Raw genomic sequence first — 70423 nt, 5'->3', positions numbered from 1 at the left:
ACAATATCCTGTCTGTGTGCATGTCTGCAGGCCAGAAGAGGGCACCAGACCTCATTACAGATGGTTGTGAGCCACCATGTGGTTACCAGGAATTGAACTCAGGACCTTTGGAAGAGCAGGCAATGCTCTTAACCACTGAGCCATCTCTCCAACCCACTGTTGTATTTCTTTAGGAGACAGTAATATTTGGTTTTCCCCTAGGTCCCTGGCCTATCTAGCTTCAGGTTCTTGACTGCCTGAGCAGTGCTGGGGATGGGTTCTATCCCATGGAATAGGTAGGCCTTAAATCTAATGAGATATTGGTTTGTTACTCCCACAGCGTTTTGCCACTATTGTACCAGTGTACCTTGCAGACAGGTTATCATTGTATATCAAAGTGTTTCTCCTCTAGTAGGATTCAGATTACCTTCCAGTGCCTTGAACACTAGTCAATATGAATGAAGTCTCTAGGTAGACAGCAGCTCGACTTTCTCCATGATAACTGAGTTGTGTGGGTGTTGCCTTCAGCCATGGGGCTTTACCATCAGTTTATGAAGAGCAACCAATAGCTCTAGCAATAGCCTGGGTTGTTTGGGGTTTCCCGTGGGATCCCTTTAACCAACAACTCAATTAGATGTAACCCATTTCGAGAACAGGAAGCCTCATCTGGTGACAAGAAATGCTAGTTAGGTTTCTGTCTCCCCTGTTATTTGCAATTCCTTTTAGATCTTCTTTGTATGTATTTATGTTTTTTAAAAGTTCCACTGCATTCGCTTCTCATAGGATCGCTCAAAAGGCCCTCAGTTTTAGTTGTCCTTCCCAGTATTTCCTCCTTTACCCACCCCTTCCTTTCACTTCCCATTTGATCCTCCCATTCCAGTCATCTCCTTCCTCCACCCATAACAACCTCTTCTCTTTTCCATTCCCAAGGAGATCCATCCCCCACCTACACTAATCCCTTACTCTATACTTAACCTCTGTGGTTATATGGATTTTAGTCTGCTTATTAAATATTTAACAGCTGACATACACATATAAGAGAATATATATCATACTTGAATTTTTGGGTCTAGGTTACCTCACTCAAGATTATCTTCTTCTAATTCCATCCAATTACCTGTAAATTTTTTAATTCCATTTTTTTAGCAGCTGAGAAATATTCTTTAGTATGAATATATCACATTTTCTTTATTCATTTGTCTATTGATGGATATATAGTTTGTTTCTAATTTCTGACTATTATGAATAGAGCACCAACGAACATGTTTGAGTAAGTGTCTCTGGAGTAGGATGAAGAGTACTTTGGGTATATGCTATGCCTGAGAGTGACATTGTGCTTTGAATAGACATGGCCCCCATAGACTCATGTGTTTGAATACCTGGCCTATGGGGGGGGGCACTATTATGAGGTGTGGCCTTGTTGGAGGAACTATGTCACTATGTGTCACTATGGGGGCAGGCTTTGAGGTCTCATATGCTAAAGCTATGACTTAGTGTAGGACATTCTTCACTTTGCTATACAATGAAACTTTGCCTTGTCTTAGAAAAAAAGAAGAAAAGAAAAGAAAAAAAAAGTTGAAACTAAGAACTTCTCTTTCTAGTTCAGAAAGTCTAGTACAAGTTGTTTCAACTCCTCATCATTTTGGAATGTTCTTGTATACTACTAAATTCAGATTCCCAGATAACAGGACAAGAATTATACAGCTTAAACACTCAATTCTATAAGAAGTTAACAGCACAGTCTCATACCTATCTTGATGTAGGCCTATAGGAAAGACTTGGGGGAGAGGAGGTTTCTGGTCATTTCCCAATATACTGTCCAGAGGATCTGTGACATCTCATGAGCAGGGGAGTAAGGATGGGCATGCAGTAAGAAGACAGTGGGAAGTTTCATAGACACCATCTAAATCTCACCCCCTTCCTTTAGCTGTTCACAAGAGAAGACACTTTCTGTTGAAAACCCTTTGAGATGCTTAAGAGCCCCTCAATAAACACCAATTCCTCTTAAGTCATGTTGCCAGCTTGTTTTCCTTTATCGTTCTTTATGTGGGTCCAGGATGTGTTTGTCATAAATACCTGGGTGAGTAAGATTATGAAATGTAGTCAGAAAAGCCAGTGATTATTCCTAAACTCTTCTTGGTCACATTGAAATGCTTCACAAGGTGCCTACATTCCATTTCAATTGATGCCATCAGTCCGGTGTCTATTTCCTCAGTGACTCCGCCATACCCTCTATTTCAAGAGAAGTCAGTCAGGTTATGGATTTGTTAGTAATAAGAATTGCCGAGGAGCCATTTGTGGATGAGAGGAGCAATGCAAATTTTCATGAAAAGTAATAAGAAGATAATGAGCATCCTTTTCGCCTCTGAGAAGTGAATGACTCTAAACCCCCCTAAGCAGCACTTAACCTATTGTATTAAACAGTAATGCACAGATATTAGAAGTGTTGATGTCAGCTTTTAGAATCTAGTAGCATCAAAATGTCATTTCAAAGTTAAGTTCTTCAAAGTGTTCTTTGACAAGTGTCCTTCCACAATATTCTTTTTCTACGACGACAGAGCTGTAAGCCTCAGAAGAAGAATTTTTCTATGTGTTAACGGTTTGTTCATTGGCTCATTCTGGAGTGTGAGCTAGAGAAAAGGGAAGTGTCATAAATGGGTTTTTAGCTCCTATGGGTTTTCCACTGCAGCGACTCTTGCAGATCCTAGTAAACTGGCATTCAGCTAGCTGCTGAGGGAACTTCATCAGTAAGCGGATTCCAGGCTTCACACAGAGTTTCTTCAGCACAGCCTCCCTGGGAAGGGAACTGTTTGTTTTCTGAGGTATGACAGAGAAAGCCTTGGCACAGTAGCCCCAGTCTCACAAGCACCATCTTCCCAGTCTCTTGCTCCACAGAAGGAGCCCCTGGGCAGCATGGTGCGTTCTCTCCCCAGCCTCTCTCTACAGAAGGAGTTCCTGGGCAGCATGGTGCGTTCTTTCAGGAGAGTGAGAAAGTGGAGACCGGATGAGAACAGCCTGACAAGCTTTCATTCCTGGAGACGATTTCAGGATGAGGAGATGCTTACTAAGTATGGTTTACTTGAGTTGACTTCGGGTCGCTTTCTGAGAAGCACCGGCTAACTGAAAGGTGATTTTCGCTGTGTGCTCTGGAGAACTGTGGAGCCTGGTGAAGAGAAGACCAGAGGAAGTGACATCAGATATCCTGTACCAGGAGCTTTCCCTCCTTCTTGGAGAAAACATCATTAGTCAGTCACAGCACTGAAGACCTGCTCTTCTCAAGGAAGCAACCCACAAACCACAACACAACCACCTAAGGGGCTCGTACATGCAAGATGAGCTCCATTCACCAGGCCAGCCTTGGCTTTGGGTGTCAAATGAAAGGAAACACTTGTTTTCCTTTGTAAGCTGGTTGGTCTAATACTCTAGAAGGAAGGAAGGGAGAATGCCAGGATAAGGATCAACTATAACTCCCTTCTGCAGTGGGCTTTGCCACTTCTCTCTTATGTTTCCTTTGTTTCCATGGTTACCCATGGCAGTGGGCATTGTCATCACGCCTTTTCCCTTTCAGATGAAGACACTGGGACTCAGAGAAAGGATTCTTTTTTTTTTTTTTTTTAAGCAGAGCACTTGGAAGGAGCAGACCTGACGACAAGTCTAGTCTTCTGGTTCCAAATCGCAGATCCATTTTTCTAAGCCATTTCCAAAAGTGGGAGATGTCTTTAAAGACTTCCTTATTTCACATTTATCTTTTATTTATGGGGAGCAATAATAGTTTTGTACTGTGGACATGGTCTAAAAAATCCTCCTCTAAGATAAATAATGTATAGAAACTGAGACTGAATTAAAGAAAGTAATAGTTTAAATATGTACAAACTATGACAAATGGCCTTGCATTGAGTACATCTTCTTATTGGTGATTCAAAGAAAAACAATTTCAAATAGGCGGTGTTTACTGCACCCCTTAAAGCACATGCTAAAGAGGTAGTAGCCGAATGTAGTCACACTGGTAGAGAAAAAGCTCTGTCGGGCCTGTGGGCTTCGGCTGCTACAGTGTTGGGAGACCCTCTCTGTGTTAATCAGTGCTCTCAAGCTCCAAAGTGAGTTTTCTGCTCTGTAATCTGAGATCACAGTTGGTAATTAACAAGTGTCTGCCCTACACTTCATTCCCTCCAGGTTAGGGTCTGGGCTTTTAATAGTGACAATTAACTAACATACACAATTAAGTTGTGCAAAATAAACTGAGAGAAAACCGAGGAGAAAGCAAGGATCCAGCTTCCTTTCCCAAACATCCTAAGACGGTAGAAAGAAAGGGTGTGTGGGCCGGGGAACAAACACTGAACAGCACGCAGTTTTCCCACAACACTTTTAAATAACTTGATATTCAGACGTCCTCATTACCTGGAAAGGTAACTTACTCTTACACCCAGTGACAGCTGATGGGCACCACACAACTTTCCAAAACAAAGTTGTTAAAATATCAATATCAGAGTACCCCTCTAAAGATTTTTGTTGTTTTGGGTCAGGGTTTTGTGTGTGTGTTTGTTTGTGGTTTTTAGAGGAATTCTACCAACATCAAGCCATGTTTGGCCATTATCATCTGCTGCTGTTATCAGCAAATGGCACCACCGTGCCTCCTGAGTTCTAAGGCATACTCCCCCAATAAACACACACACCAGCCTTTCTGAAAATAGATTACTCCTTACACCGCCATTCAATGTGCTCTTTCATTTTCTTTCCTCATTGCATCTCATTCCTGATTTCCCCTTTGAAATGGAGTAAAAATAATATTCACGAGTGTTTACAGGAATTGGGGTTCTATCATAAATTTAGGAAAACATAATCAGTCAGGGATGGTGTTGCACACATTGAATCCCAGCACTGGCAAGGCAGAGGCAGACATACCTCTGAGTTAGAGGTCAGTGTGAGCCACCAAAACTAACCAGGGTTACATGGTGAGACCCTGTCTTGGAAGAAAAAAGAGAAAGGAGGGGTAGAGAAGAAGGAAGGAAAACACAATCAAAGATGAGCCTTTCTACATATTATGATCTTTCTTTCAAGTCCTTTTCCCACACACCCACACATTCCATCTGGGCTGGATTGTCTGATGTCAGCTTGACAAAAGCTAGAGTTATCTGAAAGGAGGAAACTCAATTAAGAAAATGAGATCCAGGGGGCTGGAGAGATGGCTCAGTGGTTAAGAGCATTGCCTGCTCTTCCAAAGGTCCTGAGTTCAATTCCCAGCAACCACATGATGGCTCACAACTATCTGTAATGAGGTCTGGCGCCCTCTTCTGGCCTGCAGACATAGACACAGACAGAATATTGTATATATAATAAATAAATAAATATTAAAAAAAAAAAAAGAAAATGAGATCCGGCTGTAGGGAATTTTTGTCAAAAGTCACCTTTTTAGGGGTGACTTCTGACACAATCCACCCACGGCAGGTTTATACATTCCAGGGTAGGGGCATGAGGGTTAGAATGTTGGGTAGGAGGAACAGAGATATGAAAAAAAAAAAAAAAACATAGAGACATAGGATTGTACTGGGGGGGGGCAACTAAGTAAATATTGAATTCTGAGTTCGCCCATGTTTATTTTTTCATACACTTTTATACCCCAATACAAAAGGGAGGAAGAAGGAAAAAGATTGCTTTAACATGACACAAAGGACAACCAGAACAATCACATGTTTCAATACTTGAGACAGCAAGCCATTATTTCCTGAGTATCTGGTATTTGGGGCCGTGAACACACCCTAGACCAAGTATCCTGTAGGCAGCCACTCCCTATGTCAAACCTCTTACTTTAAAAGAAGGAGCACAGTTCAAATATGCTTGAACTCTCTAACCTTTGGTCAGGGTGGAGCAGATCTTAACTTCCAAAACACCAAGCAACCGCACCCTAACTCGGGATATTTTGTTTTCTAGCCACACCTGCTGTCAACAACTTTGAAAGAACAAAAGTAAGCTCAAACTCTTTGACCATCAGACAAGGTAGAACAAGCTCACAGCTGTGTGTGTCCCGACACATTTTGTAGACAATTAGTGATTGATGTTAAAGGGTCCAGTTCACTGTGGGTGGTACCATTCCTGGACTGGTGGCCCTGGGTTCTATAAGAAAGCAGGCTGAGCAAGCCATGAGAAGCAAGCCAGTAAGCAGCAGCCTCCAACCACCTATATATCAGTTCCTAACTTCAGGTTCCTGCCCTGTTTGAGTTTCTGTTCCTGCATCCTTCAGTGAAGGAACACAAAGCAGAAGTGTCAAATGAACCCCTTCCTCACCAAGTTGTATTTGTTCATAGTATTTCATTGCAGCAATGCTAAGCAATACATAACTAAGGCACTGCCTTAAGGATAGAGCCCAGAGATCCATGGGTGTGAGGCAATCACTCAACCACCGAGCTATAGCTCAAGCACTCAGAAACTTTTGTTTTTAAACTATTAAATATTCACGTTAAGTCAAGAAAAACACACTCCAATAAGAAACCAAGCAAGTGGAAAGAAAAATATTTCAATAATCAAACAACGGCTACTACGGTCCAAAGGTTAGAGTCATACTGTCAAAAAGAGTAGAGCACAGAGAGCCAGAGGTTCACAGGTTGATTGACCCAGTCAAGGCTCATCTGTCTTTAATCAGAATAATTCCGTTTTTTAAGTGTGTTAGGCCGCAAGGTCATAATGTTCCTCTTGATGCTGACTTCTCATGCAAATTATGAATACGCTCTCATGGTAGTGATTTATAGGGTAAGCCATTCAGCTACATGACAGAGTTACCTACAAAGAAACAATTACTCTACCTCTGGAATGCGATGTCACAGAAGGAATGGTTTCTGGGAGCTCTGATTAAGGCAGCTTAAATTTTATGCAGTATAAAATTCCTAAGCAGACAAAGCTAATCTTGTTAGTTTGTCAAGATAGTGGCTGTTTAATGAGAAGGGTCAGGATAGTGATGGAGAAAAGAGATTGCATGTCTTCCTGAAGCAAATAAGGCTTTAATTTATTTTTTTACCTATATTTGTTTGGGGTAGGTGAGAAGTGGTTGAATGCGCACACCACTGTGCACAAGTCTAGGTCAGAGGACCAGCTGCAGGAATAAATTCTCTCTTTTTACCATGTGGGCCCTGAGAACTGAACTTCAGCTGGCAGCAAGAACCTTTACCCACTGAGCCATCTCAGCAATGTTATTTTTCCTGACTTGGGGGTGACTGCCCATGTGTGTGGCATTGTGACATCCAAGAACTGTGTGCCTACACATTGTGTACTTTCTTTTAGGTGTGCTATATTCTCTGAATTAAAAAGAGGTTTAGGAAGTTAAAAGGGTGTGCTGCTCTTTCAGAAGACATTAAGTTCAGTTCCCAGAATCCACACTGGGCAGCTCACAACCATCTGCAACTGCAGTATCAGGGAAGGCTGCTTCCTCTTCCAGTCTCTGTGATCATCTGTACTCAGGTGCATATTCTTGTATGCAGACACAACACACACACATAATTAAAAGTAAAGTGAACCCTAGACATAGATTTTAGAAATAAAGACAACAGTCAATGACTTCCTATGATAGTATTTGTTGGCCAGATTTGGTGAGCTTCACATAAACTATACTACTGACTTTGATATTACATTGACTAGGAGGAAATGTTGATCTGAGAAGCATTAATCTTGATAGTCTCCAAGGTCATTATCTGTTCTCTAGCATTATCAGAATAGAATACATCTCCATATAAATGACAATTTTGGTCATTATCAAAGAATAGCTGTAAGCACGAACATAAGGAATATTGATTTCATGTTGTAATGATGTTTCTATTGATATGAGATGGTTTTTGAAAGATTAGTTGCTGCCTGGCATGCATAATTGGCCCTAGAACTGAGCTATTTGGAAATGTGTTAGCTTTCCCTTACCATAACAAAATACCTGATATGATTAGTTTCTCAAGAGAAGAGATCTATGTGGGCTCAGTTTTGTGACGTGCTCGTCTGTGGTCAACTGCCTGATGGCTTTGGGCATCTAGTAGAAATACATCTGCAAACAAACCCAGTCATGACCTGAATCCCTTCCTTAGGTTCTACCTCTCAAAAGTTAGACCCATCTTCCAACAGTGGTTCAACTTGTTTCTAAAGTTTGAAAGGAGCCTAACGGTGGGTAAATCAAATAACCATGCTCTTGTGCTGAAGCAGAAGAGGCCTGTGCTTGAACTACTCCAGAAATGGTTCAGATGAAGCTAACTAAAATCCATCCTGGATGGTGCATAAATGAAACCTTTTCCTAAAAAGCTCTGCTGCAAAGAGCAGTTTCTGATTGTACTGATTCCTCCAGCAGCATAAGGTACTGAGAGAGATCTGCAGGCTGTGTGCTAGGGTCGCCACTCATTACCAAAGAGTGAATAACTGCAAAATTAGGCTCCCCCACAGGCTTCGCTCTTTCTTGAAAGCAGTCCTACCAAAATAAGAGTCAGAATGAAATCTACATTTTAAGGAAAATCTTGATTTATTTCATTTCTTTCCAGCTTCAGATCTATCATTTTCAGAAGTTTCTCTTTTTGGCAGCTGTCAGGACATTTTCTCAGCATGGGATGGGGGCTTCAGAAGGGAAGCCGCCCGTTTCTGTTCCTGTCTTAGACTTAACAGAGGAACCAAGCAGCGAGGGAAAGAGGAAATACAACACTTAAAGAAGCCATTGCGTGTCCACTCTTGGCACAGGAACATGGAGTACCTGAGTGGCCTCTTTGGCCCATCCTTGAGCATCCCACGACAGAATTTATCACCACAGCTGCCTTGATGCAGCTCTGACTGTCAGAAGTCCTCATGTTGAGATGGTAAATCTCTTACCTTTGACACTCTGTACGGTAACCTCAGAGACATACAGACATGCACTGTACCACAAAGTCAAACCTGTCACTCAGAAAAGTGGCCCTCAAGTACAGTTCTTATGTCAGACTGGGGAAGTGGGTACAGGAGACGGGACCATCATTGTTTGGTTATGAACTTGCATCAATTTTGTATTTAGAATTATTAACTATGTAACAATGTTTGGTTATCCAAAACTTAGTATGGCAGTGTTTTATATTAAATATACTAGTTAAAACTGGAGCGCTAATAGCTCAGTTAATAAAGTACCTTAGTTTGATCACCCCAAAGTCGTGTTAAAGAAAATCTAGGCTTAACAGTGTGTTCTTAAAATCCCAGTGCTGTGGACGAGAGAAAAGTGTATCTTGGGGGCTCACTGGTCACTCAGACTGTGTGGCAAGTTCCATATAGTGGTATATTATTTGTGTTTTAATAAATAAAGCTTGCCTTAAGATCATAGGGCAAAGCAGCCACTGGTCAGTCATACAGGCCAGAGAGTAGTGGCATACACCTTTAATCCCAGACAGAGGCAGACAGATCTCTATTAGTTCAAGGCCACCCTGGGCTACACAAGATTGAACTGGTCTAAAAAAGAAACAAGAGCTCACACAAAGGTGAGCCCAGTACTTGGGATCATACACCTTTAATCCCAGTGCTAGGGAGGTGGAGACAGGAGCAGCGATATGGCTGGGAGGAGAGAATAGAAAAAGGAAGAGACGGGAACTGAGTGGAGTGTGGGTGTGGAGTCTTCAGTATTCTTGGAGACAGTATTTTGCCCATTTTCAGACAGAGGTCGAGATGAGAGCTACTGACCGACTGCTTTGCTTTTCTTATCGTCAGGTTGAACCCTCATACCTGTCTCTGGGCTTTTGTTATTCATGCTACAGTTCCAGACCAGAAAGACCCTGTATCAAAAGAGAACTGGTTCTACCACCTACAGAACAGAAGTTGTCTTCTGATATCCGTGTACTCATGTACATACACGTACCCACACTCACACAAACACATGGACACACATGCACATACATAAAAAAAAATAGCCATCTCACTGACCAAATACACTAAGAAAATGAACACTTTCAGAAGCACAGCCAGACACACAGAATGGTTGGCAGGATAATGATGGCCTTCGAAGTCCACACTTCCAAGTGTTTTGGCAGAATAGGACAACATTACTTAAAGAGACAAAATTTATTGGTGATAAAATATTTTTTAAAATGAAGGTATTGGAGTGCCGGTGATGGACACTAAGAGTTATTCTGGATAAAGTGCTGCCGTTTCTGTGGGTAATACCCTGAGCAAGTTGGGTGGCTCTGTAAGGAAAGAATTAGCCTCCTCAATTGGGAATTTAGTGGTGTTTGGAATGCAGCAAGTGACAATGTAGCTGAAAATGGATTGGCTTTGGGGCTTGTTCTGCTTTATAAATAATAATGAACCTTTTCCAACATGAAGTAATGTGACTTGGAAAAAAAAACTGTCCCTCGAGTACAAAATTACCTCAGAACCCAATTTGCATTTTTCCACTCCAAGCACATTTTCTGGGAGTTGGACATGGGGAGGGAGGCTGCTGTATGATAATTAATTTTAACAAGCACTCAGAACACTGAGCTGGACAGCGCTCAAGCAGCGTGCTACCGAGTCTGAATTCCAGCCACACATTTTGCTGGTTTTCTGCTGCTGTTGTTGTTGAAGAACAATGACTATTTAGTTGTTTGAAATTATCTGCCCTGCAATTTGGCGTGCTTTTCTTTTGTTTCGTCTTCACTTGGGTCCTTCACACACAGAGAAGGCGTGGATGGTGTGCATGCCCGCGGAAAAGGACTCGGGGCCCTGCTCTATCTCTCTACTCTGCTCCCTTGAAACAGAACCTGCCTGCGCAGCCAGCAAGACCCAGTGACCCCCCCTGTTTCCTACCAACGGTGACGGTGTCAGAGGCACTCACATGGCTATGCAAGCCTTCTGTGTTTATGCCAGGATCTGAACTCGGGTCCTCATGCTTACACAGGTGCCCTTACCTCCCTAGCCAAGATTCTTCTTTTCTTTTTAGTTATTTGAGAGTACAAGAGCAGACCATAAAATGGAAGGTGTGGAAGAGCCATGTGTGGTGGCACAAACCTGTAATGCCAACATGGTAAGCCCGCCTGTACTACATAGCAGAAGATCTTCTCTCAGCGAAGGGGAAAAGGGGTGGAAGAATGCTGCAAACACGTGTAGTGTATCTCATATGTATTTTAATAAATAAAGTTTGCCTGAAGAGCAGAAAAGTAAAACAGCCACGCTGACCAGCCTTACAGACCAGGCAGCAATGGCACACAGTTGCAATCCCAGTAGTCACCTAGCTTGCCATAGAAACTAGACAGTAGTGGTGTGTAGTGGAGGGAAATCCCACATCACCTCCCCTTTTCTGTTTAAATAAGAAAAGGTTTTAACTTTAATATAGTAAAACTAAATATAACAAAAGTTATAGTTTACCTTTTATCATAACTAAGGAAAACTATAATAATAAGTAATAATAACTATCTATTCTTCAACTCCATCAAAGATGGGACGGGAGAATGCAAAAGTGCCTATGTTTCATCAGATAGATCATTTGGGGTTTTTTCTTTTTTTTTTTCTTCTCTGGTTCATAAAACAAGTAAACATCTATTGACTCATAATGTACTGTTAATTATCAGAAAACACGTCTTCCAATCAGATTCTTATAGCATTTTCTGTACAGCGCCTTCTTTTCTTAAAGATCTATGTGGTAAAGGCAACTGAGAGTCCTGAGGCATGGCCAGGAGTGTGCGAACACTGGTTCTCTTCATATTCCAGAGCATGAGATACAAGTGGGCAGACAATGGACCAATTAGGAGTAAGAAGATAAATGCTGATAAAATACTATGATTTGAAGTAATGACAGGCCTCCCAGCTACCTCACTAGTATGCAGTTCTAGTCTCGAGTATGATGTCCCTATATCTAAAATTCATGTGAAACTTCAGTCTTAAATTTGCCCAAGTAGATATTCTATAATTTTCTAAATAAGATATTTAATATGGCTATCTCCCTACATATTTTGAGATGAAAGACGACAACACCACAACCCGTCCCTTATGTTATTGAAACAGACTTTCCTGCCTGCAGCTTAGTCCTTTACTCTTACAGAGAGAACTACCCTGTGTGATAACAACTTATTAAATTTCCTTGCATCTATCAAAACAGCACTTAATTACATTTTATATACAAATCTCAAACTGATGACAAATGCTTTAGCCCTAAGTACAGGCCAAACCTATGTGTCAGGGGGTCTTCCGTGAGGTTTCTATTGCTGTGAAGAAATGCCATGACCATGGTAACTCTTAAAAGGAAAACATTCTATTGGGGATGGCTTATCATGCAGAGGTTTAGTCCATTATCGTCATGGCGGGAAGCACAGTGGCACACAGGCAGATGTGGTGCTGGAGAGGTAGACACTCCAGTGTACGACACCCAAATCAGCGGGCGGCAGTGATGTGGGAGTGTCATATATCAATCTGTTGATTTCATTGGTTAAGTAATAAACACACTGCTTGGCCTCATAGGTTAAAGCATTGGTGGGTGAAATAAACAGAATAGGATGCTGGGCAGAAGAGGAAGTGAGGTCAGACTCTGCTCTGCTTCCAGAGGGACCGAACAGCTCTGCTCTCTGGAGCAGAGACACCATGATGGACGGAGGCTAGAATCTTCCCGGTAAGCGCACCTTGGGGTGCTTACACAGATGATTAGAAATGGGCTAAATTAATATGTGAGAATTAGCCTAGAAGAGGCTAGATAGAAATGGGTCAAGCAGTTAAATGAATACAGTTTGTGAGTTGTTATTTCGGGCATGAGCTAGCCAAGCGGCTGGGGTGTTGGGTACGCAGCCCCGCCGCCGCTCTTATTTCAACACGGCAGGAAGTGACTGAAGCACACTGCCTCCAACAAGGCCACAACTCCTAGCGGTTCCATCCCTATGGACCTAGAGGGGCCACTTTTATTCAGATCATTACATGGTTTCTCATTCGTTTTGCTTCACGATGTGTGAACTGTCTATCTAGAAACCTTGAGTACAGAGTGGACTGTTGTTTGGTCACCTAAAAAAGCAATGCTGTTCAAACTGAGCTTTTCTGTATTGTCAAGTGAGCGTGTGTCATCTGGGGAGCTTAGTAATGTTTTGCAAAGTGAGACAGGCCTATACACTAACTAAAGAGATTTTATTAATTTCTTGCTTCTAGTGGAAATTTACTGAATTTGATTTGTATTTTGCATTGGGAAAATAGCATAGATAATCACTATGCCGAGATGCAGAGAGAGGTAAAAGTGACTCCATCAAGACCCTGCTTTCTAGGAAGCTTTTTACTCCAATGAGGGAGAGATGTGCATGTGTCTTTGTTGATAATGGACACTGATTTGGTTGCTGGCATGCAAAAAAATTACAAATCTGACAAACCTCAGATGTGAAGTTAAGCAAGAACCCCCCCATTCTTATTTCAGCTTTATCTCTTCCTTCCTTTTCTTCCGGCTCCTCCCCTTCCTCCTCTTTCTGTCTCTCCTCTATCTCTACCTCTCTCTCTTTTTCTTCCTCATCTGTCCTTCCCTCTCAGCGTCTTCATGTTAAAAACTAGGATCTTAGATTTACTCACCAATCACCAACTGAGTATCTAGCATGTGGCATGTGTTGAGAGTGGTTCACTTACCAAAGGGAAGGCACCAGGCTAAACACTTTTCATAGATTATCTCACTTAGTCTTCAAAAATGATCATCTTATGAAGGAATAATTTGAGGCTAAAAGATAATTTGTGACTCAATGTATGAAATGTTTGACTCAAATTTGTCTCAGCTGGCATGACTGCAAAGTTCACGACTTTACACTCTATATCAGTCCCAGCGTTTTCCAGTAGCTTCTACTATACCTGTCAATATTAGATAACCATATTACCCTAGAAATGTCAAGTGTAAAGACAGAGTTTGGTTTTTGTATTACTAGTGGAGATTAACTGTACACAAGGGAATCAGTCATTCATTACAACTGGAAAAATACAGGAAGACCTCGTGGAAGAGATAGCCTTTGGCAAGAGCTAAGGTTTACCTAAACGAGCCAGACCTGATGGTGCACGCCTTTAATCCCAGCACTGGGTGGGGAGGGGATAGGCAGGTGGCTCTCCATGCCTTGGAGAACATCCTGGTCTACAATGCAAGTTCCAGAATGGCCAGGGCTATTACACAGAAGAAAAAAAAAATGTCTTGAAAAACCAAAATAAATAAATAAATGAACAAACAAACAAACAATTATTTTACCTTAGCAAAACTGAGAGGTAAGAATATTCCAAGCTGGGTATGTGGCCCACAGAGCATTCAGTATGTGAATCAGCGAGAGCAAGAGAAGGGTAGTTAGGAGTGAACCCTTGAAAGCTCATAAAAACAAGGCATGCTGAGGCTTTGAAGGCATCACAAGGAACCTAGACTCAAGAAAATGGGAAGCCATTGAAGTGTGGAGGACACAAAGTGAGATGACTATTAGCTTTGGTTTGAGGCAAATTTATTTTGTTTGATTTTTGTGTTTTTTAAAATCATATAACTAGAAAGGATATTCAGCTAGATTGCCAAATGCAAGATGAACATATGAAATTAGCATTGCTAGATGTCAGAAAAAAATAGAAAATGTCATTTTTAGAAAAATGATTTTTCATAACACATTAAAATATAATGGCAAAAAAATCTCACAAAATGTGTGAAATAATTTCTCAGATAAAATGTTACTAGAAGTGGTGCTGATTGCTCTGCCACGATCCTACACAAGTGAGCTACAAAAACAGTTCAGGTCCAGTAAGAAATTCATACAGGTACTCTGGAGAGTTAAAGGTAGGCCAGGCCCTGTATCTACCAGATAGGAACATCTTTTACAAAGACAAAAACCAAATGTAAGAACCCACTATATTTTTTAACTAAATGACTTTAAATTGGCCCTGAGATATTAGTCGTGTTTTCCTGTTTCTCACTTGAGTCAAATAACTAGCAAGAAGTGAAGGGCGTCAAGAAAGAAGCTAAACTGGTGGCAAGAAAGACGTCAGCTTCCCCAAAGCTTCTCATTTGGTTTAAACCAATGTGAGTCTGTCTCTCAAATGAAGCTCTTTTCCAAACAAATAACCAAGTTTGGGACAGGAGGATTGCTACAAGTTCCAGGCCAACCTGGGCTACAGAGTGCTATCATTTTGGGTATAAGGGGAGAAGGAAGAAGATGAGGAGGATGAGGAGAAAATTGCCTTAAGGATAACACTTTTCAGGAGTTGGAATGGTTTCAATTAGACACCTGGCATTTTCTAATACGATTTGCTAAAAAGCAAATGAATCCACAGGTACAACTATAGGCATACGATCTTGGGTTTCAAATAACATGCAGAAACTACTCCTAAATCCTGAAAATCCTGCTTACCAAGCCCCGTTAGATGCAATAAAATATAAATATAACTGCAAAGTTGCTAATGGTTCCTCATAGGTGGTGACACTTGACAGAGGTGCTCAGGCGTTCTGAGCTAGACCGGGAAGTGTGTGGTTGGAAAGGGTGCATTATCGCTGTGACTTGTCTGTATGAGTACCAACACCATCAACACGCACTGTTGGCTGCTCTGTCATCTATCAAATTGTTAGACATGTACAACCACAAATCCTCTCTTCCTCTGAAGAAGCATAATGTCCTAATCTCTTTGTGGTTGTACATTAATGTCTAAGATTTAAGATGATGTTTTGCTTTCCTGTGTTTTATGGGTGCAATGAGCTAGGAAACCCACCTCCTGGGACTAATTTGGGTGCACAGCACCTTAGGTGCACAGCACCAATGTGAAGGAAAAAGGTCTAATATCTGGTTAAGGATGGCATCCTCTCGCTGAGGATGTTGTTGATAAAATCATGAGTCCTGGGAGGGGCTGAAAAGAAATGTTTATTGTGTCCTAAGGACATTTCCTTGCAGCGCAGCAGCTACACTGTGTGTTGTTAGGACTGTAAAGTGTTGGCTCCAGACAGAAACTCCCTGGGCTTTTCTAAATCCGTACATCATACTGGCTCAACAAACTAAGGCTCCACCCGGAGGTGTCTTACTTGGGTGTTGTCCCATTCATATTTCAACAAACGGCAATGTATCCTAAAGTGCCTATTTATTAAGTCGTCAATGATTAAGGAAGGCAACCACATACAATTACATTACCTACGAGAAATTAAATGAACTGTGTGGCTTATATAGCAATATTCTTCATCCGTATCTGCTTTGAAATTGTTCGCCTGCCGGTCTCAGTCACATCTAATTTTCTGTAATCTCGGTAAGTAGGAGCTAATCAGCAAGCCCTCGGTTCGGCTCTGAAGCAATACCTATCACACTTCTGAAACACATTAGCCGAGAAGATGGAGAGAAGCCTTCCTGACAACTGGCATTTGTGATGCAGCCAGAAGGTTCTCTGCGTTGTGACATATTTATTAGAACTGTAAGTATGTGCACAGCATAAGAGAGCTGCAAATCATTTATTATTACATCTATTATCGCTGAGTAGCAGTTATCAAAATGAAAGTAGAGCCATCGCATCTAGAATGTACTGGAATAAATTCATAGCTTGCTTGATTGCACACAACCCTAACAACAACAAGAGAATACTGGGCATTCTATTTTTGAGTGGCTGTTTCCTGCTAAAAGACTATACTTGCAAGTTTCCTTTGTAACTAGGCAAGACAACACCAGAAAGAACAGACTACGAGCCGGGCGGTGGTGACGCATGCCTTTAATCCCAGCACTCCGGAGGCAGAGGCAGGTGGATCTCTGTGAGTTTGAGGCCAGCATGGTCTACAAGAGCTAGTTCCAGGACAGGAACCAAAAGCTACGGAGAAACCCTGTCTCGAAAATCAAAAAAAAAAAAAAAAAAAGAAAAAGAAAAAAGAACAGACTATGGAAAGAATGTAATGCACCTGTGGTGGTCATTTCCTTCCCTATTTAAAGGATCACAGTCATTCTTTCTCTGTAGGCATTTTGCCATCCACGCACGTGGGTAACAAAATGCACCCTTGCCGTGAATAAGCAGTCCTGCCGAAAGGTCAGACTGGCCTCTCTTTCATTCTGTTTTTCATTCCTTCCTTTAAGCCACCTGAAGTAATCTAACACTGAAGAAATTGGCACCAAGAAGTAAAGGACTGTCCAAATGTTAATGGTGGATCTAAAGCAGAGACCTTACTTGCATTTGCTGTGATTGCAGAGCCCAACTTCTTATTCTGCTTTAATAGACCCCATAGCCATCTGCCTGGCAGGTAGCCTAGGATGACCTTGAATTTCTAATCCTCCTGCTTCAGATTATAGTTGTTTGCTGTCTTGCCAGGTCTGGAGTAGGCGAGCCCTCTACCAAATGCACAACACTTTTCAGCCCTGGAAATAAAATTCCATAGCAAGACTTAGAGCCTAGAGCTATTTGAGGTGCTTTATTTGGAAAGTTTGAGAGACTGAGGGTTAAAAATCTCCCACACCAATAATAAGGATCACATCCCTGCACATTTAGCATCATCTTCTCTGTGTTTCCCTAGAGAAAAGATGTATGTGTGATAGACTAAACTACATCTTCAGGCAACAAAAGAATTATGGGCCAGCATACATACTTTTTAATTTCTTCCTGATTATTAAAATTTTACCCCAATTAAAGATATATAAGCTACTATGCTACTCTACCAATGACTAAGTAATTGTTCCATCAGACATAAAGGTTTCCATTCATTGGTCACAAAATACAGTGAAAAAATGTAAGTTTTATCATTGTAGGTGGATTTTTCTCCAGTACCATCAGCTCCCAAGTAAAAATATGGAGACTTATTCTTAATTATAAAAGCTTGGCGTATAGTTTAGGCTTGTCCCATTAGCTCTTATAACTTAAATTAACCAATTTATCTTCATCTATGTGTTGCCACATGATTTGTGGCTTTTACCTCTCCTCCTGCATGTCTGTTCCCTCTGTGTCTGCTGGTGATCCTGCCTTTCTTCTTTTCAGAGCTCTCTCTGTCTAGAAGTCCTGCCTATACCTCCTGTCTAGCTATTGGCTGCTTAGCTTTGTATTAAACCAATCACAGTGGCACATCTTCACCCAGTGTAAAGGACCTCTACAACATTTCAGGATTTATTTCACTTCTTGTGGTCATACAGAATTTTTTTCTTTCTTTTATTGTCTTTTTTCTTTTTGGGGGGGGGTGTTTTGTTTTGTTTCAAAACAGAGTTTCTCTATGTAGCCCTGGCTGTCCTGAAACTCACTCTGCAGATCAGACTGACTTCAAACTCACATAGATCCACCTGCCTCTGCCTCCAGAGTGCTGAGATTAAAATCGTGTGTCACCACCAACCTGCTGGTCATACAGAGTTTTATGTCTCAGTATTTCATTATTTCTCTCTAGAGAGAGAGGTAGAAAGAGAGTAAGAGGACTGTGCTAGGTACCAACCCAGGGAGTCACACATGCTAGGCAAGTCCTCTATCCACTGAGTTTCATCTCTAATCCTTTTTTGGTTTGTTTTTGTGTGTTTGTTTGTTATAAAACATACTTGTTCTATGACTGATAGACACAAAACAAATATCTGATAAATACAGTTTACTTTTGTCTCCAGGCAAAATTTTGAAGTAAGAAAAATTGGGGAGGTGTATTCTTTCCCCAGGCACTTAATCCAAGTTCTAGTCTTACTCTGAAGGGCAGTGTTAGTTTTAATCACCACAGACAAGTTTAAAAGAGAAGGGCTTACTTCAACAGACACCAAACAAATGTCCTCTGCATCCAGCAGGAATCACAAAAACTGATCAAATGAATTACTTTGACAGCTTTGCGTTACTACAGACAAATGAACACCGTGTGTGTGTGTGTGTGTGTGTGTGTGTGAGAGAGAGAGAGAGAGAGGGGGGGGGTAGGGAGAGACAGACAGAGAGACAGAGAAATAGAGAGGAAGAGAGAGTCAGAGTCCCTAAAACCCATATAGTAACTTTTTAGTATGGAATATAGTATAAACATATCCCTCATCTTATTCATTAGGTGGCTAGTCTTACTTGTCTGTCTTAACTGCAAGTTCATTCACTTTGACCTATAGCATCTCACTCTTAACCCCAGCCTTCCAAACATGGTTCTATGTATTCAGATGCATTTTTAACTCCACACACAAATGAAGTATAATTCTTTACGTAGACTGAAGAGCATAATACAAAACAGTGTAAGAACTTAATAGACGGCTGTTGCTGGATTTAAAAAGACGTGCAATACCCGGCGAGGGGGGTCTGTTTTTACGGAAGGTGTAGACTTCAGAGGTATTTTGTTTTTAATGCCTGTCTTTTTCTGTAAATGACAACCTTCTGAAAAAATTTTAAACGCTACTCATCTGTAGTGAAAAACCGTAAAATTTTTACAAACCAAAAAGATTAAAATCTTTTACACATCAAAAATAGTAGTGCGATTTCCCAAGTTAAAAAATAATAATAATAAAAAGGCATTGCGTAGTTTAGCAAAAATGACGTTTAGAACGGGCAGTGACTACGCACAGTGGGGGAGGAATTACAAATAGTGTTTGTTGTGGCACGAGCGTCTGGCGGTTAAACTGTGTCAGATGGCCGAAAAGAAATCCACTCATTCATCAAATATTTGTTTGAGCACTCACTACCTGCTGACCAAAACCTAAACTACTTAAAACCACTAAGTATGCTTTCTGGGGCCCAGCAGGTTTCCCTAAGGCAGGTGGCACTATCTGTCCTGAGCAGCGTTTGAAAGAAAAGATAGAACGCGCAAATCAGGCTCTGCCCGCGCAGGCTGTCACAGGCGTCGCAAGGCACGGGCAGAGCAAATGCAAAGCGCGAAGCCGGAACTTACGGTGTCCCGCTAGGAAGCAGAGGCGCGTCAAGCAGAGACAAGTTCCGCCCACGTGGAAGATGGCGTCTGTAGTGTCAGCCATCCCAGTTGCCCTTTCCTTCTCTGTGGGAGTGGTGTCTAGACAGCCCGGGGAGGGTGTGCGAAGGAGGTGCGTGTCGGTTGCCTCAGCTAAGAGCTTGACTCCACAAGCGTGACCAAAGACAAACGGGGAAGAAGATCGAGAAGGCCCACAGAGACCCCGGAGGAATCAGGGAGGTCGGTGGGCTGGAGGGCGGGGATGCAAGGGGGCGTGTCCGGGGCGTGGTCGGGGCGGGGCCCGGAGCGGGCTGCGGTTGTGGTCCCTGCGCCGGCGGTGGAGGCGCAGCAGCGGCGAGTGGGTGAGTGCGACGCGCGGGCGGAGCGGGGCTGCTGCTTCGGTCGGCTTGCCGGCCGGCGCTGGAGTCCAGCGGGATTTTTTTTTTCTTTTTCGGGCTGAATTCCTTCCTGTCCCCTGAGCGAAAGCTCTCTTGGCTTTGCAGCGGAGCGAGCCCTGGAGTTGCGGGGGCCGCGGCGGCGCGGAGGGGATGGGGATGGGCCTCGTCTCCACTGTCCGCCCGCGTTCCCTAACCCCGAGCTTCTCCCGGGCCCTTGCGGGAACCCGCTGGGAATATCGCGGGCGCGGTCCCCACTGCCAGATGCCTGGGCCCCAGGGGCCTGGCCCTGCGTCAGCCAGAACGCTGGCGGTCCTGGGACCCATTGGGATCTTCCGAGGGTCCCCGCCCGGGAGGAGAAAGCGCGGGTGGGATAGAGTAGGGACCGGCAGCACGCTGGCAGAATTTCACAGAAGTTTGCATGGAGTGCCTGCCGATGCTCAGTAACGTAGGCTGCAGCTCTAGAGAGGGTGTTCCCCTTTTCTGTGGGACATGACCTGGTTGCTTCACAGTTCCGCGGTTGCACAGACTTATTAAAGGAAGTGACCATTGTGACTTGGGCATCACTTGACTGATAGTAATCAGTTGAAGAGAGAAGCGCACTGATTATAAGTCTGCCCACGCAGGGTCTGTCTGGCCAGGAGAGGAAAAAGGGAAGAGGAGGGAAATCGTGCATTTGCCCGGGAGACATTGCTTTTTCTGATGTAGGGATTATTAGGCTCCGGGAGAATTTTGTCCCAGCAGGTGGATAAATTCCTACACACACTGTTTCTCTCCATCAACAGTAGTGATACACAGTCTGTCTCAGTAGTACTTTTACTTTGTACAAAGGGCCCCAGAAGAGACTGGAAAATACTTTGTGATAGGTTCGTTAGTCAGCTCGGGAAACTTATAATATAGAAATAACACGGAAAGCAAAAGACCTTAATACACGGATGTTAATAATAATATGGAATCAGAATGTTTGAAATATTGTAATCATCCCCCGTGTTTAAGAGGACACGCCAGAAGGCCCCCAGTGTATAGCAGCACCTATATATACTATCGTGTGAGTGTAGGTGTTTTTCCTTCTTTACATATCATACACATGGTAAAGTTTAGCAAACTAGGCCCAGTAAGAGATGAAAATAACTAATAACAAAGTAGTTATTATTGCAGCAATGCGGTAATAAAAGTTCTATGAATGTAATCTCTGAGTTCCAAAGTACCTTACTGTACTTTTACCCCTGTTGAGTAAGACAAGACTCACCTGGATGCAGGCACCTCGGTCCTTGGAACCTGATCTGATAACCAAGAGGGCAGAGAAGTAACTAGTGGCAGACAGTATGGATAGCGTGACTGTGCTGGACGAAAGGGGGACTCTCAGCCTTAGAACAGCCAGCATGCAGTTTCATCCCACTGCAAGGCACGATGTGTCGTTTGAAACCTACAAGCCACGTTCTTCTGGAAATTTGCGCTACTATTTCTGTATTAAAGTTTACTACAGGTACTGAAACTTCAGAAAATAATCTGTAGATCAGGGGGAACTAGTGTTGTCTGTTAACTAGCTGACTAGACACTGCTAACGAGTGCTTCACTGAACATTGGCACTGCCGGCAAACTCTGAATTAGTTGGAAACTGCCTCACAGTGAACCGTGCTCTTATTTCATCCCACACAAAACGAGAACAAAGACCGCACTGCAGGTTGTACTGTTCAGCGAGGATTTAATGTTCCAGGAGAGAAATGTCAATATAACTTAAGAAGTTGGTAAAATAGTCTTATGTGGCTTTGTTGACCATCCAATATTTGTCTTTAGAGAACGATTGAATGAGTAAGATTTTATCTTTTGTGCCTTCCCTAGAGCCACATGTTAATTGAATAGTTCCACAATGTTAGGTTAGAATGCCTGACAACTCGGAGGGGTGGCGCAGTCATCGTGTCCTGACCGTGTGAGTCTGAACTCAAAGGCTGGTCTTTCCGGTAGTCCACTGCCTTTACAGAGGCCTTGGGTAGTTCCTCCTTGGCCAGTGAGGCTGCTTGCTGGCCCAGCTACTCTTTATGGCAGAAGTAAAGCACTGTTGGCAGAACTGAGGGCCTTGTGGTGGGATAATTCCCTTCACAGTAGCAGTAAGCCAAGAACTTCCTAAATGCAGCCTACAAAAAGGTAGCTGTTTAAAGAGAGAAAAAGCTCAGATGTGCCTGTCTGCTAACTGTTAACGTGCTTATTACCGTAAATACGCTGGTATTACTTTTGAAAGTGTTGGTTAAGCCCTAGTAAAGCCTGCATTCTGTTTATAAAGTGGCAAGCCACCATCTCACTCAGTTTGAATCCTGGCTTCCCTCAAAAGAGTTTGTGGTCTTTTAAAATTTTTTTAAATTTAAACTGAATTTTTTTTTCCCACAGTTGTATATGGATTTTTGCCAAAGCTAACTTCAAGTGTTAGTAAAATCATACTTACAGCTTCCCTAGTTTTACTTCTCTGTAGTACTTCATTTTTTTAGGTTATAGTAATTTCTCCTTTTTCATGATTTCATTTACATTCAACTACAGTCCAAAAATATTACATTCTTGAAATAAAGAATTTCTTAGTTCTAAGCAGCATGCTATTTTGAACAGCCGAATGCTACCTTGCACCTTCTGCTCTGTCCTGCCAGAACATGGTTGATCCCTTCATCCTGTATGTCTGTGTCCATTGTCTCAACACCGTATATACCACCTGCTTCCTAGTTGCTCAGTAGACATGTTAGTTCCCAGGTCACTTGTATGTAACCCTTATTTTACTTAATAATAGCTTAATACTTAATAATGGCATAGGAGATAATGATACTAGTAATTTGGATTTGCCTAAGAGAAGCCACGATGTGCCTCTCTTAAGGTGAAAGTGCTCCCCATAAATGGGGGGAGGAGGCTATGCCGATATCAACTGGAATCCATGGTGAGATTGAAGCTTCTGGGAAATTGTGAAGAAGGTATGAAAGTTACACTGGTCTTGCTGTTGAATTCATTTTACAACGTGATAACCACAGTGCACGATAAATATTTAATATCTTTTAAAAAGTTGAGTGTGTGGGTGGAAGACATAATAGGGAAGCCATGTTCATTAGCTGTTGACAGCTCGCTGTGCTGAAGCAGTAGGCTTGTTCAAAGAGTTGAGCCACAGTTCTGAAGGGGCTGGAGAGATGGTTCAGTGCTTAGAAGCACTTGCTCTTGCAGAGAACCTAGGTACCTCCACAGGCACCAGGCAAGCACATACAATTACATAAGTATACATAATAATTAATAATAAATATCTAAATAAGAATAAATGTGCATCATAAGTAAATAAACACAATTAAAATAAATCAATCATAAAGTTCTCTGGAAGTCAGTGGCACTAAGCCATTCACAAGGTCCCTGCCCTGATGCAGAGATGGACATAACTTGAAAAACAGAACTTAAGAGAGAAGCTGCAAGTCAGGTTGCTGAAGGCTTTGCTAGCCTGCATGATGTCTGGAAATGCTGAAGGCTACTGGGAAGTTTTCACAAATGAGGAATTAGAAGGACGTGTTTAGTAATCAGCAGAAGGGGAAGAAGAAACTGAAACAGCCTGCAGTGGAGACAGAGAAGTGAATGAGAACGGTGTGTATTAGATCGCGAAGGCATTAAAGGACAGAGCCACGGAACTGAGAGCTCGGCTGGAGGTCAGCATAAAGTCATCTGAAGGACTGTAACGGCTGCAGCAATAAACAAGTGAGTTAAAAAGAGACACCCACTTCCGAATACAGCGTTTTTCCACAAGAATTGGACAGGAGACCTTTCAGCTGTGGAAGCTTCTGAACCATTTCCTCCTCTGGACATCCAGCCACCAGGGTTGTCAGAGCTCGGTGATCCAAGATCATCTCCTGACACATCAGGAGGTCCGCAGTACCGAAAGGCCTGTGCCGTTCCCCTCACGTCATCGCCTGTTATATGGGGAGGCGAGCGAATCTAATAAGACATTTCAGAAAGAGGCCACATTCATAGAGTTCATTAATATTCTGCTGCATTATTAATAGTTATATTTTGTTGTTAATAATATTTTTGTGTCTAATTTGTAAGTTACACCTTATAGCAAATAAAATGTACAGAAAAGGACAGCATGTGTACACACACACATACACACACATATATATTCTGCAATTTAGATATTCATTCCCTGGGGTAAGAGGCAAGTACTATTTTAGGGCAGGCTGCATTTGAAGCTAAACAACCCAACATGATCTTTAGTCCTTTCTGTAATTCCTTTAGACTAGGAATAAGGCTACACAAAATTAATGGCTGATAATAGTTTAATTAACAATCAGGTTAAAAGTTATTCTATAATTCTTTAAGAGCGTGCTCTGGGGCTCAACCCTGCTTTAAGAAGTGCTTTTCTTTTCACTATAGCGGTGAAATTGTACTGTTGTGCTTAGAATAAGTCACCTTTTTAAAAAGAAGGTAGATTTAATTCGCCTATAAATATGGGGAGAAGATGGAGAAGGTTTTCCAGGCAAAGGTTTAGACCAAGTATCAGAGAGTGCTTGGTTCAGAGGAGGTTCCTTTAGAGCAGTGGCTCCCAGCCTTCCTAACGCTGTGACTTAATTATAGCTCCTTGTGTTGTGCTGACCCCAACCATAAAATTTTCTTCATTACTGCTTCATAACTGTAATTTTGCTGCTGCTATGAATCATAATGTAAATATCTGATATGTAGGGTCTGTGCTGCTTTAGATAGATAAAACTATTTCTGAACTAATGAGAAAGTGTAATGATAGGACTTTTACATTTCTTAAGGCCTTATCTCTGAAAGCTTCATTGCTAGGAGTGCTACAGAAGTTCTGCCTGAATTCATGCTCTGTGGGACATGTTTGAACATGAAATGTTTGCTTTCTTCGGTGCTGGGGATGGGACCCAGGGCCTTGCACATGCTAAGTAAGGGCTCCACCACTGAGATGTGTGCCCAATTCCAAAACATTCTTTTACAAGAGAACGTTTTAGTGTCAGTGAGGAAAGAATTGCCTTTGGGCAGAGGCTATGCACCGTGGAAGGTCTTCTTCTGAATATATTACTCTTGTGGTCACATTTTTCAAGGGAAGTCTTTTTCTATGCACATTATTCTCATTTGGGAATAATGCCCTAGAATTATTCACCTTTTTAAACGAACAAAAAAAAAGCATGGAAAAGAAGTATATTTGCAATATCATCTTATGGTCATGTGTTCAGTTAATTTGTCAGTTTGCTGTTAATGAGAACAGTAGCGCCATTACAGTTTCAACACAAATTACATTTCTCTATTCCCTCATTGAAACTGACTCTTCCAATTGTATCCAAAATACTCAATATTTTAAACAAGCTGTACATCTTATATAGTACGTGGTCTCTTCAGACTGTCAAATTGACATATATTAAAAAGTAAGTAGTACCTCTGTGAATTTCTGAAATTAAAAGTGCACATGTAAAACTTCCGAGTAAATGATTCCTTAACTGGTTTGCCAAGTTCTGTATGCCCAATCATAATATGATAAAATACACTCCCTCGGCATTCTAAATATAGATGTTACTCCTTTGCATGAGACTCTCAACTCTCTTTACAAAATGTAGATAAGAGAGGGAGAAACAGAGAGAATGGGGATTAGTTGTGCCCGTCTGCCATATGGATCTTAGGGACTGAATACAGGCGCCATTACTGTTGGACGGTCTTGCCAGCCCAGTAGGTAAACATTCAAGTAAACATACTTACATGGACATCAGTTTTCTACAGATCAAATGTTCACTCCCAGAGTAATCACACAGGTAAAGAGATAGGTTTATCGCAGATCACCCTTTAGCTCCCTCCTGTACTGCTGCCTATATAGAGCCTACCATTTTGTTATAGTGTTTTCTCCACTTTAAATCTTTGATGACATGTCTTTCTTTACTTGAGTACTTGTAAGGATGGGTTGATTTTCCTCCAGAGCAGTGTGTTTAAGAAGATCCGTATGTGGCCCCCTGGCTCCTGCTTGCCTGTGAGCTGGTTTGCTCTTCTGTCTTCCTGTTCTGTGTTCTGAATAACTGAAACTCAGCTCAGTTTAACTGCTGAGAAGCCGTTCACATTGCTCTCCTGCCTTCTGAACTACCGCCTCTGTGCGCTTGTCTCCCTGTTTCAGGGTAGTACTGGGCTTCGGCACCTTCGTAGCCAGCGTTCATCCGCAGTGACAGAGCTGTTTGCTCTCCTTCTGATGTTCTGGTCTTCCATCTTTTTCGCTGTTTTATGGTATTTCTGCTGTCAGGTTTTATAATTACTTTTCTAAGAACACTATAACAAAAATACAAACAGCAAGGGTTTGTCCTCTTAGTTCCATAAACTCTAAGCTTAATGCCAGTGTTAAGTGATTGTCAGCAACATGATCCTCTGAAGGCTTCAGGGAAACCCCCTTGTTTCTTCCACAGCTGGTGGGGACCAGTAATCCATGGTACTCTTGCCTTCCAGACTCAACATTCCAGTTCCTGCCCTTTGCCTTCCTGCAGCTGGCCTGCTTTGCTTTGGTCGGTCCCTCTCCCTCTGCCGCTCTCCACTCTCGCTCTCCTTCCCTCTCTCTCTTCTTAAGCCCAACAGCTATGGAGTAGAACCCATTCTGCTCCAGTGTGGACCATCTTGATCTAACTGGACCTATTTGCAAGTAAGGTTCCATTTGCCTATGGAGAGCCCTTTTCTTCCTCTTTGGTTCTTCTTTAGTTGAAATGGTTTAGGGACTAAATATCCAGTCATTAGAATTGTATGAAGGCTGTGTGTTTGGAGCTAATAAAGGCTTAGTCATTATTTTAGTATATAACATTTTTCTAAGTCAGTTGGGGTTTAGATGGATATCTCTAAAAGGCTGAACCTGATCACTGTTTTTGTATGTTCCCTTTTAGCTTTTGCGAACATTTGGAGAATGTGAGAACTGGGATGCAGGGATGTCGACTATCTGCCCACCACCATCTCCCGCTGTTGCCAAGACAGAGATTGCTTTGCGTGGTGAATCCCCGTTGCTGGCTGCTACCTTTGCTTACTGGGATAACATTCTCGGTCCTAGAGTAAGACACATTTGGGCTCCAAAGACAGAACAGGTACTTCTCAGTGATGGAGAAATAACTTTTCTCGCCAACCACACTCTAAATGGAGAAATTCTTCGAAATGCAGAGAGCGGAGCTATTGATGTAAAGTTTTTTGTCTTATCTGAGAAAGGAGTGATTATCGTTTCTTTAATCTTCGACGGCAACTGGAATGGAGACCGGAGCACGTACGGACTGTCGATTATCCTTCCACAGACAGAGCTTAGTTTCTACCTCCCACTGCACAGGGTGTGTGTTGACAGGTTAACACACATCATTCGGAAAGGAAGGATATGGATGCACAAGGTAAGGGCCTGTTACGTGTCCATGGTAACCTGGGCATCCAGTGTTTTTCTAGTCCATTTACATTTACGTTTTGAAAATTATATGCAGCTAAAACCAGATGGTAGCAGTTATTTTGTGTCTCCTGAATACAGAGAGATCTGGTCTCGTGACTATGGTCTTCACTTTAGTAATAGAAGATGTGATAGAGCCTCTCCATTGCAAGTGAAAAGTTAAGGGATTAACATTTAGTCTGAGTTTGTTTTGGAAACTTTGACTCTAAGTCCTTTTTGTTTCCCTTTTCTTGTGTGACTTCTTTTCCCACAACTGTGTGAAAGCATAAACCTTTAAAGGTTTTTCTAGGCTGTCAGCCACACAGCCTTTTGTAGCAAAGTTGTTTTCCCAAGTTCCCAGTTTTGTAAGACTGAGCATAGACCACGTTGACTCTAGGGAATTATTTCTTTCAATTTGCAAATTTAGCTAAAGGAAATCTTGTTTTCTCTTGATATTTACAATTCTCCCTCTTATTTTCCACTTTAATACCATCCCGAAAGTCCATGAAAGTGTAACTAATTTTATAAGACCGCTAGCCTATTAGAAGGGGAAATAGCATGTTTTAAGACTGGTTTTCTCTACCCCTGCTGCAGACCCACTTCCTTGTTTCTGACATACTTAATGAGAGTCATTCAGATTGGAAAAGCTTAGCTGCAGGTAGTAGCACGGGCAAGTAATCGCAGGGCTCATGACTCAGGCAAGAGGTCTGGAGTTCATTGCCAGCCCAGGCTACCTCGTGAGATTCAGTCCCAGGAATAAACAAAAGTGAAACAGCCATTCCTCTCTTCCTCAGATGCAAGTCGATCTCGTTTGATTTGAGTCGTGTGTAATTGTTTTCTTTTGAAGCTGCAGGTGTTCTGTGGACTCTTCTCTGCCAGGTTATCTCATCTCTCTACTGTGGGATTAAAGATGCTTTGATTATATTTTACGTTGTGTGTGAGAGCCTGAACTTGTTGGGATAGTTTCTCGTCACCATCTTTTCCCCACCTGCAGTAGAAAGGGTTTCCCTGTGAAATACACATGACAGCGTATCTGCATTGAGAAATAAACAATCGTCAAATGGATATGGTAAAGTAAATTTTCTTTTTCTTAGGAAAGACAAGAAAATGTCCAGAAAATTGTGTTGGAAGGCACAGAAAGAATGGAAGACCAGGTAGAGTACACTGCACATGCTGCCATGACCTCTCCCCACTGCGTACATCTGTAGGAGGGGGGGGGGTTGTCCTTCCGTCAAGGAGCTGAAGATGTGTTCACTTGACAGAGGGAGCGGATAAGTCTTGTGAAGCTGTGTAGAATGAACTGAATAAAATTTCGGCAGCCTAAATCTAAAGACTTGAAAAGAAAAAAAGAGATAATTATATCTATAAATTAATATTTGATTCCCTTTTTCAATCTACCAGAATAAGTTTGGGATCATTTACTCATAGTAAAAGTAAGAAATTACATGAGATTTATTTAGTTAGTTATTGAAAATAGATTTTTAAAAATATAATCTATTCTGCTTATAGTTTTCCCTCCCTCAACTCATCCCAGAACCTCCCCCACTTGTCAGCCCACCCAGATCCATACCCATTCTCTCTCTCTCTCTCTCTCGTTAGGATATAAATAGGCCTCTAAGATAATAATAGTAATAATAACAATAAAGTAAATTAGATAAAAACAAACTAGACTAGGACAAGAAAAACAAATAGAAGAAAAAGGAACAAAAGGAAAAGCTCAAGAATCACATATAGACACAGACGCACACAATTATATATGCAGAAATCCCACTAAAAACACAAAACTGGAAACCATAATATGTAATAAAGGGGGAAAAGCCCTGCTATGGCATTATGAGCAAAGAACTTCCAAAGACGCCACTGACTTTGCTTTGTGCTGGCCGTCTACTGCTGGGCATGCGGCCTGGCTTTACGACTGATTTGCACATCCAGTGAAACTTCTGGAGAAAGTGAATTTTTCATTTGTGAGCAGTTATCAATTGGAGATAGTCTCTGGGATAGGGGTGGGGCCTTACATCTACTTCCCCTCAGCACTGGGACCCCATCAGATCCAGACCTGGCTGTGTGAAGGGAGTGAGCATGCGTCTGAGGTGTCTATCTAGGGGTTCAGACCCAGCTGCAGGCAGTTTTCTTTAAAGGCTTATTTGGCCGTTTGAAAACTCAGACTATTTATATTTATTCCCTGGTAGAGTTATCTGTTTCATTGATGAAACTTGCTGGTAATATCCTCTGCCCTCTCACCACGCAGGCTTCCAGTAACCCTGACTCTAGGGAATGCTGTGTTTATCCTGTGGCTCTGAATGACCGTAGGGAACCAACAGTGGAGTTTTAAAAACATGGTTGTGATGAAATGGCTTCCCCGGTAGAAGTTCACTGCAGACCTTATCAGTGTGGGGCAGACAAGTTCCCCTGAGGGGTGTCGGGAGGGGAATCCCCGTCAGGAAAGGGCTACTTCCCATCACCCTGGCATGCCACCCACTCTCATTATTTCTCCTTCTCAAACTCCAGTCGTTAAACATGGCTCGTGGCCTTTTGTCCCATTTTCCTTAGCTTGACTGAAACGGAATGGCACTTGAAAAAAGTAATTGTTTCACATTTTTATGGGGGTTTGAGGGTATGGTAGTAGAATATTTACCTGTCCTTTATGGCATGGTCCCCAGTTGGATCCCTTGTGTCCTATTTAGGGTTTCTGTTGCTGTGAAGAGACACCATGACCACAGCAACATTATAAAGGAGAACATTTATTTGGGACTGGCTTACATAGTCTATTATTACAGTGGGTGGCATGCAGGCAAAGATTTGTACATCTTTTTTTTTTTTTAATATTGTTGGTATTTTTTTATTTTTCTTTATTTATTATGTACATCTTTTTTGTTGTTGTTGTTTGTTTTGGGTTTTGTTTTTTGCTGTTTTTTCCAGACAGGGTTTCTCTGTGCAACACTGGATATTCTGGACCTCACTCTGTAGATCACACTGGCCTCGAACTCAGAGACCTGCCTGCCTCCGCCTCCTGAATGCTGGGATTAAAGGTGTGTGCCACTACCATACTCTTTGATCAGCGGGTAGCAGGAGACTCTGCCACCCTGGGCATGAGCATATATTAGACCTCAAAACCCACCTCCACAGTGACACACTTCCTCCAACAAGGCTACACTTACTCCAGAAGGCCACACCTCCTAATTGTGCCAACTCCCTATGGAGCAAGCATTCAAATGTGACTCTTCTCTGGAGGCCATTCCTATTCAAACCACCACACCTAGCAACACACACAGACACATATACACATTGACCTTTACAAAATTATGTGTTATACTATTATGAATGGTAAATACTAACTTTTCAGGGGCCAGACGGTAGTGTCACAGGCCTATAATCCCAGCACTTGGGAGGCAGAGGCAAGGGATTCTCTGAGCTCAAAGGCAGCTTTCTACAAAGCAAATTCCAGGGCAGCCAGGGCTACAAGAGAAACCCTTTCTCAAAAACAAAAACAAAAAAAGAAATATTCTGGGACAAGACCTGACGCTAAAAGATTGAAAGTCTAATCTTTACTTGCTTACTGATCAGTAAGAGGGTCTCCAAGAGTAAAGTTCCTGTCACTGACCTCTGAACTGTATTTCTGGAGTAATTACGGAGAGTCATTTCAACACAGGAAATTTAGAACCAAATAAAATTTTGCATTTTTGTGAGATTTTGTTTTTGAAAGCCAGAATCCTGTACTTACTAGGTTGAGTTTCTGGTCTTAGGGTTCTACTTTAAAATGTTGTCCTCACCTTCCGTGGGAGGAAAGTACACAGAGAATAAACTAAAGAGATTTTTAAGTGGAAACATTGTCCTGCAGAAGTTCAATTTAGAGAAGCACGGGGAGCCAGTTTCTTCCGCATTTGTCCTGTAAGGGTTTTTTTCTTGCTCTCCAGTGAGACTGTTCATTCACTTATAGTGACAATGAATGTCCAAGAGGCCACATCTGGAATACTATGTATGCCTGAGCCCATAAAACTTCCCCTTTCTGCTTTCTGTTTGAGCAGCTGACGTAATGTGCTCGCAACTGCTCTGTTATGAGTCATGCTACTGCTTCTGGATGGCACAGCGCTCAGAAACAACTTCAGCCCTCGCCAGCTCAGGGCCCTTCTATCCGTCCCCTGACAAAGTCACTGAACAGGGAAGGAAGTTTAGCATACATTGTTCAGTACATTGTCTTAATTGTGTTTATAAGCAGATGTTTCAACAATTATTCTAAAAAACAGAAACCATGAGTAGTTTATTCTGGAGGTCACTGTAAGATGAATTTTTTTGAAATAATAAAACTGTCTATATCTACATAGACATTTATAGATTAGGATAATTTCCCAAAGGAATTAAGTATCTTCCGTGATAAGGGAATTTGAAAATGCATTTTTGTTTGTATGTTGAGGATTAAACCTAGCGCCTCATCCATGCCAGGCAGCTGTTTATCTTTAACTCAGTGGTTTATCATCCTCAGCCCTCAATTTCAGGTTCTAACTTTAAAATATATGTGAGGGGTTTAAATAATCATTTCATGAAACCTGTGTGAATGAAGAAAACTTACTGAAGTAAATATAAGTGATTAATAATTTTAAAATATGTTTAGCTGAGATGGACAGACACTTGACAGCTTCAGCATCTCATTTAGGTGACCAAAGGCTGATGGGAGAGACGGTCATAACTAAGTGGTGTCACTCCTGTGTCACACACGACAGTTACGCCGCCAACTGGATGCCAGGAAATAGAAATTTTAAAGCAGTGTTTCCGAGATGCAATAAATGGTAGCACTATCTGGCAAGCTCTCCACGGAGATCTGTATCTTACTGATTCTTACTCTGTGTGGCAACTTAGTATACATTTGAGGAGATCATGTCATTTAACGAGAAGGTTGGATATTGAGAGGAGCCTTTCTGGTTCCTTTCTAATGATTCAACATCTTTTCATGCTTGAATTCTCACTTTTTAAAAGGAAAATGTAAAGAGCTTCTATGTCTTAGTTAAATTCCAAAGGAGACCATTCCTAATTGTGGCACTGTCGTTTAATCCTTGCCTGTGATAGTAAAAAAAATAGCTCATTCTCACCAAAGGAAATTATTCCCGAAAGAATGAAAACAAGTTTAAAGAGCATGAAAATACTTGACGGTTGTTTCTGGAGTGGTAGACCTGTCTGGGGCTGTGCTGAGCAGTTCCCTGGAGGGTATTTTACTCTCTGCGTCCATTGAAACAGTTTCACTACTTGGCTCACCCACACAGTGATTTCCTTCACTTTGTTATGTTTGATACAGGGTCAGAGTATCATTCCCATGCTTACTGGGGAAGTCATTCCTGTGATGGAGCTGCTTGCATCTATGAAGTCACACAGTGTTCCTGAAGAAATAGATGTAACTGCCATCGGCTTCTATCTGTACCCTTTATGGATTCCCTTGAGTGATTGTGTGTGTGTGTGTGTGTGTGTGCGTCTCTGTGTGTGTAATGTTCTTGTTTTAATAATGTAAATTTTGTTGTACTACTGTTCACATGAAGTATCTATCAACTTCAGACCAGAAAGCATACAGAAAATGCTGGTTTTTCTGACCAAACAGGCTTTTTTACTCAATCATGTTCTGATAAATTAAACTTAAGTTTAATTTTGTATTTCCTAGAAGAGGGGGAAGTGCCAGGCTTTTCTAGAAGGAACTGGTATTACATACATTGCTTTTGGACAGAGAAGTGTGCCAATGAAGCTGTGAGGGGGGCCTCTTACTCTATTTTCTTTTTTATTTTTCATGTGCTTGGGTGTTTTCCCTACATGTGTGCCTGTGTGCTATTTGCATACAGTGCCCTGGGGGCCAGAAGAGGGTGTCAGATCCCTAAGACACTGGACTTACAAACGGCTGGGAGCTCCCATGTGTGTGCTGGGAATTGAACTCAGGTCCTCTGGAAGAACAGCTTGTGCTCTTAAGCATTGAGCCATCTCTCCAGCTCCTCATTCAGCAGTTTCTTTAATCACTTGTTGAAGATACTTCATTCACACATTTTCCATGTGTAGCTGTCTTTAGACACTGTTCATAATGCTGACTTGTCCTTGAGCTTGGGCCCCTGATTCTGATAGAGGGGCCCACTGTAAAAATTGTTGTTTAACCTGCCTGGCCAACTTTCCCCTTTGTTCTTCTGAAAAGTACGTGCACAGCACGGTTTTATAGGTGTTCTTGATGCTCATAATGAGAGTGCTGTGTCGTGTCTACTCTAGACGTCAGCACGCTCACTCCTACGAGCTCTCTCACCCTGCTGTAAACAGACTGACTGTGTGTCTGTGCCTTTTAGATAGCTGATACAGTGCTCAACGATGACGACATTGGTGACAGCTGTCATGAAGGCTTTCTGCTCAAGTAAGAATTTTACTTCTTTTTCTGAATGCTTGGTAAAGGAGATAAAAATCTTAATTCTCACCCATGATGAGATTTAATGGAAAAAATGAATAGAATACTATTACTCCAATTATTTAGAGAGAGCATTGCACATTTGAACTGTTGCTCATATGTGTACTGTGTTCACTCATACAGTGACATCTCTGATGTGACCTCTTCCGCAGTCTAACAAGGCTGAGTTCCCATACTACTCAGAGAAGTGCTGGCCTGTTGTTTGGGTCTGGTTTCTTCTTGTATTTCTCATTAAAAAAAAAAAAAAGCCATAGAAAGCTATCAAATTGAGTTGCATCATAAGTTTTTGTGAATTTTGTAGGTTAGAAATAGAAATCATTCATATTTTGGACTGGTATTTTTTATCTAACTGTGGAATTTAATACTTAAAGAGCATGAACTCTCAAACCAGACTAGTTACAACTGTGGGGGGTACAACTGGGTCAGCATGGTGAAGCCACCCAAAGGTGTACCTCAGCTTTCTTATCTATAAAATGTGAACAGTGATACCAGCTATTTTTTTGTCTAATTTTTTGTTTTGTTTTCCTGGATAAGTTTTCTCTATATAACAGTCCTCGCTGTCCTGAACTCGCTCTGTAGACCAGGCTGACCTCAAACTCACTGAGATCCACCAGCCTCTGCCTCTTGAGTGCTGGGACCAAAGGCACGCATCTCCACCGCCTGCCAATAACAGATGTTGTATAGGTCCCTTGTGAGCACTGAATGAGGTGAATCACAGAAAGCACTTAGCACAGTGCCAGGCACATCAGTCCCTCCGTAACCATAGCTACTGCTTTCCATTTGTATTTGCTCTGCGACGGGTGAAAGGCGGAACAGCCTGTACTTCCTGAGCACCTGTGTGTCATCTGCAGTAGTGAGTGTTCGGCACTTGGGCCCCATCTCCTGTGCTGATCTTACTGCACAAGTTGCAGATTGTCACCAGCATTTGTTTGTAAAAATGAGAAGCGAATAAGTATTTTTTTATTTTTTTATTATGTATACAATATTCTGTCTGTGTGTATGCCTGCAGGCCAGAAGAGGGCACCAGACCTCATTACAGATGAGCCACCATGTGGTTGTTGGGAATTGAACTCAGGACCTTTGGAAGAGCAGGCAATGCTCTTAACCTCTGAGCCATCTCCCCAGCCCCAAGTATTTTTTTTAAATAAGTATTTACCTCTAGGTCTACATTCTCTTCCTTTAAGCTCACAATGCCTGGTGTGAGCATCTTTAGGAGAAAAGGTCTTACCGGCTTGAACTGGAAGCACTATATGCTGGTGTGAGCCATTCATATGTTGTTTTCAAATATGTTTTTAAAGAAATTACTATAAAATGATGGTGTTAGCCGGGCAATGGTGGTGCACGCCTTTAATCCCAGCACTTGGGAGGCAGAGGCAGGCGGATCTCTGTGAGTTCGAGACCAGCCTGGTCTACAAGAGCTAGTTCCAGGACAGACTCCAAAACCACAGAGAAACCCTTTCTCGAAAAACCAAAAAAAAAAAAAAAATTCTGTAAAATTTATTTAATTTTATGTGCATGAGTACCTGTATGAGCACATGTATACCTGTGCCTGGTACCTGCGAAGGCCAGAAGAGGGCTTTGGGTTCCTTGGAAGTAGATAGTTGTGAGTCACCATTTGGGTGCTGGATCTTCTCTACAAAAGCAGCAAGTGCTCTCCAGCCCTGGGTTGTCTTAAGATTCAGGTAATAAGAAGTCTGTGAAAGGCCCCTAGAAAATGCAGTTTTGCACAAATAAAAGATGACATTTTAGTGATAGCTTTGGTGTTTGTAGGTAAGGCTGTTGTGTGCTGTTGGAAGCTCACTGGTTTTCTCCTTGTGGAGTTGTCATCCTGTGATGTTTTCATTTACCCGCAGTGCCATCAGCTCACATCTGCAGACCTGCGGCTGTTCCGTCGTCGTAGGCAGCAGTGCTGAGAAAGTAAATAAGGTAACTCCTTTTGTAGTGCAGATAAGATCGGACTTAACACTACTAGCACCTCATGAATTATCGTTCAAATACTAGCTTGCAATTGAAATAGCCTTATAGTATAAGGAGGCAATGTAATTTTACCAAATTACTCTGATACCTCTAACAAAAATGACTATGGTAAAATGTGTAAGAATTCAGTTACCACTTTAATTTTGATAATTCATCACTCTTAGTTGTATCATAAATTGTTTTGAGAAAAAAACCTTTAAATGAGTTTTTTTGTTTATGCTTTGTTGTTTTTTGCAATAGAGTCTCACTGTATAGTCTGGGCTGTAAGCCAGGCTAGTCTCAAACTCCTCACAGTTCACTCGCCTCTTCTTCCCAAATACTGAGATTAGAGTCTGCACTACCTTGCCTGGCCTTTAAATGAGATACTTTTCAATATCTAGTTTTGTATTCCTGTATGACTTTACCTACTAAACCATTTGTTACAGGGTATGTGAGCAACTAGGAAACTGTATTGGTAAATAGAATCAGGAAGTAGAGAGTGAGCACATAAATTTTAGGACAAATATTTGAGAGAATCCAAAGATAGATAATATAAAAGAGGAAGTTAAATAATTCATTCAGCTTCTGGAGGTGATGTGCAAAATATATGAGGTTATTACTGTGGGCATAATGGGGAACACAGAAACAATTTTCCTGTTGACAGGAAAGTTATAGGAAAGATAGCATTGAACAGAATTGAACAGCTTGGATGTAGGTGTGTCTACGTTTTCAGGGTAGCTCCCTAAAAAAAGACACACATGTAGGGAGAATTCTAAGATAAGTGATCAGATATTTCCTCAAGGTTAGTGCTAAAAGTATGCAGCTATCTTTATAGTCACTAAAGGTACATAAATATATATTTATATTAATTGTAACAAACTTCATTTCGTTTTCAAAAATTTTACATGTTAGGGATGGCATTTGCTTTATAGAGTTATCGGGTTTTTTTTTTTTTTGAACCATCCTGTGTACTTATATGAAGTTTAATTTGCCACATTTATGTTTCTCATTCAACCGTTTATGAGAGAATAATAAATCTCTCATTATATTTTATCAAGGCATTTGGGGCTGTTACGTGTGACCCCAAAAGTAGCTTTCCACTTGAGATGCTGGAAGCCTTAAGTTCCACGGGGCAGACATCTTGATTGGCGTTATGAAGGGAAAGGCTCTATGGTTTGGGCTTCACTTATCAATTTTTTTTTCATTTTTCATCTTCTTTTAGGTGAATAGCTTGTGTTCCATCTTTTCATTTTGAGAGACAAGTTGCACTACTCTAGTTGAAAACCCAAACTGTCTCTGGATGTGGTCCAAGTCCCACATAGTCGCGCTTACCTGGCTTTCTTCTGTCCCCTAATACAGCCCTAAGCCAGCTCTTCTTGCTGTGCCCGACTTCTAAACCCCCACCACTTGCAGTTGTTTCAAGTGAAATTTAGTAGTTCTTTCTGTGGAAGGTGTGGAAGTCCCTCTTGTTCATTGTAACCGAGTTTGTCCGTTCGCATCACAGGGTGCTGCCCTCATTTAAACGCATGAAATGAGTTTCCCAGTGCTCACTTGAAAAGTGGTTGTTGATGGGTGGAGGTGAAGTCAGTTAATGTATTAGGTTGTTATTTCTCACTGAGATAAAGGTTCCATGGTCAAATCAATTTGATATAGTTAAATTTATAAATGAATATTGCTCACTTAGAGAACAACCATAGTTATTCAAATGTAACCAGTTTTGAGATGCAGTTGATTTACCAACTACTTCCTAAACTTAACTGGCCACAGAATCCCTCTGTAAGCAGTACGTGTTCTGACCATGCCTGTTCAGGTAAGCAAGGGATGCTCCTTACTTGGGAACTGTTTTAGTGGCAGCAACAAAAATTTCTATTTAAAGTTTCTCCCATAAACAAACAGTGGTCTTTTAACTTCACATTTCAACGCCAAATCTTTTCTTCTCTAGATAGTGAGAACGTTGTGCCTTTTTCTGACTCCAGCCGAGAGGAAATGCTCCAGGCTATGTGAAGCAGACGCATCCTTTAAGTACGAATCGGGACTCTTTGTCCAAGGCCTGCTAAAGGTGTGCTTGCCGTGCCTTATCACCTGTGAAGCTATAAGTAAAAGTGAACTTTAGGAATAAGTACTGAGAATCTTTGTAAGGCATGTTGTTAGCATTTAATGTAGCATAGTTTTTGTTGTCTGAGAACGGGTTTCTTTAGTAGTTCTGAGCACGGAGTGTATGTCCTTGACTCTGTAGTTAGTGTCGTCCATGAAGCCCCGTGGGATAGTGTTTCTGTTTCACTTGGTTCCCTCTAGCTATGTGTCTGGCCTCAGTATTTTCTTTTTAAATATATGCTTGAATCAGACTGAGCCTCTGAAATGGTAATGTTTCTTTTCTTACTGAGGAGATTTGGATATGTACCATATGTACATACTTGCTCATTTTTAAAAATTAAAATGTCTTTTAAAGCTTATGCAAAATGTCTGTTTCTAGTACTTACATTTTTTTAAAAATATTTATTTATTATATATACAATATTCTGTCTGTGTGTATATCTGCAGGCCAGAAGAGGGCAGCAAACCTCACCACAGATGGTTGTAAGCCACCATGTGGTTGCTGGGAATTAAACTCAGGACCTTTGGAAGAGCAGGCAATACTTTTAACCGCTGAGCCATCTCTTCAGCCCTATTTTTATTTTTTGTATTAAATTTGGTTCATTTTCAAGAAGGAAAACAGATAAATATAAATTAGCACTTTTCTCAGTAATGAAGTAGAAATAACTGTTTTTCCAGGAAGCTCTGGATTTGGTTGAAAGACCCTACCTAAAAAAAAAAAAATAAGGTGCAAGAGTAACCATAGAAAATTCCAGACATCAACCTCAGTTTTCCACATTCAGGCATATAAGCATACATGTGCGCATGCATTCACACATATACTCAACACATGAACACTCATATACACATGAATGTGTACCACGCTTATATCCATAGATGTGTGTGTGTATAAACACGCCTATATACATACACACACACACACACACACACACAAAACCAGAAAGAAATAGCTTTTCATGATCACTGCAGGGTTCTTTCATAGTTGTTCTTGAGGATGTAAGCATAGCAAAATGGAAAAATTATGACAGTCAACTGTATTTTTCTATTTAGGAGAGAGAGGTGGAAAGAGGGGGAGAAACGTGCAGGATAGTGGTTGATATAGGGTGTCCGACTCTATCACTCTCCACTGTGTTTTTTAGGCAGAGTTTCTCACAGAACCTGGGATGACTGACTAGACTAGCTGGGTCGTGAGGTCCTGACATCTGCCTGCCCACACATACACCCCCACATTGGGTTATAGGCACAGGCTGTTGCAGCGGCTGTTATAGATATACTAAGGATCCTCACATAGGTTGGGGCCTCCTGTTTGTACAGCAATTAGTAGTTTGTCCACTGAACCGTTGCCTCAACTCCAGTTTTATTTTTTAAAATATCTCATATGGGGTATTTTTAATGTTCCTTGCAAAAGGAAATGATAACTTTCAGGGGTGATAGGTATGACATCGTGAGTAAATCATACACTTTGTATACCTGTGTTGAAATGTCACACTGTGCCCTGCAAATACAATTGCTCTGTGTTGATTGGGTGGATGGATGGATGGGTGGATGGGTATTAGTCAAGGATCTCTAGGGTAGCAAAACTTATAGGATTAATCTCAATGTCTCTCTATATCTATCTTTCTATCTCTCTGTCTGTCTGTCTATCTATCTATCTATCTATCTATCTATCTATCTATATGGAATTTATTAGAATGACTTATGGGTGCAGTCCAGCTAGTCCACAATAGAGGGCTGTGAATAGAAAGCCAAGAATCTAGAAGTTTCTCAGTCCATGAGGCTGGATGTTTCAGCTGGTCTTCAGTACACACTGGAATCCCATAGAAGCAGGCTCTAAGGCCGGTGAAGGAATGAACTTGCTAGCAGGCAGAGAGCAAAAGCTTCCATCTTCCAAGTCCTTTATAGGCTTCCAGCAGAAGGTGTGGCTCAGATTAGAGCTGGATTAAAGATCTGGATTAAATGTATTTTAAAATGTATTAATTTGGGGGAGGAATTAAATTTTTAAATGGCCTTAAATGGCATGTTTTTTCCTAGTTCAAATGATCTGAATTAAGGCATATCTTCTTACCTCAAAGATTCGGATTAGAAGTTACTTTAAGTTAAGCAAAAATACCCCACAGGTGTGCCTCCATTTTTGGATTTTAGTTCCAGATGTAATCAAATTAACAACCAAAAGTATCCATCACAAGTTCACCCCTTGTCAACTTGACACACAACCATATCTCCTCATGATTAATTTCCATATAAAAACAATAACCAGGTCATAACAACCTAAACATGATATAACCATCCCACATACAATCAGAAATGCATTATTATTATTATCCCTCATACAGCGGTAAACATAAATTTAGAAGAGATGGCAATGTTCCATGAGGGACATTCTTGTAGTGTCTCAAACTTGATAACCATTGATATTCTCTTAATTGGTGTTATATGACATTATAAAGACATGGAGGAAAGGAAACATCCTGCCTGGATTAGGCTGTGGTAGTTTCCCATTAGCTTCCATCACAGGACATGGTAGCACCAAGAGCCACGCTGAAGGATCTCCTGCACTCCAGACATAATCCTCCTTACCTCCATTGTGGAGAAGCAATCCAATTTCTCTGTGGTAATCTGGAGCAGCCCACCCTCCTAGCACTGTTATTCCTTTTCAGCCTGATGACTTAAGGGCATTAGAAGCCCAGAGTGGTCCGGAGAATCTGGCTTCCAGTTGAGTGGCGTGTTCATTGTGTCTCCTGGCAGGAGCACTCCCTCAGTAACCAAAACTGCCAGGCCAACAGAACTTAAGGTCACAGAAACAGGAAGCAAAGAATTCCTAGTGGTTCATTAGGGGTGATAGTGGATGGAAATATTCTCTTTTCTATCCCTTGTTTCCTGGACCTGTGGATCCTCACTAGCGGGAGAAACTACCATATATCGGACACTAATTCAAAGCATCTCCCACCTTCTGGGGAACCCTGTCCCAGCCGTTCAGGCTGATACCACTTAATTGGCACTGTAATTGTGACTTCCTGGTACCAACTTCTGTCCTAGTTAGGGTTACTACTACTGTGAGGAAACACCATGACCAAAGCCACTTTGAGAAACGGACTTACTTAGCTTATTCTTCCGCATTGCAGTTCATCACCAAAGGAAGTCAGGACAGGAGCTCCTGCCGGGCAGGAACCCGGAGGCAGCTGCTGATGCAGAGGCCATGGAAGAATGCTTCTTAATGGCCTGCTCTCCATAGCTCACTGAGCCTGTTTCTTTATAGAAGTCGGGGCTCCCAGCCCAAGGGTGGCCCCACCTACAGTGGACTGGCCTCTCCCTCAGGATCTCTTTTTTAAAAAAATGCCAGCAGGCTTGCCTATCGCCCAGTATTACAGAGGCATTTTCTCTGTTGACCCAACCCCTCTAATAACTCTAGCTTGTGTCAAGTTGGTCTAAAATTAGACTAGCCTTAAACTCACAGTAATCCACCTGCCTCAACTTCCTGAGTGTTAGGATTATATTTATTTAAAAATTAAATGTAACAAATAAAGGGGATTTGTTGACTCAAATATGGTGACCCCCCAATCATAAAATTATTTTCATTTCTATTTCCTAACTATAATTTTGCTACTATTATGAATTGTAATGTAAATATCTGATATCAAGATATCTGATACGCGAACCCTGTGAAAGGATCCCAACCCCCAAAGGTTGAGAACTCCTGACTTAGAAAATTGAAGGTCCTGACTTCAATCTCCATTTTCACCCCCAAAATGAAAATCAGCTTTTGGGTTTCAAATCATGCACCTGCCATGAGCTCAGAACTGAAGAAAACTTTACAAATCCCAATTTTACCAATTTTCTGTAACGGCACAATGAAGTTCCCCTGTTCAGTTATGTACTGTAACTTCTGACAGAGCCTCTGTGCCACGTGCCCAGGGGAATGCAAAGCCTGACTGAGTGAAACACTGAGAGCTCACCAAGCAAAGCTAAGCTCTAGAGCTTTCCAGAGATACCTTGGGAGACAGTCATTATCCTAGCCTTTTCAGAGTGAAAGGCTTAGGCAGTCTCTATCTTCTGTTAGTTCACACCTCTTAGCATGTTATCACATACACAGCGGTTAAGTTACATGGTAACTGGCTGCCCGGCCAGCTAGAAAGGGGCAAGTATTTTCCTATTTATGTACATAGTCATTTAGATACAGGAAGGATAAAAAGACCAGCAAGTAATCACCGTTAACGATTGGCACTGGTCTTTGTAGCCGTTTTCTTCTGTGTGTATTCTGTGCCACGCTCTGCTGTTGGATTACACTTGGCATGTTCTGACCCACTTCTTAAATGGTGCACTGTACACTCCTTTCACTTCACTATAAGCACAAACTGTAGTGACTGGAGTTTTATATAGTAACCTCTTGAATGTTGTTTCTGAGAGGGCCTTATACCAGATGTGCAGGGGGATGCATCTCCATTATCATTATTACCTTATTTTTAAAATGGCTTCTCACTTGGCATGTGGCCAGTAAGCTTTCTCTTCGTTTTGACAGGATGCAACGGGAAGCTTTGTACTGCCCTTCCGGCAAGTGATGTATGCCCCGTACCCCACCACGCACATTGACGTGGATGTCAATACCGTCAAGCAGATGCCACCGTGTCACGAGCACATCTACAATCAACGCAGGTACATGAGATCGGAGCTGACGGCCTTCTGGAGGGCAACTTCAGAAGAGGACATGGCTCAGGACACCATCATCTACACGGATGAGAGCTTCACCCCTGATTTGTAAGTGACACTTGGTCTTGGGCGTCATTGTCAAACAACATAAACTTTTTGTCATTTACGGGTAAAAACAGTGCAAGTTGTACTTAAAAGGAAAGACGTGACAAGCATAATGATGCCTGAAGAAGCATTTAATCAGCCACATTTTCTTTATTTTTAAATATTTATTATTATTTTTAGACAGTCTCACTGGGGAGATCTATATGGCCCACTGAGAACTTACTGGAACTGGCCTGGAACTCACTAGATAGACCAGGCTAGCCCCAATCTCACAGAGATTCACCTGCCTCTGCCTCCCAAGTTCTAAGATTAAAGGTGTGTACCACCACACCTGGCTTAAATCTTCATTTCTTAAAATATTATTTCCTGTAATACAGATTAAGATTTCCTCAAAAATTAAACACTTGGTTGTCACGTCCACCCTCTACCAGCAAGGAAAAACACAACACCCGGAGCTCTTCTTGCAGCAGTTTTCAGGACTTTATTCACAGCAATCTATCTCCTTCTCCTTCTCTTTCTCTCTCCCTCTCTTCTCTCTCTGACCTCTCTCCCCTCTCCCCTGGCAAACCTCTCCCAGCCCTTAAGCAGGCATGGGCTGCCAACCCCGAACTGCCAGGTGGGCACTGCCCATAGGTTCACGCATATGCAGGCAGCTGATAATCATTGCGTGATCATAGCATAGGTCAGGCCTTAGCCATCTCAGGAGTTGATTATACATCTCCATCAGGTGTGACTCTATGCTGCTTGCTACACTTGGTAAATATGTACTGAACTCCTAGTTACTTAGTGAATTGCCGGGGTAAGAAGGATCAGTCAGAAAATGGCAGCCCTGCTGGTAATTTAGTATATAATGATCCTTGAACATTCTTGTATCCTAAGCTGCGGTAGTTCTAAGCCTTTTTTCTTAGATATGAATATAAAACCTAGAAAAAAAAACAGCTGATATATATGGGGGAAAAAAGCACCTGTTTCCTTTGCTTTGTACATTTTGCTACTTATTTCTTATTTCTTACCAGAAAATGTAGTCAGCCAAGTAAAGGAAATAATTATTGATTACAATAAAAATTATCATCTTGAATTTCAAAACTTCAAAAAAGTATTTAAATGATGTTCTAAATCCTGAAAAAGAATTGCAATATGGTATTTCTGTTCTCTTGAATCAATGAAGTGCTTAAAATCGGGATAGTCCTTAGAATATACTCAAAATATGTTTACTGTGATTATGTGGGTTGAAGGGTTTTAGGCAACAGCAAATTTGGAGCAGATTTACTGTTTGGTATATCTTATGTCTCTGAAGAAGAAAACAGCCAAAAGAGAAACATGGGGCGCACCAGTAGCCACAGTAAACTGCACAGATGAGAGCATCATGCCCAGAGCTCTTAACACGTAGATGAACCCTTTTAGCTCTCCTGTGCTCTTTGGATTGCTTTGAAAGGTTACAGGAATTGCTTCAGAAAAGGGAGACAGGGTTTCTCTGTGGTTTTGGAGCCTGTCCTGGAACTAGCTCTTGTAGACCAGGCTGGTCTCGAACTCACAGAGATCCGCCTGCCTCTGCCTCCTGAGTGCTGGGATTAAAGGCGTGCGCCACCACCGCCCGGCTTGAATTCCCTTTCACTAGTTCACATACTGGCAGTCTTGGAAAACGTGCAACTCTTCTCACTGAGTCCGCGTGCCAGCGTCTTTCTCATAACTAATGGGCCCAAGGTCCTGTTTTTTGTTTTGTCTTGTTTTGTTTTGTTTTTTATTTGATTGTTTAGAATCTCTTCTCAGAAAAATGTGGACATAAATAGATCTGCAGCCTGTTCGTGTTTTTGTTTTTGAATGTTTGTTTGGCAGATTTGACAAAAGCAATTGGTCAGCTATTCTAACATGATAAAATAATGTCATGATTTTAGAATTTTATTTCCAGTTCTAAGTAAATGTTTCGAATATAAAATTGTCAAAATATTTCCAACCAGGAAGTTATATTTTGCCCTGGAGATAGTCTTTGCTTTTCCAGCTCTTTAGTGATCCAGATTTTTATTCAGTAAAATAGAAATTGGAAAATGGGGGCCCAGAGCCCTAACCTGTCCATGAAGCCCAGTGACGGTGCTGTTGGTGCCCAGTGCTGCTATGAAATCCTGGCTCCCCCTTCTTGGTTTCTCTCTCTAGCTTGGTTCACTCGTCTCGTAAGACTAAGAAACCTGCAGTGCTTCCCACTTACTTCTGCGTATTCCCCTCCTGCTCTCGCTTCCTATCCAGGCATATTATGATCTCTACTATCTCGATCTTGCTTTTCATCCATCCTGTCATAATAAACGTTACACTTTCACTCGACATGAATACAGTAGCCTAGGGAAAATGGAAGAGAAACAATGAAAGGAAATGGGGTCTGAGAAAAAACAGTCTTCTCTGTTAGCATCTGCTCTGATCAGGCTGACACAGCTCACTTCAACTGGCCATTTTGTCTGCAGTTTACATGCCAGCCATTGCTGAGGTAGTAACTTACTGGGATGCTGGCTCATGTTTACAGGTAGTGAGTCTCTTGACATAAGCCCAGTTTGTAAGGGATGGGTTCTAAAACTCATTGACAGATAGGCATGTGCACTTCCTGGGGTATACTCAGCTTATGCTGGCTAGAAAAAACCACCAGTAATGGACAAATGTTCCCTTGAGTTTAAATGTATCTGTGTGTGTGTGTGTGTGTGTTCATTTTGTGTGTACTGAATATTAAACCCAGGGGGCTCATGCAAGCTAAGTATACATTCCAAATATTCACATCTGTATTCTTACATATCTGTTTATGAAACATTAATTTTTTGACTTGAGTGAGAGGTTATGGAAATTGACTCTGTATAACCATTAATGTTTGGACTGTTTTCTTCTTAGGAATATTTTCCAAGATGTCTTACACAGAGATACTCTAGTGAAAGCCTTCCTGGACCAGGTAAACATGACACCAGCCATGGCCAGAGGAAGTGATATTGCAAGTTTTCTTTTAAATTATGTCCCACCATGTCTACAAAATACATACAAAGAACTAAAGTGTTTATAGCCCTTTCTGAAGTCTGTAAGTGAAGTTGCCTTTGAATTATTAATGGGAAATAGCCTGTATATTAACAGTTAAAAAAACAGCATTCCCCATCCCAGTAATTGTTTTAACTACTGCCCTATCTATACCTTAAAGGGGTTTTTCATTGAAGAGGGGTGTGCTTTTATTTGCCTTAATTGAATTGAAAATGTTATCAAAGCTTAGTAGATGTGTGTTTAAATCGTGGCATCTCTTTTGTCTCAGTTCTAAAATGTTCTTCTGAGTTACACATTTGGAAAGGAGGATGATTGCATGGGACTTGTTTCTAACTGTAACTAGAGCTTTGTTACAGTACCATTCTGGGAGCCAGGCCAAGGCCCTGTATCCCAGACCCGGCTTAGATAATGAGATCCTCATGTTAACCAGGGCTAGGTCTGGATCCGGGTCTGTGTGACGGGTGACAGTGCCGAGTTAGAGGATCATCCGTAGTCGAGCAATTTCACGTTCCTGAAGCTGAAATGAAATTCCCTTCATCCTCACTTCACACAACCCGAAACAATTCACAGAAGGATTTCTCATAATAAAATAAGGATATATTTTGGTGTAGAATGCAAAATCTACAGTGCATTTTGAGCAGTAAAATCGGAAATCTTGTCAAGTGTCAGTGTTTCCAGACCATCGCCATTGCCACGGTGCTGCCCTTTGGGAATCTGAAGAAGTGGTTGTACTGGGTGACGGGTGTCAGATGCTGTCAGCGTCGTCGTGGAAGCTGCCACATACAAATGTATCGGAACTGTATTGTCTGGTGTCCCTGCAGGTCTTCCACCTGAAGCCTGGGCTGTCTCTCAGGAGCACCTTCCTCGCACAGTTCCTGCTTGTTCTCCACAGAAAAGCCTTGACGCTAATCAAGTACATAGAGGACGACACGTGAGTCAGCTCCTCTGCAGAAAACCTCTATGCATTGTGAGTCTCTGTTTCACTCCCTTTGAGCAATGTCTGTATTATAATGTTTGGTTTCTTTGTTTGTTTGTTTTGTTTTATTTATAGGCAGAAGGGGAAAAAGCCCTTTAAGTCTCTTCGGAACTTGAAGATAGATCTTGATTTAACAGCAGAGGGCGATCTTAACATAATAATGGCTCTAGCTGAGAAAATTAAGCCAGGCCTACACTCTTTCATCTTTGGGAGACCTTTCTACACTAGTGTACAAGAACGTGATGTTCTAATGACTTTTTAAACTTGTGGTTTGCCGTGTCTGTCTCATCACGGCCAGGCATGCCGTTGCAGTAGCTCCGAGGTGTGAACACGCCCTTCCTCCAGCTGTGCTCTGGAGGTAGTCACACTACACTTGTCACTAGAGGTCTGCACAGGGGCGTTCGGTGCAGCGTTACAGTGAATGTCTCTTTTCCTAGAATAGATGTACTCTCTTAGGGACTTATGTTTACGGTTATCCTAAATACTATTGCTGTCTTTTAAAGATATGAATGGTAGGATATAAACTTGATATAACTGCTGTTGTTTTTGAATCTTATGACTCATGGTTTACGTGTATCACAGTGAAACCCTAGTTAACTTTTACAGACACAGTGTAAGTTGACTTTCTGTCCCTCAGTGTCCCCGCGTGTGTAGGATTACATGCTTCTGCAACAACTGAAAATTAGAACCTTGGAAGTTTTCAGTTTCACAGAAAGGAACTTAGCTTGACTACGGGTTAGTTTTGGAAGAAGGCGTTGATAAAGCAGAGCTTTGGGTGACATCAAGTGTTAGACCTTCCTTTATAGACTTCGTCCTTCAGATGCAGTCTGTGAGAAACACCATGCAGTCGTGTGTGCTCACCAGCTATCGTGAACCGTGGTGTGCTTTTGTTGGTTTATTGTTGTAATTTTGTCAAAGGAAGTGACATTTTTGTTTTTGTAATTGTTGCCAACAGTTTAAAGCTAATTTTCATTATTTTTTGAGCCAAATTAAAATGTGCACCTCCTGTGCCTTTCCCAGTCTTGGAAATATAATTTCTTGGCGGAGGGTCAGATTTCACTGCTCAGTCGTCCCCATCTGACTACGCTGTGCACAGTCTGCCATGTGCCTGGCTTAGAAGTCCCTGTAAAATCCGTCAGAATATGTTTGCTATAAGATCTTCTCTCAAGGTCAGGAAAGCTTCTCTCCTCGTTCCTTCCGTTTTCTGTCTGTATTCTGTGGTGTTTGCCATGTTGCCTGCATCACAAGAACAGCAGGAGAAATTTGCCCCCAGTGCTATTTTTCTAGGTGCTATTATGGCAAACTCTGTGGTCTCTTTTTGTTCCTGTAATGTTTGAGCGTCTTGCTGGTTGTGAAATGCTGATTAGCAGAGCCCTGTGCCCGAGCAGTGTTAGCATAGGTATGAATAAACACAAGTAGTATCTTATTTAAAACTGTGGATTAACATAAAAGGGAGAATATATTTATTTTTTACAAAAGGGATGAAAATAAAGTTCTTTCTTCACCCACCAAATTCATCAAGAAAAAAAAGTTCTATTCTGAAAGGTCAGAGTGGTTTTGATATTACAAATCAGAAAAGTGTAGACATCTCAATTTTTAAACACGCACTGACCAGGCTGGCTTATGAACTCCAAACTCCAAGCCGCTCAGTTGTGGTGAAATGTATAGATCCCACCTTTTAGTGTCCCGCACTCATTGCTGCACACAGGAGTCTTCTTTAAGTGCTAATTGTTTTCTTTCACGGGTTTACTGTGTTGTTACAGAGAATGTAAGTTGTACAGTGAAATAAGTTATTGCAGCATGTGTAAACACTGTTATATATCCTTTCTCCTAGATGGGGAATTTTGAATAAAATACTTTGGAAATTCTGCCTGTGTTAGTTCTTCATTCAGGTAAAATACAGCAGTGAGGGGGGTGGGATTAGCTCCCCATTGAGCTGCCAATCATGTTGAATCTAGACCTTAGTTTTTAATCTTTTCTTTCAAAAAAGATATTCAAAGTTTATGAATGATGCGAGGCTGTCACATTTAAAAGAACAATAAGAAAACTGCCAAGTAGGATAGCGCATGCCGGTAATCCCAGTACTGGAGAGGTTGGGGCAGGAGCATCGGAAATTCAACAGCTTCAAAGACATGGTGAATTCAAGACCAGCCTGGGCTGCATGAGGCTGCAGGACCCTCTTAACTTCCAGTATTGAATCTCGATTTGTTTCTATCATACATTAATATTTCACACACAAATTAATTCTTAAATTCTCCTTTGAAAAATTCCCTACTGAGGAGGTCAGAGAGATAGTTCAGTTGGTAAAGGTCCCTGTTGCCAACTGTGACAACCTGAGTTCAGTCACCGACCTGCGTGGTGGAAGGAAGAAACTCCTGCAGCTTGTCCCTGCCATGTACACACGGACCACACACACACACACACACACACACACGTGCGCACGCACATTTGTAAGATTCCTATTCCAGTGATATTAATAGAATCTAAACGAATTTGTTCTTTCTAAGTGATTGGTACAGGTGTCCAACTTAAAATCCAAAAGCTGAACAAAGCACATTCAGGCGCTTTTATTTGAAAAGCAAGAAATGAGATTGACATTTTCACTCCAAGAGAAAACGTCTCTTCCCAAGTAGAGCAGTGGAGCTGAGAGATTCGCCGCAGCATTGAGAGTCTCGAAGAGGGCTAGACATGCAGCCCAGAGCTGGAGTGCTCGCAGCACGCCCTGGCCTCAGCTCCTAGCACTGCGGCAGAGTACGGGATTCTCAAATTAGGAAGCAAACCCATGTGAAAGTCCTGCAAGCTAAACAGAAAAATAGTGGCTCACCCTCACTTCACCCTGACTGTTGTGGAATTGCACAAATCGATCTCTCTCCCAGTCTGCTGAGTGGGGTTTGAAGTAATGAAGAGTGTTACTGGCCTCAATTAACACTTCCCCCAGGACTGGCTCCGTCTGCCACCGTCATAACTGTCATCTTAGATGTGAAAAAGCCAGAGCTTGACTTCCAGCCAATAACTGCTCCCGTTCGATTTTGTCCCCAGCTGTTAAGGTTGTTCCTGAGCAGGCAGCATCTAGCCGAATTCCTCCCCGTAGTGAGTCCCCTGCATTGTTAAATTGAAGGGCATTGAAGAGAAATCAAGTCTATGTTCTCGAGCTCTGCCGAGGCTCGTTTTAAAACCACTTTTTATTATAATGTAAGCTTTTAAATTGTCATTAGCACGCAGTAATTTTGTGCACGAACTCACTAGTGTTTCCCTACGTGCACAGAGCATGCTGTGGTCAAAAGCTGCCTTTTCTCCTTGCTCCCCACTCTTTCCAGCGTCTGTTGATTCTACCTTCGGTAAGTCTCTAGGTCCGCACGTGAGAAAAAAACACTCAGTTCTTGTCTTTCTGTGCTATTTCGCTTAACGTGATATTTTCCAGATCCATTTCCATACATCACACTGCAAATAACAGTATTTAATTCTGCTTAATGGCCATATAACACATTTGTCTGTATGTATCATATTTTCTGTATTCGTCTGTTGAAGGTGTGGTGATTTAAAAGCAGATGGCCCCCAAAGGAAGTGGCACCATTGGGAGGTGTGGTCTTGTTGGAAGAAGTGTGTCACTGTGGATGTGTTGTCCCTGTGTGTCGCTGTGGGGCAGGTTTCGAGGTCTTTTGTTTAAGCATCACTCTGGGTCTCAGTCCACTTCCTGGTTTCTGCGAGATGGAGGACTCTCAGCTAGTTCTTCAGAACCATGTCTGCCTGCACGCCACCATGCTCCCTGCCGTGATGATAATGGACTGAACCTCTGAAACTGTAAGCGAGCCACCCCAATTAAATGTTTTCCCTTATAAGAGTTGCCGTGGTCGTGGTATCTCTTCACAGCGATAGAAACCCTTAGACAAATGGCATCAAGACTGATATCCGGAGTAACATCTATGTGGATTTATTAGCCTCTGTGGATTGTGTCGCAATAAATACGGCAGGCAGTTATCTCTGGCACCATTTCCCTTCCTTTGGTTCTATCTCCAGAAATGGGGTTGATGGATTATCTGGAAGATCCATTTTTAGGGGTGTGGGTGTGTGTGTTCACATGTGTAAATATAAGTGTTTGAGTGTGTGCATACACAAACGGCACACTCATGCGGAGGACAAGTTGACATTGGATCTCTGCCTCAGTGACTGTCCACCTTTTACTGACACTGGGTCTTTTGCTAAACCTGCAGCTTGCAGATTCAGTTGTTCTAGATAGCTTATCCCAAGGGTCTTCTGTCTTCAGCTTCTAAGCACTGGGATTATGGGGTGCCTGCCCAGCTCTTTTTATATGGTGCTGAGGATCTGAACTGTAGTCCTTGTGTTCCAGATCCATCTCCCCAACCCCCATGTTTATAGCATCTTAAGGAGCCTCTACATACTGTTCTCCGTGGTAGCCATACTGATTTACATCCTGTTAGTCAACATCCCAGCACTGGGACAGAACCCCTGAGAAAAGTCAACTCAGAAAGAAATACCTGTCTGGGTCCATAGTCACTTGGTCTGTTGTTTCCACACCCACGGAAGACAGAACATCAAGCCCGGGAGTGCACAGAGGAACAAATCTCTTCATTCTGAGGATCTCTGCTAGCTCTACTGCTGGTAGAGAAAGTAACCACTGAGGTGAAAAGGAAACTCGGTTTAGCGTGAGTCTGACACCAGGCAAGGTTGTTTTAGACATATTTAAGTATAGTGCAATTTTGGAAAAATGTTTCCTGGTAGCTATTATCCCAATCCCATGTGCACAATAAAGCTTAAACCATGACTACATCAAAACTCTTTAGCAACATACATGTGTCCTCTACCATGGAGATGGCTTCTGTATCTTAAGGGCTTAGAATCTGTCATGGTCTCTGATGGAGATAGTGTGGAAGTCAGCAGGCTATGAATTACATGTGATGTCTCCCCTACAGATGGGTTCTGTTGACTGAAGCAAAGATGACGTAGTGAGGAAGGGAGTGGGATAAACATTTTGAGGGATCTGGATGAGGCCTGGCCCTACAGATAGCAAAAGTGGAGATTAACAACATCCACTCCCAGCACTCTGGGTGGGAAACGGGTATACACGTGCTCCTTTGAGGAGACAGCCCTGAGAGATTGACGTTCCTGGTTTCTCCAGTCCTTATCTGTGAGCACTTGTGCCCTCTGTAGCGTATCTCCTGGCAGACAGGAGGGGCCAAGGACAAAATACACCTTCAGCAATGCTCTCCAGTGACCTGGTTCCTCCAGCTAGGTCCCTCATCCTAAAACTTAAACACCTGTCTTGTACGGAATTTTGTCAACTTCATACGAGCTAGGTTTTCCTAGGAAAAGGGACCTCAACTGAGACAATCCCTTCATCAGTTGGCCTGTGGGCAAGTCTGTGAATCATTTTCTTGGTCAATGATTGACGTGTGAGGGTCCATATGGGTTGTGCTACCCTTGGGCCGATGAGAAAGAGAGCAGGCTGAGAAAGCCATGGGGATCGAGCCAGTAAGCAGTGATCTGTGGTGGCTTCTGCTTAAGTTCCTGCCTTAAGTTCCTGCATTGACTTCCTTTAAGGGAGTGTGACCCAGGATATGTAAGGCCAATAAACCCTTTCCTCCCCAAGTTGCTTTTGGTTATAGTGTTCTATCATAGCAATAGAAACCAAAGAAAAAAATGGTACCAGTTTCACTGGATGTTGCGGTAACAAACCTGACCATGGTGCTTGGGGGGTGGTTGTGGACCTGGTGCTTGGGGGATGGTTGTAGAGCTTTGGGCTGGAAAAGCCTTTCCTTGAGTGCTGAACTTAATGATCTATTGTAGGAACTTAGGAGATAATGCTGAGAGCAATACAGACTAAGGAGGCCTGGCTGGTGAAGTTTCAAAGGGAAGCACAGCACAAACTCAACAAGGGCCAATCATGTGACATCTTGAATCTAAAAAAAAAAAATCTGTGGTTCTGGTCAGCTGTGGCTGAAGAATCAGCCTTGGTTATGGTGTTGTATCATAGCAATAGAAACATAACTAATACATATACCTAAATACATATGCATACATCTGACTACAGGGAAATTCAAATTTAGACTGGGTATATTAGGGTATAGTGATATTTCATTTGTATTTTTAATAAATAAAACTTGCCTGAAGATCAGAAAGTAAAACAGCCACTCTGGTCAACCTTACAGACCAAACACTCACCTTTCATCCCAGTAGCCACACTAGTTTGCCATAGAAACCAGGTAGTAGTGGTGCACATCTTTAATCCAAGCACTAGTGAGGAATATAAGACAGAAGGAGACAGCTCTCAGGCAGACTCATTCTGAGGATTCCTGGAGGCAGGATCACCATTTCAGACTGAGGTCGAGGTAAGAGACAGTGACTGTTTTGCTTTTCTGACCTTCAAGCTGAACCCCACTATCTGTCTCTGGGTTTTTATTGATCATGCCACACTGGGGAAACCTCAAAAGCCTAAAAATGGGACAGCACTATAGAAAGGAAGAAGTGGGCCTGCAGAGAGGGCTCAGACTTAAGAGCTCTTGCTGATTTTGCAAAAGACTGGAATCTGGCTCTCTCGCCCACATAGAACAGTCACAGCAGCCAGTGCCAGGCTATCTGGTGCCCTCTTCTGGCTTCTGTGGGCACCCATATGCATGTACATACACACACACACAATCTTTAAAAAAGGAAAGAATTTCTCAATTATGCCTTAGGGCAAGGGGAAATGGATTGAAGAACAGAAAACATTAGACATTAGAACATTCTGGAATGATTTTTTATGAAGAGTGGAACTCAGTCTGCCTTTGATGCCTCTCTATGGTCTAGCCCATTCTCATTGATAATAGCCCAATCTTTCTAATATCATCTGATTACCTGTTCTTGTTACCAGCTCTCCATCTCTTATAGACTAAGTCTGAAAATCTCAGGAACACTGTGGGTTCAGCCCTCCAGCCTCCTTCCCCAGGTTCCCAGTCCATACCCTTTTGTCACTTCATTACACCGTTCCTTTGCTTGTCCTTCTCCCCCCAGATGTGCTAGACAACGAGACCTGTACTTTCCACATTTTGTGTTTTAGTGCCTTGCCTGGGTCTGGGCGCAGGGTGCACTTCAGTGAGCAGGAGTTCACTGAATATAGTAACTGTAATCAGCATTTCCTTTCTCATCTCCAAAAAGAAAACTCTCCTTCAGATTGAGGCAATTGCTTTCTTTATGTAATCAGAGGCTTTCCCCTCCCCCAGAAAATCCTTATTGAATTTGACACTGAACCAAACCTAACTCTAAAATTCCGAAGATCCTGGGCAGTGATTATAATCTTTTTGAAGTAGCAATGCCCTATCATTTTCTGATTTGCATCTGTACCTTACTATCTCACCTCTTGCTGAAGTGTTCTTTTTAAATTAATTAATTAGTTGATAAATTGCTAAGCGCATTTCATCAGGCCAGTTAGAGACAATGGGAGTATTCATCTGTGCTGTGTGGATTTGGAAGAAATCTGATCCAGGATTTAGAAAATTGTTCCTGAACCCAGAGTTGGCTCAAACTGGCACCTTCTGGCATTTGCTTGTGGGTGGGGAATGTGGAATGCTTTGAAAACTGAATGGGTTTGTCAAGTTTTAAAATTCCCTCATGGCTAAAAGAAAACAACATTCTTTGTTTAAAGACACCATTGTTTGTTTTTTCTCCTTTTCTTATTCTTCGGAGCCGGAATCTGCAAAAGCACAGCATTTTGCTTCTTGTACCCCTCCTAAGACTTTTCTAGAGACCAACTGAAGTAGAAACCTTTGGGTTGTGCTTCTTCAAGAATGCCAGAACAAATCGGGGAACGTCATTATTGATGTTCAAACTGAGTTATATGTGGGGGTTGTTTCTGTTTGTCGTCATAGACAAGTAGAATTGTTGAATGTAGGGGCCCTGGAAATGAGACTTTCAAGTTGCTCTCCTTCCTCAGAGATTTAAGCAGGTATTTAAACAATCTGTGCTGTATCCTTTCTCTCCTGTACCAATAAGACTAGAGCCTACATCACAGGGTGGCTTGAAGAGTAAGTGGTCTAATGCATGCAGAATGCCTGCAAGGCAACTGCTACAGAGTAAGTGCTCTCTGAAATTGTTTTGCAAGTGGCTGTCACTGGCATCATTATCGACATCAAGCAATCTAATGTACGGTTCCTACATCTGGTAGTTAAATCACAGTAATTCTTTCCCCTTGGCTCCAGGCGATACACATATCTCAGTATCAAGATTATTTTGCTAGCCCGATCCGATTGCTGCCAATTGCACAGTGCGGAGCATTTCTTTAGGGGAAGAAAAAAGATCACTGGAGAAGTGAGTGACCGCGTGTCAGGTAGCATCCAGAGACCTCCGATTTCTCAGATATGTCTACTGGGCTCCATGTGAGGGTCTCTGCAAACACTAGGCCAGCAGAGTAAGGATCCACGGGAGGTAAGGAGGAAGTCCAGTTCAGCACAACTCAGTTGCTAGAGTCTGTCACCGGGCAGTTTATTTTAGGTGTACTGAAGTACAGTACAGTTTGGAAAAAAGTTTCCTGGTGGGTGACAAGTTGATCTCAGGTGCACAATAAAGCGTAAGGCACGACTACATCTTTTTAAAGTACATGTGACCTCTCCCATGCAGATGGGTGCTATAGATTAACTCCACGTGTTATTTCATGAGAAGGATCCGGTGTGATCTCGGTCATACAGACAGCACAGAGATCATCCAGGCTATCATCTAATGGTCATGGTTGCCGGTTGCCATACAGACAGCACAGAGGTGACCTGGATTAGTATCTCCTGTCCCGCTTTGTGGGAGCATGAGAGAGCCTATAGACCACCTAGGCTATTCGCCATCTCCAGTGGAAAACAAGGTGCACATCTCTTCTGCTGAAGAGACAGTCTGCATGTTTAAAACATTGCTGGTTCCCTAGTGCTCGCTGTGAGGGCCAAACTTCTGTGCTCCCAACTCTCCATCTCTCCTGCCGGTGCCAGGATCCCTGTCGTTTGTCCTGAGTAGCTTGGCAGTTTCTTTCCTTCTGCTGGCCCTTAATTTCACCTCCTAACCTCCCTGTCTGCCTTGTCCAATCCATAACCCATTTCTTTTTCCACAGAAGGCAGGGTGAGACAGAACCACACAGATGTGCATGTGGCACCGTGCACATGCGGGGCTCAGAGGGTTACTTCTAGGGGTTCATTCTTTCTACCTTGGTGAAGCCACACGCTCCAGAACAGCTAGCTGAAGATATCCGGTTAATAAGCACATCTCTTCCCCTTGTGTTGTGTTGGAAACACAGAGATTACAGATGCAAACAATTGCATCTAGCTTTTTCCCCCAGGGTCGGTTCTGGGGCTCAAACTCGGGTCATCAGTCTTGCAAGGCTGTACCCACTGGGCCATCGCTCCAGTCTTAGGATACTCTTTCTAATAGAAAACACTGATCTCGTCACTCAATTGTGTGTGTTTGTTTGTTCTGGAGTTTGTTTGGTTTTGTTTTTGTTTTTTTGTTTTTTGTCTTCCTTTGTCTTGGTTTTCTTGTTTTGTTTCTGTTTTGTTGTTGTTGTTTGCCTTTGACCCAGATAAAGCCCATAATCCTTGAAGCCTGTGTCTTTAGGATCGGAGCCAGCACTCACTCGCTGTTCCTCTTCACTGATTCACATGGAACCCAGGAACTTGTAGTTTTTCTCCTGGTGCAGCCTGCAGGGGACTTCTGCACAGCCGGACAGCGGGGAGGCAGTGGTAGGGGGTCCCTCCTGAGCCCGGATTAGGCACAAACCACACCCAAACACCTGTTTTCACAGAGAGATCCTTTATTAAGCAAGAAAGAAAATTTAAAGCGGCTGTTTCCCGTCCCAGGCTGAAAAACAGCTGCAAATGACCTTGCAGGTGTGATTCCAAAGAGGAGAAGAGGTCTGTGTTAGAACGCAGTAGGACGCAGTGGTCAAGGGGACTGGGAAGTAGGGAGAAGGGAAAGGGAGCAGGGCTACCCCACCCCCAACCCCCAGAGACAAAGGACTGCCTCTGGATAGACCTGCCACAGGCAAATGGCTTTTTATAAAGGTAAAAGGGGAAATTCTGTTTTGGGTGAGGTGTTTAATTTTAATTGGGCATGCTAATTAGCTGAACCAAAGGGGGCTTTTGATTGCTGGACTTTGGTAGTCAGTCTCAGGAGAAGGAAGAGGCCAAATAAGGGGGTAGACCTTGGTCAGCTTTAGGAATGTACTAGACACAGGGGATAGGAGAAGGGCTCACCTGCCAGAGCCATGCTCGCCATGCTTGGGCTGGCCAGAGTCCCTCACACCTGCTCTGTCACTAACATGTTCACGTGTTGATGTCACTACTTAGACTCTCACCCCCTTCACGAACTATATGTGTTTCTTCTGTCCATCAGTACTGACTTAGGTGAATCTTCCAGAGCCTCCCCAACAGTAGACGTAGAACATTTAGACTTTAAACTTCATGTCGTCTAATACCTAATTGCCTGTTGTATACTAATAACCTGACTAAATACTTAATAAACTAATGGTCCTGCACCCAGGGCTCTTTTTCCTCTCTTTGCTTGCGGCTTAGCACTTGACTCATTGTGGTGCACTGTTGTCTTGTGTCTGTCTCCCTCCAGACTGTGAGCTGCACATGACTGAGCCCTTGTCATGTACATCCCTGAATCCCCAGGAAGTTCTGAACAAGAGAATGAGTACTGTGTATGTACCATTTATTCATCTCAATCAAAATCTTCCTAACCTCTCAAGTCAAGGGATTTATGGATCTCCCCAGCAAATACACACACACAGTACACTTTTTTAAAAATAATAAAAATAAATTGTTGAAGTTTCTATGTGAATATCAATTGTTACAAGTGTTTACACCATATTCTGATGAGTCATTTCCGGCCTTTTGACCCCAGGTGGGGTGCGAGTTTTGTGCCTTGGCTTCCTGTTGGCTCTCAGTGGTCTCCCTGCTGCTGACTAAAGCCATGCAAGTTGGTTGTCCTAGGTGTTCCTTCTGGATGAATACCCAATTGACCTTCCTCCCACGCACATCTGTTGGAGCAGCTTGAGATGTGTTTGCACAGCCCTGGCAGCATCAGAATCAAGCCACTGTAACCGGTATACCAGTGTTTTCTCCCAGCGCTCTGCACAGAAGAGTTTTTGCTCAATGCTAAGAACCTTTGATCCACTTCAGCAAGACTTTGTCTCTGACTTCCATCAAATAGGCACTGCTTTCTTTCTTTTTTTTTTTTCCCCTAGACTCTAGCCCTTCTCTAGGGAACTAAGAAAAAAAAAATCTTAAAAATAACTTGACCAAATGAATTCATCTGGCAAAAATAACCTCGCTACACGTAAAATAAACTCTGGGGTTTTGCAATAGCAGCTCCTGCGAATGTAAACAACCCCAGGGCCTACATGAGCTGAATCACTTGCTGAACACTAAGAGTCCCTGGCCCAATTCTGCAAAAATAATGAACACCTTCTAAAACTAAGGGCCAGTGCCTGGGAACAAGAGGGAGCTGGGGGACAGACGCATCAACAACAGGACGGAAAAGCTCACGGCCAGACACTGAAAATGCCGGCGTTGCCAACCTATTGCCAGGGTGGAGAGGGCTGGACGTGGGCATGACGACCTGTGCGTTCCCTAGGGAAAGCCAGAGAGCGAGCACTCTCATGAAGTCACAGGAAGCCCCTGCAGGTTTCACCATGTGCTCTGTGAACAAGATAATGGGTCCATTGAAACTGTAATAACACACTTGGCCAACAGAGCCCACACGATCATAATAGCCGCGTACCCAGTTCTTTCTAATGAAGCCCATGCTGTTCTAATGCACGTACACTGAGTTTAGGTACTAGAATAATACTTGGTATATATATATATGAAGTACAATGATAATTTTTATTTGTAAAGCTCTCCTTCTAAGTATTTTCTCACTTTTCAGGGGTATTTAGTTCCCTTTTAAGTGGGAAGCACTTTGCCAATTCCATGTCTTAGGATGACCAAAACTTGGGGGAGATTTGGAGAAAAGAGACAGTTGTTTTTCACAAAGGCTAGGACCCTCTGAAGCATTTGCAGTATTCCATAAATGTTGGAAAGATTGGGGTAAATCTTGGCAGTGTATTTCAGGTATGAAGAAAAATCATAGTCACGTTAACAACATATACACTATTTGGGTACTGAATAATGGCCAGGTGCTAGCTCCTTACAGATAATTTTACATTTAACTTTCATAAGTGTAAATACCTAATGAGGGCTGGGTAGTCCAGTAATTCCAAACAGCATGCTGGAGAACAGAGAGCGCTGAACCCTTCATCCATACAAGGCCAGTGCTGACGGCATGGAAGCCCTCTGGAGAATTGCAGGTGTTGGCCCATCACACTTCAAAGCAGCTGGAATGTGACGGCAGCAGACGGTGACAGCAAGCGTGCACACTGTGCCGCGGAGAAGGATCACGCTCGCAATTCACGGGCAAGCCACCTTCCTCTAACTTCTGTCCAGCCCCTTGGAAGGTGCCATCCACACGTATAGCAGGTCTTCTCTCTCTTCCCCTCAATTACTTTCCTAAATATCAGCCCTCCCTAAAATTATCCCCACAGACACACAGTTCTATTGGGGGGGGGGGTGAATACCAGCCTCAGTACTCCCTCAGGGCTCAGAATTGGATGTCTATGGCAGGAGAGGATCTGAGGATTAAAAAAAAAAATTAACTCTAAAATGTTACCTCTGCATCTTCTTTATTTTTCATGTGAGGGGGGAAAGTGGAATGAAGGGGCGTGGAGAAGAAAAAAATAGGGGGAAGAATGAGGAGAAGAATGAGGGAGAGTAAGGGGAAGAAGTAGAAGAAGTAGCAAGGAGAAGAGGAAGAGGAAGAAAGAGTACTGGGTGATCTCCACAAGGTTTCTAGTTTTCACAGACATAATTGGAAAATTTCATAGGCAAGGACAATGATAATATGCATATCAAAATCACAAAGAGGGCAGGTAGAACCTGACAAAGCAGCACTCTGGAGCAGGGGGCCTGACCCAGGAAAGAGCCAGCATTCAAGGGGAATTACCTGACATTCCAAACCATTAGACAAAGTTACTAAACATCCCTGAACCCTGGATTCACCCGTCCTCCTCACCTAATCTCTTTTGTGAGAGCTTTGGGGACGCCCAGATTTGTTTGTTAGCAAAGGTGGGGCGTGCTGCCTTCCTGCTCAGTGTCTATCTTCTATAGAAATTTCTATGCGGTCTGTTAGCAGGTAGTTTTGTGGGACTGTCTCTTTGTAAATTTCCCTGCTAGAACAAAGAGTGAATGCCACCACTCCAAGGCCTCGTGGTGTGGGGGAATGGAGCAAGGTCACTCCACTGCCCACACAGAAGTCACACTGCTGAGATGTTTTGGGAATGAATCCCATTTCAAAGGGAAGAATCATGACATCACAAGGTTTCCACAGATGTGACAGCAGCTATTCCAAAAGACAAGTGTTCTCGCAGCTCTGTAAAATGGTTGTCCCATAAGTTGACCCATAAGTTGTCCACTCGTGGGTTTGCCTTTATGATTCTGTCAGCTGTACATTTATTGTCTAGTCTTGTGGGCGCCGATACAGTTCACTGGTACCAGTCTCTTAATACAGTCAAGTTGACATTCAAGACCAAACATCACAATTGCACTGGCCACAGCATAACCTAATATGCTATGCTTCCTTCCTGGTGGAGAACGATAGCTAATCCTCTTCTAGCTAACTTCAAGAGGAGAACAGTCCTTATTTCTAGTGACGGGAACTGAGATTCCTCGAGGGGCTGGCCAAGATTCTTAGGTAGCACAAAACAAGCAGGATCCGGGGAGCTTCCGTTGAAGATTCCCTTGAAGAGAAAACAGTCATCACTCTTCTGTTTCCTTCCAGGCATGTTGAATCCACACAGCGGGTTTTCTCAAAGAAGTTCTGTGCAGGGAGTATTTCTTAGAAGAGTCCCCAGCTCGCAGCTGGCTCCCGTTCCAGGGCCTGCCTTCTCCGGAGCCTGGGCTTGTTTCCCAATGGGCCCCACAGCAGCAAACTCTTCCTTTTCAAGTCAGAGCACAGGATGCTGTTTATTTCCAGGAGTCTGTTGATTTGGATTCCCCATCAAAGCAACCAGGACAGGTTGTTTATCTGGGAAGCGATTCTAGGAACTGGGAGAGAGAGATCAGGCTGACTGGAACACAGAGGAAAAACTGAGGCTTTCGGCTGAATACATTTGTCTCGAAGGAGTTTGGCAAGCAGCCATTTCATGCGAGTGGCGCTAATTTTGCTTTGGTCTTTAAGAAAGGCAAGGATGCCTTGTCCGCTGCCTGACTTTGATTTCCCCCTTGATTGTCCCTGGGGGCGTTAGTATACTCACCACGGCAGCCACTCTGCTTGCTCCTGGGTTGAACGAGCTTCTGCAGCTGTGGAATCAGTCTTGTAACAGACAGTGAAATGATACCCGATGTGCACTTGAGATCCTGGAAGCCAGCCATTTCACAAATGCCCTGGAATCAGAAATGCGTTGGAAGCTGTGTACAAAGCCCCAAGGATGTTTACTCCACCAAGCCCTACTCCCAGAACACTCCTAGCGGTCTTACAGGGCTGGTGGGTGAGAGAAGACACAAAGTTGTGAACCTCAGCACCAACAACCTGCAGGGTAAACCTTGAGCAAATCCCCCGAAATCCTACCTATCAAAGTCATTGGGAAGATTAAATTGTAGGTGGCAAAGCCCAGCACAGGCACTGACACATAGTAGATGCTCAGTAAGCATTAGCTCTCTACCTCCATCAGCAAAGCCTTTAGAACTACAATAGATGTGGATGGTCTTGGAGTTGGTGGGTGGGGTCTTTCCAACTCTCAATGGTTTTGAGATTTCTCCTATAGGCTAATTGTATTAGAACTCTTTCCATAGCAAGTCATCGGCATCCTACTCAGAGTAACCAAACCACAGGATAGTAGACTTTTCAGCTGTTCCCAGGCGCTACTTGATATAGAAGTTCCAGCAGTGTCTTAGCCATGTTTCTATTGCTGTGAAGAGACACCATGACCATGGCAACTCATATAAAGAAAACATTTATTTGGGGTGTTTTGCTTAAGGTTTCAGAGGTTCAGTCCATCATCATCCTAACAGGGAACACAGCAGGTGCAGGCAGATGTGGTTCTGGAGCTGAGATTGCTACATCTTGCAGGCAACGGGAATTTGACTGAAAGCCACACTGAGGGAAATTTGAGCAAAAGAGCCCTCAAAGCCCGCCCCCATTGTGACGCACTTCCTCTGACAAGGCCACACCTCCTAATAGTGCCACTCCCTTTGGGGATTATTGCCTTTCAAACCACCACAGTCTTTAACACTGCTTGTGTCCCTTCAGTGGCTTCTCTTGGTCTCTTCTTTTCCCATAGTAGTGGTAGATTTCCTATATTTGGGGGGGGGGAGTGGGGGAGGGAGAGCTCCAGTGTGCACCACTCTCAGTCGGTCGGTGAACTCCATGGGTGAGATATAAATACCCAGAAGGGAGGGCTCCTTCAGTTGGTCCCACCTGGATTGTGACAGACATTGTACCTGAAAGCGAGGAAGGCCTGAAGTCGCTGCAGCTTGCCACACTGCACGGTCTGGGGCGGCATGTTCCTGCCAGGAGAGGGTCTAGGGAAGGGTTACAGCCAAGACCAGCCATCAATCCAAAGTAAGAGACAGGGCTTGAGGTGGGAGAGGAGAGGGCTTGACAAACTTCTGGTTGATAAGAATGTCACCCTGTGCTGGCCAGTTTTATATCAACTTGATACAAGCCATGTTGGAAGCAAGAACCTCAATTGATAAAAATGTACCCATCGTATTGGCTTGTGGCAAAGCATACGGTGGTACATTTTCTTCTTTTATTTATTTATTTATTTATTTATTATTTATTTATTAAAGATTTCTGTCTCTTCCCCACCGCCGCCTCCCATTTCCCTCCCCCTCCCCCAATCAAGTCCCCTTCCCTCATCAGCCCAAAGAGCAGTCAGGGTTCGCTGCCCTGTGGGAAGTCCAAGGACCACCCACCTCCATCCAGGACTAGTAAGGTGAGCATCCAAACTGCCTAGGCTCCCACGAAACCAATAGGTGCAGTAGGATCAAAAACCCATTGCCATTGTTCTTGAGTTCTCAGTAGTCCTCATTGTCCGCTATGTTCAACGAGACCGGTTTTAACCCAGACTTTTTCAGACCCAGGCGATAATGTGGGAGGGCCCAGCTCACTACTGACAGTTCCACTTCTGGGCTGGTGGCTCTGGGTGCCACGAGAAAGCAGACTGAGCAAGTCATGAGGAGCAAAGCCTCTGAGCTCTGTTCCTCCATGGTTTCTGCTTCAGTTCCAGCCTCTGGGTTCCTACCTTGCCTGCGTGCTTGCCCTGACTCCCTTCGGTGCTATAAGGGTTACCTGGAAGTGTAATCAAACTCTCCCCCTCCAAGTCGCTTTTGGTCATGGTGTTATATTAGAGCAACAGAAATCCTCACCAAGGGAGCCAGCCCCTAAGGTCACGCCAGTCTGGGGAGGCGGGATTCATGTACAGCTTCTGCAGGGCCAGCAGAATCCCAGAGTCCCACCCAGGCACTGAGTGTAGCCTGCCCTGCGCTTCTGAACAGAGCTGTTCTGGAACAATGGGAGTAGTCAGCACATTCATCTGGTGTCAAACAAAGCCTGGCTGTGTCACCCTCTTCCCCTGTGCCCTCCTCCGAGAAGTAACCAGCCTTTGGGAAGAGAAACAGGAAATGTCATATCAGGCTAGTACATACTAGATGTCTTGAACCAAATGATCTCATAGAGACTTTTTAAACTAATTACTGTAAAAGTATACTTGAAAGCTTTCGAGAGTTTTAATTGCATTTTTATTTCTTGTGTGCGTGTACTCACACACACACACACACGCTTGCATGCACATGTTCAATGCTATAGCACACAGGTGGAGGTGAAAGGACAAGCCGCAGGAGCTGGTTCTCTCTGTTTACTATATGGGTTTCGGGTCATTGGGCCATCAGACTTGGTGGCAAATGCTATTCCTCTACTGAACCATCTCACTAACCCTAATTGAAAGTTTTTTTTTAAGTAAAGAAGCAGAAGAAAAAATAAAATAAAATTACCTATTTCTATCACCTAAAAATAAACTTTTTATCAGTATCATGTATGTACTTGTCTTTTTCTTTTTTCTTTTTGTCTTTTTGAGACAGGGTTTCTCTGTAGCTTTGGTACCTGTCCTGAAACTAGCTCTTGTAGATGAGACTGGCCTTGAACTCACAGAGATCCGACTGCCTCTGTCTCCCAAGGTCTAGGACGAGACAGGGTTTCTCTGTGTTTTTGGAGCCTGTCCTGGAACTAGCTCTTGTAGACCAGGCTGGTCCAATGTAGCATTTTTAAATAGCAAAACTAGGATTCTACAATACTTGCTGCTTAATAACATACTTTCTTGATGTATGATGTGTATCCAGAAAAATGCCCAGAGCCTCAACTATCCTCACTAGATTTTTATTCATTGATTTTTTTTTGGGGGGGGGGTGGGAGGAGTTTGAATATTTTGTAGTATAATCTTAAGATTTATTGTGTGTGTGATGTGTGTTGGTGCCCACAAAAGCCAGCTCCCCCTAGGGCTACAGCCACAGGCAGTTGTGAGCTGAGCAACACTTGGTGCTGTGAGCTGAACCTGGGTCCTCTCTCCAGCCCTTTGTGGTTTTGTTTGTTTGTTTTTTAATTAATTAGTTTCACCCAGGGTCTATCTCAGTTACTTAGTCACTGTGAACAAAATGCCTGACACAGAAAGCCTAAGAGAGGAGCAGCTTCTTGGGGCTGAGAAGGCACAGTGACTCTAGGGAGAGAAGAGCATGCTGTGAAAGTCCCCGGAACTCATGAACCAGAAACAGAGGAAGGAGCCCAGAAACCAAAACAAGTGTAACCTGGCCATAGGGACCTGTTTCTGCAATGAGACCTTCCCAAACAGCACCACCATGGGGGACTACGTGTTCAAACTTAGGGAGCCCAAGAAGGACATTGTAGATTCGATGTGTCTCACAAAGTCTCAATGTGTTGCCGGGATTGGTCTCCAATTCCTGTGTTCAAGAAATTCTTCTATCACAGACATGCCACACACATGGCTGTTCATATTTTTTAATGGCGGCTTAGTGTTCCTTGTCAAACTATACTAAATGTATTTAATCCAGCCTCTGGTGGTAGATATTAATTTATCTGCCAGCTAAGTCTAGTTAGGAAAAGATTTATTAGGCGTTCTTTATGAGCCGGGCATCAAATAAATAAAAAAATTTAGTAACTAAAACCAGAACCATAGTTTTACAAATAAATAAATAAACTAATAAAACCACTTAGGTTTTCTTGCTCCAGAGTCCTTGGGTCAGCTGAGTAATTCTGCTGATAGGCCTCAACACAATTCAGCTAAACTGCTTGTGATGTAAGGGGTGGGGGGTGGGGGGTGGGGCAAAGGAAGTGAGTATCAGTGTGTTCTTTCAAAAATACACAGAGGAATGGGGAAATTGAAGGTAGCATAAAAGCGGGGTGGCTGGCACACACACCCCTCAAAGGGAGGAGTTTTTAAAGGAAAATCACACCATACTCCTATGTCATAGCTAAGAAGTCTGGATGGACAGGAGCCGTGGGTGGGGGAGGCAATGGAGGAGGAGTTGGTATAGTGTGGGATATATAGGATACTGCCTTGATTACTGGCTCCCAGTGATGCAGAAAACCCCACTCACAGACCGTGGGCATCTGGTGTCATTGGTAAATGTTCACAATTGTGCTGGCAGACAATAGGCATTAGGTAATATAAATCAATTGTTTAAGCCATTTCAGAGCATGACAATAGGCATACGTTACCTGGTGCTTGCACTTCCATTACTTCAGGGCTTAGGAGGAGCCATGCACACTTATTTCCGTAACCCAGAGTTCATTACCATAAATTCTGCCCTCACAGATGCTCCCGTGAAACAGGGAGATTAATCTCTTGAGCCTCGTGATTAGTCAAGGGTCTTGAAAACGGAGCGAAAGAAGAAAAGGAATAAGTGTGGCCTTGCTGCTGAATACTGGCTAGGCAATCACCTAGATTTGTGAGCTCTCTTTGCTTGAGCTAAACCTTCTTGAGAAGCCTTGCTGTTTGTTCTTAATCAGCCGGAACAATTACAATTAGTATGCTCTCAACACTGGGTAATCAAATTCTAAGCAAACACATATATGATAAAAACTGCTGTTCAAGCAGTTTGACCGCAGGTCCACTCCAGTCAGTGATGAAGCAAGCCTGTTCTTTATGTTTGCTCTGCTGTCATCTGACTTTTAGGAGGTTGCCATGGTGATCCTTTCCCAATACTTTTTGTTCTTTGGAGGGGAAGCTGCAGGGCAGTGGTTTGGTAACAATCTTTCTCAGATTTTGCTCACACACCATTGAAGGCCAGTGTGTCATTCCTCTTGTTAAAAATGTGCAAGCTGGAAAGGTTAGAGATAACCTGGGCTGAGGCAATGGAAATTTATTTAACTTGCACCAAACGACTTGAAGATGCTCACCTTTTGCTGTCAGTTATTGAAGATTGCCATCCCAAGGGACGGTGAAACATCTGGATTCAGTGTGCCTGGAACATGTGAAAGCGTGAGTCCTGTGCTGAGAAGAGCTGGTGACATTTCTTGAGCACCTATCAGGGGACAGGCAATGGCTGAGCATGGTCTAAGCCATTAAATCCACACAACCACCTAGAATATTATCACAGTTTGTGGTTTCAGTTAGTTGAGATCCAGCCAGGTTCGGCTCACAGCTCCGGTCTCTGCCCCTTGAAGACCACACCACCTCGTGTCTCTGGAATCTTTCGTGAGGTGAGCACATTCCTTCTCCTGTAAGAGCTTAATGGGTCCTCTCCCTGTATCAAAATCCTTAGTTATATTCCTTGCAAACCTAGAGAGGACTCTGAAGCAGCCCAAGGGCTGACCATGTTGCAAATTCAGACAAATATGCATCTGTGTTCTCTTCACATGTGAAGACCCATGGGGCAATCATGGGCAGAAGAGCTGGATGCAGTGTTCCAGTCTTTCTCGTCGTGTTGGGCACGTCACTTACCATTCCACCTTTCTCCATGAAAAGGAAACTTGCTATGCTAACTTGTCTTCGGTTGCTGTGATAAATACCGTGACCAAAATCAACCTGGAGAAGAAAGAGTTTAATTTCAGCTTGCACTTCCTGACCACAGCCCATCACTGAAGGAAGTCAAGGCAGGAATTCAAGCAGGAACTAAAGAAGACGCCGTGGAGGAACAATGTTTACTATCTCATTTACTGGATCCATGCTCGGCTAGCTTTCTTATACAGGTCAGACCCACCTGCTTAGGAATGGTTCCGCCCACAGAGGAGAGTGTCCTCCCACGTCAATCATCAGTCAAGACAGTTTCTTATAGACGCAGCCACAGGTCAATTTGATCAAGATAATATTGAGATTTCTTTGCAGGTGACTGTTAGCTGTGTCAAGTTTACAATAAAAACTAACCAACACTTGTCCAAAGGTCAGAAATCGGTCAGTTACCGTCACTGCCAACTGTTGCTCTTTTCAGACCTTATATAGCTAAGGCCATGGTTCTCAACCTGTGGGTCAAAATCCCTTTGCGGGGTTGAATGACCCTTTCACAAGGGTAACATGCCAAATATCCTACATATCAGATATTTACATTATAATTCAAACAGTAGCAAAATTACAGTTATGAAGTAGCATGAAAATAATTTTATGGTTGAGGATCACCACAACATGAGGAGCTGTATTAAAGTATCACAATATTAGGAAGGTTGAGAGGCACTGATCCAAGATATATCAAATTGTGCTCTAAACCCCAAATTATGGGCCCAAACCTACCCTTTTAGAATGACTGAAGTAGAGGCTGGAGTAATGACTCAGTGGTAAAGTGTATTGTTTGCTGTTCCAGGGGACTCGGGCTCAATCCTCAGCACCCACATGATGGATCCCAACTGTCCGAGGAGTGCTACACATACACACATGCACCCATAGATGTAAAACTAAAAATAAAACAACAACAACAACAATAATAAAAAATCCCTGAGAATGACAGTTACGTCTTTTGACAATATTTACCGAGCAAGAAGTTGATGTTGCTCTTGTACTTCTCATCTTTTGAGTTACCACCTCAGATCACATTTTAGCAGTTACTACAGGTGACTCTTCCCCACTAACCATTTCCAAACCTCGTGGCCGCTCCTCTGGTCTTCAGTCATTTGGGATCCCAATCCTTTTGACTTAGCTACATGACTAGTTCTCCAAACAACTGGGCTCAGAGCATCGTTCCATTTCTTTTCTGCCTTTCTCCATCTCTGTTTAACTCCAACCAATGACTCCCATTTCCAAGCTCAGCTCAACTGCCCCCCCCCCCCAAGATCTGCACAATCCCTTCCATGTCGTTCCATTCCCTTTCTCCAAGCTCCATAGACAGTTCTGGTCATTTCTTGGCTAGCCTAACTCCATCATAGTCATCTTTGCCCAGCTGCTTTTGTGTTCCCTTGTCATTCCTACTAGATTATAAGCACCTTTAGAACAAGATCCAGGGCTGCCCCTTGCCCCATGATAGTAGCAGGCAGCTGTGAGGGTTCCAGCCATTGCTTCAGGCACACTGCCAAGACTGTCTATGCTGCCTTCTAGATCTTGACCTCAGGCAACTTACCTCCATTTTTAAATCTATGCTCACTCACCTGTACCTAGTATATAGATAGCTTGTGAAAATTCAATGAGGCATTCCATGTAAAGTCATTAACAAACACTTGCCACCCTTCAGGTGTGTGGTAGAGATTAGACACTGCCATGCTTACAGTCCACCATTTTCACTGGCTGACTTAACGAGTTTTTATTGGGTGTTATGTTGGTCTGCTTGGGCTGCCATATGAAAACGCCATAGACTAGCTGGTGGAAGACAACATCCTGAGACAGCCCTTCTGGAGGCTGGGGTCTGGAAGGCAGCAAGGCTGCTGCCTAGTGAGGGGCCTCTTCATGGCTTGCAGATGGCTGCCTTCCTGGTGTTATTCTTTCGGTCCCTGCCCTAGCCACGCCCACTCCCATAACCTCTGACCTGCCCGTTGCCATCTTGGGACCCTTCCTCTTTCCGCCTCCTTGACGTGCGCACACGTTTTCTCTGTCTCTCTCTTCTTTTATCTCTCCTCTCTCCTTTTATCTCTTTTCTCTGTCTTTCTTTCTCCCTCTTCCTTAATAAATACTTATGGCTATTTCCTGTGTTTATGTGTCTGTTACCTGCCGCCACCGTGGGCCAAGGAAGCGTGCCCTCCTGTAGCGGCTTTCTCATGGCGGGCTCCACCAACCCGCCCGGGAATCGTTTTTTTAAGAATAACACCTGGCGTGTCCTTGCTTGGTGGAGAAAACACTCTCTTGCTCTCTCTCTCCGTTGCTCCTCTGCCACTTTCTGTTCATCATAGTCTTCCTCTTAGTCTTCCTTCCTCTGCCACTAATCCAATACTAGAGCCTTGCCCATCCTCATGACCCATTCAGTCCTCAAAGCCTTATCTCTAAACCCTTCCTCTTGAGAGCTGGGTCTTCAGCAGACGCATTTCGAGGAGATAGAATTCGGTCCATTGAAGGGACCTGCGCGCTAAATGAAACAGTCTAGGCACATAGCTATGAACAAGACAGACAAAAGTCCCTGTTTACATCCTTTCTCCTGCAAAAAAGTAAGTTGGTATTTATAGACACAATTGTGCCCCCCAATTCCATAGTGTATGGTTTGTTTTTGTTTTTTATTTTGTTGTTGTTTTTTGTTTTTGTTTTTGTTTTTTCAAGACAGGGTTTCTCTGTGGCTTTGGAGCCTGTCCTGAAACCAGCTCTTGTAGACCAGGCTGGCCTCAGACTCACAGAGATCCGAGATCCGCCTGCCTCTGCCTCCCGAGTGCTGGGATTAAAGGCATGCGCCACTACCACCCGGCCATAGTGCAAGTTTATAACCTGTGGCGAGGGGGGCTGGAGAGATGGCTCAGTGGTTAAGAGCATTGCCTGCTCTTCCAAAGGTCCTGAGTTCAATTCCCAGCAACCATATGGTGGCTCACAACCATCTGTAATAAAGTCTGGTGCCCTCTTCTGGCCTGCAGGCATACACACAGAACATTGTATACATAACAAATAAATAAATAATAATAATAAATAACCTGTAGTGATATCACATTACAGTGGGAAAGGGTAATTCAGTTGCAGATGGGACTGAGTTTGCTAAACAGCTGACCTTCCCATGAAGAGAGAAACCTGGTGGACCATGTTTCATCATACAAGATTATATATTTTTAAAAAAGACTTATTATGAATGTTTATGCATGTGTGCCTGCACGAGTTTATGTGCACTGTGCACGTGCAGGGGCCTGTGAGGTCAGAAGGGGGCAGCGTCTGATCTGCTGAAACTGGAGTTATGGGTGATTGTGAGCTGCTGGTAGTGGGTGCTGGGAATCAAATTCCAGTCCTCTGGAAGAGTAGCAGTTACTCTTAACTACCAAACCATCTCTTCAACCCTGCTTGTGCTGGTTTTAGCCTTTAAGTTTCTGGCTTATTTTCTCCATAGAAAACTAACATGAGGAGGGAACAAAGTGTGTCCGATGGCAATTTATTATACGGAGAAAACTGGTGCAGGGCATGTGGGTAGGGAATGGAAGGCCTCCGGGTAAAGCACCAGAGGGAAAAGGTGGTCTCTGAGCCATGCCGTGACTGGGGAATTGAGAAGACCATTCCAGGCAGAGCGCTTAGCAAGTACTAAGGCCCCGTGGCAGGAGCTTCCCAAACCTTTGTGTA

General features: G+C 42.8%; 1 protein-coding gene across 6 annotated transcripts; it reads left to right on the top strand.

The window, feature by feature from the left end:
- Window positions 1-19768: 19768 nt before the first annotated feature.
- C9orf72 (C9orf72-SMCR8 complex subunit) lies at window positions 19769-50532 on the top strand. 6 transcript variants are annotated; one of them, XM_050145496.1, is made up of 11 exons: window positions 19776-19936; window positions 26964-27449; window positions 28573-28632; window positions 32766-32861; window positions 33784-33848; window positions 35753-35825; window positions 37798-37914; window positions 42466-42701; window positions 45567-45624; window positions 46526-46671; window positions 50209-50532. In XM_050145496.1, exons 2-10 carry the CDS (start codon window positions 27006-27008, stop codon window positions 46637-46639), a joined length of 1263 nt encoding a protein of 420 aa, XP_050001453.1. In that variant the 5' UTR covers window positions 19776-19936; window positions 26964-27005; the 3' UTR covers window positions 46640-46671; window positions 50209-50532. The 6 variants fall into 6 exon arrangements, with proteins under 6 accessions (XP_050001454.1, XP_050001453.1, XP_050001452.1 ...); XM_050145495.1 differs by lacking the exon at window positions 50209-50532 and adding an exon at window positions 48515-48548; XM_050145492.1 differs by lacking the exon at window positions 50209-50532 and adding an exon at window positions 46756-48548 and having other exon boundaries at window positions 19777-19936; window positions 46526-46635.
- The last annotated feature ends 19891 nt before the right edge of the window (window positions 50533-70423 follow it).

The sequence above is a fragment of the Alexandromys fortis genome, unplaced genomic scaffold (genome assembly GCF_014885135.2).
Source record: "Alexandromys fortis isolate MF-2015 unplaced genomic scaffold, M_Fortis_MF-2015_v1.1 scaffold_2_26212498_36691700, whole genome shotgun sequence".
NCBI classification, from domain to species: Eukaryota; Metazoa; Chordata; class Mammalia; order Rodentia; family Cricetidae; genus Alexandromys; species Alexandromys fortis.
Note: the sequence above shows the minus strand (reverse complement) of the source record. Positions and strands in the feature narration are given on the sequence as shown.

Excerpts from the sequence above, each read along its gene's own strand:
- C9orf72 (XM_050145492.1), top strand. The coding sequence starts at position 27,006 with ATGTCGACTATCTGCCCACCACCATCTCCCGCTGTTGCCAAGACAGAG. Across the intron at positions 27,450-28,572 it reads GAAGGATATGGATGCACAAG|GAAAGACAAGAAAATGTCCA; the intron begins GTAAGGGCCTGT and ends TCTTTTTCTTAG. Across the intron at positions 37,915-42,465 it reads TTGTCCAAGGCCTGCTAAAG|GATGCAACGGGAAGCTTTGT; the intron begins GTGTGCTTGCCG and ends TCGTTTTGACAG.